At 34.7% G+C, this 72,089-nt stretch overlaps 3 protein-coding genes and 1 pseudogene across 3 annotated transcripts; 1 reads left to right on the forward strand and 3 right to left on the reverse strand.

Annotated features, from left to right (window-relative positions):
• Positions 1-6,738: 6,738 nt before the first annotated feature.
• Positions 6,739-9,691, reverse strand: LOC112802210 (bax inhibitor 1). The gene is made up of 6 exons (XM_025845315.3): positions 9,233-9,691; positions 8,712-8,855; positions 8,497-8,588; positions 7,569-7,755; positions 7,137-7,292; positions 6,739-7,041 (listed from the first exon to the last, which is right to left on the reverse strand). The coding sequence occupies exons 1-6, from the start codon at positions 9,338-9,340 to the stop codon at positions 6,991-6,993; spliced, it is 738 nt and encodes a 245-aa protein (XP_025701100.1). The 5' UTR covers positions 9,341-9,691; the 3' UTR covers positions 6,739-6,990.
• Positions 9,692-13,026: 3,335 nt separating this feature from the next.
• LOC112714204 (vacuolar protein sorting-associated protein 54, chloroplastic-like) lies at positions 13,027-46,376 on the reverse strand (annotated as a pseudogene).
• Positions 46,377-46,560: 184 nt separating this feature from the next.
• LOC140181767 (uncharacterized) lies at positions 46,561-47,332 on the forward strand. Its single transcript, XM_072226651.1, has 2 exons — positions 46,561-46,935; positions 47,033-47,332. Exons 1-2 carry the CDS (start codon positions 46,561-46,563, stop codon positions 47,330-47,332), a joined length of 675 nt encoding a protein of 224 aa, XP_072082752.1.
• A 16,858-nt stretch (positions 47,333-64,190) lies between these two features.
• On the reverse strand, positions 64,191-64,538 carry LOC140181769 (uncharacterized). The gene has a single exon (XM_072226707.1). It carries the CDS (start codon positions 64,536-64,538, stop codon positions 64,191-64,193), a length of 348 nt encoding a protein of 115 aa, XP_072082808.1.
• Between the last annotated feature and the right edge of the window lie 7,551 nt (positions 64,539-72,089).

Below are 72,089 nucleotides of genomic sequence, written 5' to 3' on the forward strand. Positions count from 1 at the left end.
AGCCCAAGTTATCCTTGTTGGAGTATGAAGAGGTCAGTGTTGCAATTTCTCTTTGAACTTCCTTGCACTTTTTCCAACCTTTGCTTTCTTGGGAGTGTGCTTCCTCTTGCATACCACCTTCCTTGATTCTCTCAAAGGCTTCTTTGATTGTCCTTGTCCTCATTTGTTCTTGCCTTAAATCTTTCAACAACTCCCTAAACATATCAAAGCACAAAGCAACTCCAAGAAATATTGATTAAAGCACAAAAATCACAATTAACATCAGGAATTCACTAACTTTTTTCAAAGAAGGAAAATTCAACAAACATTGATTAAAAGCATGAAAATCTTAATAAAAAACAAGAGATCACTAACTTTATTCAAAGAAAGAATGACTAAAAATAACTAAATATGCTCATGCATCACAACACCAAACTTAAGATCTTGTTTGTCCCCAAACAAGGCAAGAACTATGCACAAAAGATTTCCTTGATTGAATTGTGTTGAATAATTGCTTGAAGTCTAATTAAGTGACATGATCAAGAGATAATGGGGTGAACTTAATCATATGCTTATGCATGAATTCCAATACTTGTTAGTTCTTATACTTGAAAGTCTTAGAGCTTAGAAAATTCATTCGAATGATATTATAGAGGTCTCTTTATACATTTTCACCTCAAAGACAGCATTTCTTCTTTCTTTTTCTTCTTGTGATAATTGTTTTCTTTTCTTAATCCTTTTATTTTTGAGGTGATTGCACTTGGCTTTGCCTCTAAGAATTTTATCTCAAGGCGGCTTTTAAATTAATCTTTCAATCGACACTCCCGAACCAGTTGGTTCAAGGTATCGGGTGTTTAAACACCCTTAGGATTTACTTGCTCAAGAAAACTAAAAACAATAATTAAAACCTAAACTAAGGAGAAATTAAACTAAGAAACCCTAAATTTTAGAGAGAAATTGGAGCTTCTCTCTCTAGAATTATATCCCAAAACATGATAAAAAAAAACCTATACTAAAACTATTCTAACACTACCTGGTTGATCCTCCCTTGGTCTATGCTTCAAATACTTCAAAAATGAGTTGGATTAGGTCCAAAATTGACCTAAAATCATGACTCACCTGTTCATTTAAGTGAATCACGTGCAGCAAGTCATAAATATGCATTTACGATGCGTACACACGATTTGAAAAAGATACATACGCATGAGAGATGAGTATGCGGAAATTGGCGATTTTCCAAAAGATGCGTACACATGAGTCATGCGTACGCAAAACTGGGCAGATTTCTAAAAGTTCATTTCTTCCTGATTTCTCCAATTTTGCATGCTTTTTCTCCATTTTTTCAAATCATTCTTGCCTTTAAAACCTTAAATCACTCAAACAAACATATCAAGGCATCGAATGAGAGAAAAGTGAATTAAAATTGAACATTTTAAGCATAAAAAAATATATTTTTCATAATTAAGCACAATTAGGAAGAGATTCATAAAACATGCAATTTCAAGTAATAAATGCAAGGTAAGTTGATAAAATCAACTATTTTCAAGCCAACAATAGTCGTAAAATATGAATTTATCGGGCTTCTTCGATGGTGCTCGAGTGTTGGCACCCTACTTCCGACATTCAAGCCTGGCCCCAATGAAGACCACAAAATGAGCGTCCAGTGCCAACTCTTGGAGCCCACATTCAAGTGATTTTTTCACTCCCGGTGGCCTAAAATTGTATCCAAGTTAGGTGTTAGTGGATCAAGTCCAGCGCCAAGTCCATATCTGCTCCCAGGAAGCTCTAAATTCAATCTTAAGATTCAAGATTTGAATTATTAGTTAGCATGAACTTCTTCTAAAAAGAAAAGATTTAGTTGTTAAGATTTAATTTTAGATTATATTTGAATTGTTGTTTTTATCTATCTTATCCTTCAAAAAAAAAGATTAGATTTAGTTTTTGAATTTGAATTCTAGGATAGAAGTTAGGATATAAATAAGTGAACGTATGGTTCACAGAATAAGGGAATCAGAGGATCATAACTAGATTAATCCAGCATCTCATTAGCTTTAGGCTATTTTCTTTATCATGAGTAACTAAACCTCTCTTGTTAAAGATTAGGAGCTCTATTTGATTTTATGGATTGGTAATGTAAGTGTTTTCTTTATTTTGATTAATGCATTAATATTTTTTTTAATATTGAGTCTCGTTCTTCATCTTTAATGGTTAGAAGTATTAGAAAATATTTTAGGAATTAACTTAAAACTCTTTGTCATAATTTTCAACTTGAGTAGGAATAGTATTTTAAAAGTTGTGCGGCGTTAAGTCAGAATTGTGCTTAACCTTTTCTCTTAGTTAATTGACCAAAGAATTGACGATTAGTTAAGTTAAGAAAATTTGAATTTTCAAGGAATTAAAATTTTATTATATATGATTTTTCATGAAAATATTTTTGTATGAGTCAAAGTAAATAAACATAAGCATTACTTTTTCTAAAGGTTAAACATCTCTCAAACCTTTTAACATCTCATTCATTGATTACTTTCTCAATTTCATAAACATTCTCTCATTCACAATCAAACACTCTTCTTCATTGTTCCTTGCTATTTCAAGATTCAACTTCAAAATTTACATCCTCTTGTCAAGATTCGAATTAATCTGATTAGAAGATTCAAAAGTTGCTTGATTATTGTGATATTACTTGGAGCGATTTAGTATACTTGTCGATATTTGAGTGTATCAAATTTTTAGTTCATCATGAAGCTGATGCTAAAGGAGACAAGCTAAAGTCCAAGCACAAAGAAACTGCTGAAGGGTCAAGTTGCTAAACAAAAAATCCCAACTCAGGTAATTATTATTATTATTATTATTATTATTATTATTATTATTATTATTATTATTATTATTGGCATTCCTATTCATGATGAGGATTAATATTATTATTATTATTAACATTTATACAGGGGACGAAGTTTAGTTTAGACAATGGAATCATAGTCCCCCTCTCCCAATTTTTTTATAAAAAATTAATAATATTTTTTTAAAAAATAAAAAATAATTCAGTTGATTCACATACTTTACTATGACTTAAAGCATTTAGGTTCAAATATAAAAATTTAGGTATTTTTATTTAATTTAATTTAATATTATTTTATATTTTACTGTTTATTTAATTTCATTTTTTATATGATAAAAAAATTAGAATATTCAATAAATATTAATATTATATATTGTATTTGTATAAATTGATAAAAAAATTAAATAAATTTTATAAATTGTTAAAAAGTTTAGTTTTGATTCAATTATTGAAAATTTCAAGTCACTAAAAATTCGAAGAGTACCATTATAAACTATTTTATATTTTTTATTTATAAAATTATTTATTTATTATCTTATTAATAACAAACTTAAAGAATAATTATATTTATAAATTTTATTTTAATATAAATATTATTATTAAATTTTTATGTTAAATTTTGGTCCCTTCAAATTTTTGTTTCAAGCTCTGCTATTAAATTCATGTTGTTGTTGTTATTGCTATCATAGAATATAGACTATAAGAAATGTTAAGAAATGGATTTTAAAAACTAAAAGTAAAAAGTGCAACAATTTTTTTATAAAAAGGACAATTGCACCCACTATTGTTATTGTTGCTTCACATTCAACTGAAATTTTAAGAGAGACTATTCAAAAAATTAGTGCAGCAACTCCTGAAAAGTTGACCTCCTTCATGAAATTTATTTTAACTCCAAAATTTAAGCCACCAACAAAATACCCTTCATAATGTCCTTTTATAATTTGTAATAGTCTAAGTAGAACAATGTGCAGTTATCTTTTGAAAAGATGTGAAAAATTGCTATAATTAAACAATGTTATGTTTTTTATGGTGTAATTTTTGAAATTTGTATGATTTTGTTGTTACTATAGCCTATGAAATTTTGGATTGTGATATCATACTTATACACTTTGTGATTTAGCACAAACAGCACTTGTTTCATAGTGCTGCAAACAAACTTAATCTTTCAATTCATTGTATGTCATCAATAAATTACATAACACTTAAGAAATTTAAAGATTGGATTACATAATTATCATTTATTAATTATAAAATTCAACAATCTAAAACCTAAATAAACACCAAAAGCAATTGTAAAAGCTTTTTTAAAGTCTTAACATCACTCTCTAAATTTATCGTCTTCTAAATTAATACAAAACCTCTTACGGAATGAATGTCACACAAACTAGTTCATCACATCTAAAGATAACTCTACCCTCGAAGTAGTGAGATCAAGTGCCCACTGAAAATTTGAAAATTTTTTAGTAGTTCTTGATAATATAGATTAGTTGTCCCTAACACAAAACTAATTTTGCCCCCCAACAAATTAATATAAGTTATTGACAACTCTTGCAGCTATTTTCATGTTTGAAATAAGATTGAATAGTAATTTTAGCTCTTTGATTGGTTGAAAAAATAAAAAATCTACCTCTAAAATCATACATTAGGTGGTGTGATATTCGACTTATTAAAACTTTTCAAAATTTTAAAATCTAAAACATAATAAAATGATCTTTAGTAATTTGTTGGTTAGATAATTTAAAAAATAATCATATTTTACATATTACAATATTACAGTATAATTATAAAAATTATTATCATATTATATATATATATGCTTTCACTTTCAAAATTTTTTGAATCAGTCACTCAGATTCACATTCATCAGCCCAACAGAAAAAATCACATACTACAAAATAAAAAATATAAGTGAATCTAATGGTTTCATTTTCTTTAAACACATAATTTCATCTCATAATTTGGACAATTATAAAATAATCTTCCAAAATTTTTTACCATCGTTAAGTAGTTGCAGTTGCAAAATACAGCATCCTTATTCTCCTATTGTGCTTTGCGCGTAGCATTTCATTCCTTCTATAAGATCTCTCAATAAAATTATTCTTATTTGATCTACTTTGACTTCTCCCTTTAGCTCCCATCATAGGATTTTTTTTAGAAATAAAAAAATTCATATTTTTTCAAAAATTATTTTTGAACTTTAATTTCTCCAATACGATTTTTTTTGTGTAGAGCAAGTTCGCCTAACTCCCTTTAATTTTTTTCAATCTCGCGTTTTTAATCCATTATCATCATTTTCAAATAGTATATAAATCTACAAACAGTATATAGGAGTACACAAAAATATATAAACAACAAACATGTCTTCTTCAAGAATTTTTTTAATTATAAATTAAAAAAATAAGCCATATTTAACAATGGCAACCATTATTATCGTTTCCAAAAATAACAAGTACACCGGAATTAGCCATATTTAACAAAAAAATTTTAATTATAAGTCATATTTTATTTTGAAAGAAATTTTAAAAATATAAATAATTTTTGAAGAAGCCATACTTGTTGTTTGTGTATTTTTGTGTACTCTTATTTACTGTTTGTATATCTATATACTATTTAGAGATAATGATAATAGATTAAAAATGTGGAATTGAAAAAAATTAAAAGAAGTTCGTCGAAAATTAGGCAAACTCTGTAATTTTTATAGAGTTCAGAAAATTTGCTCTAAACAAAAAAAAAAATCGTATTTAAAGAATTGGAATTCAAACATAATTTTTGAAAAAATATAATTTTTTTTTATTTCTAAATAAAATCCTCCCATCATATATGCAAAAAAAATGAATTAAAAAAAAGAGAAGGCAAAAATTTACAAATTAAGAATTTATAAATTAAAAATAAACTAATTTAAATATTATAAATCAATTTTTAATATAATTTGAACCATAACCATTTTTATCCACACCAACATATAATTGAAATACTATCAATTTATCTTCACACCAACATATAATTAAAGGCCAATTTTATAGTGGCTATAAATTTTTGTCTAAATATTGTCTAACTTACTTTTTGTAGTAAATTTTAATTTTTTAAAAATTATTTATTTTTATATCTTTTACATAAAATAATAATTTTTAACCTTTTTTAGTAAATAGGCACCACATTATAGGCACCATAATTAAAATGTCAACCTGACACTTAATATTCTACATCATCAATGATTCTTTTTTAAGAGACTGACAAAAATACACTTTAAAATTTAAGAGATTCAATTGCTCATTTATTAAAGTAAAGAATTAAATTAGATAATTTGAATTTCAAAAACATTTAAACATTTAAACTATGTTTGATTTGATAGAAAATAAATTAAAAAAAATAAATAAAAAAAATAAATAAAAAATAATATTTTCTTTTGTTTAGTTATTAAAAAAAATAAAAAAAAAATTTTGTACATATCCCACCAGAAAGATTTTCTTTCCATCACATGCAAGAAAACAAGAAAAAAAATGCTAAAATTTTATTTTTCCAATGCTATCCTTATATTATTATAATAAAAGTTTATATTTAAACATTATATATTTTAGATAAGTAATTTAAATTAAATATATAAAATTATAATATTTTATAACATTTATAAAATAAAATAAAATATAAATAAATAAAAATACTTATACTTTATTTTATATTATTATAATTTTCTTTCTTCTCACTTTTAAATGAAAAATTTTCTCTATTTTCTTTCCATCTATTTTCTATTCATCCAAACAACATACAAATAACTCAATTTTTCCTTTCATTTTTTTCCCTCTTATTTTCTTTCCAACATCCAAACAAAGTGTTACTCGTTGAGCAACCGACCAACTCTAGCCCAGCAAATATCAATAAGAAAAGAAAAGTGAAGACGACCTAAAGCTCTCCGCTTTCACTTACCAAAATCTGCCCATCTCTTATTTAATTCAAGGGAACCAATCATTATTTAGGACGCATAACAACCAAGTAAAAGGAAGAGCCTATAAAGATCACATGATAACTAGCTGCTCTTACATTTTTGTCTGCTCAAACCTATGCTTTATACAAATTGAAGTGGATAAAACGTTGTGACAACTGCTTTTATGTATATCTATCTACACAAACTTAACAACCAAACGAAACGCCAATCAAAGCTGATAGCTGAAAAATCACTCTCTCCTCTTGTTCTTTTTCTCATTTTTCTCAACCGAATTCTTCAACTGCAAAACCATAAGAAAAATGTTCGTCAATCATACTAAATACAAATCATTTAAGCAACACAAATAAAAGGTGTAAAATCTTCTCTAAAAAGTACCATTATAACAAGAATCCGCACAAAGATTGCAGCCAAATCAGTAAACAGAGTCATGGCATGCTTCACATAATCTAGATCACCAAAGTGTGCCCTCTCAATTATTTCTTGGGTATCTACGATCACGTAACCCACAAATACCAAGAGTCCAAAATACAACTGCAGGAGTTGCAAATAAGGCAATCAGAAAATATAAAAAATATCAAGAATCGAACATTACATTAATCTTAAAGTTAATGCCGTAAAAGATTGGTGCCTCAGGGATTGATAATTTTACTATAAGAATCAAAAGACTATAATATTTCATTTTTAGTCTTAAATAAAATCATCATCAGTCCTCATTTTCAGTGACCGTTTTTTAGTGATTTACTTGTATGTTATATTTTGGTCCTCTAACACAATATGCTAACAAGAATTATGGCTTAGTTACATTACCTCAAACTTAAAAAGTGCTATCGAACCACCAAAGATGGAGGAAGCGAAATGCAGCCACATAAGAAGAGACAACCCAGAAGAAAGCATGCCGCCAAGGTAGAGGTACTCCCTACGCTTTGCAACCAAAGCTGCCGCTGAGAAACATGCGAAGGCCAAGGAAGTTCCCACAAACGCAGTAAAGATAAGGCTGCAAACAAAATATGACAAAATCAACGGTTAAAAAGCATTAAAAGTTCAGATATTAGATAACTCAGATTGTTAGCAGAGATTAACTTCTTATACTGCTTTCAATAAATGGATCTTTTGACAAAAGAGACCTAGATACATCAACTTTGGCACAATAAGATCTGTTAGAGAATTCAACTATAGTAAATTCTGAAAATTATAAGTGTTACTCTGTAATTCTTAAATATGGACTATGGCATGCTACTAGAATCAAGACCAGATCAAATTAGCCAAAATAAAATAATCATTAATTCAAATACTTAAAAACAAGAAAGAAAGACGCGCAATGTAATGTTCTCTATTTCATCTTAAATTTAGGATTTCGCAGTGATGGCAACAAAGAATTTAATTGCTACGAACTGAGCTTGTAACAAAATTTTACATTGACATTCAACCATACGCTACAATATAGACAATTTATTGGATAGCACATCCACCCAAAATAGATAAAAAAAGGACCTATCTTGGCCTATGTGGCAGCATATGATTAGATATTATTGTCTTGAATTGATTGTACATACAAATTGAACGTGATCACAAAACTCATCACCAATATACATGCACAATAAATTACAATCAGCAGCAACTAAAGCTATAAATTCAGCAGAGAAGACAAAGATTCACGCCAAGATAATAAAAAATCCATAGTTATAACCGAAAATAGTACAGTAAAATTCAAATACAAAAATACACAGCGACATACCTTGGTTCAACTTGAATAGCCAGATCAATAAGAGGTCCAATGTAGGCACCTTGAAACAGGGCCGAAACCATCAACAAAGTAACCCTCTTTTGCTAAAAACATCAACAACACAAAAGAGTGAATATCAAACAAATGATACAAATTAAAGAAACCAAGAAACGAGCAGAGAGCTTCATTCCACAGGAGAATATCCAAATCCATATCATATATCATACCTCTTCAAAAGGAGGTGTGGACATCAACCACACATAGCTTCCAATGGAAGCCAAAGCAGTGAGTAGACCTCCAATATTCCACAGCACATGAAGGTAAGCACCAACAGCTGAAGCAACCACAGCGCAACATAGCGTAAAATAAACCTGTAATCAAATTACATCACTCAATCCGTCACAAACAATCTCTGACTATATGTAAGACGATATATATGCTACATATGAAATTGTTCTATAAATATGTCATCACAGAGATCAACATAACCAAAATAAACTTCTCTCAAATTTTCCAATGCGATGAAACATGAATTTCTGCTCACAATCATGCATGGCTAACTCAGAATTCCAATTCACTTATCCGCAATAATCTAACGAACACATTCACCATCTATTTATCTATTCTTAATTACCGTATAAAATAGAATCCACGATAAATGTAATTACCAAGAATCCATATTAACAATGTCTAGCATATACACTAATATTACTAGTAGTAGTCAGCGATGAAATCGAATTCAAACTACCTGCTTGAGATGATTCTGAACTACGGGAGAGATCTGATGGAAGTTCTTGAGAGCATCGTAGCTCCAGCGGGTTCGGGAAGAATCGAAGAACGAAGTAAAAGAATCCATTATTATTTTATTCTTCCTTCCCTCTTTTGATTTTGATCAAAGAGACAGAGCGCAACGAAACGAAGATTGCAATATTGTAAGGGGAGATAGATGGATAAATTGATTAGCGAAGAAGGAAAGCGCGAGAATCTGGAGTTTATTTATGGGTTGCCGGGTCTTCGCGAAGATTCTCGGTTCGTGGAAAGTTCTGGTGTTGCCTAAGCAACTTCTTGAACCCTAACTCGAATTTATAGCGATGGACCCCACCAACCGCTGAAGCCTCAAGTTTTTATTGGTTGACTTACGTGGATGTATACTTCCTTGTGAGTTGTGATCATGGCTGATTGGTCATTTGGTCCTTTTCCGCAATATACTCAGAAAGATCCTCATAAATAAGTAGCAAGTTCCTTTTTGCACACTTTTTTTAATAGAGTTGTAAAAAATAACTAAGGCTAATCCTAGACTTTAATTTTAATGGTCACAATGTAAAATATTTTATTTAATCGTGTAATTTTATCTATATTTTAAATATTTATTTATATAATTAATGTGAAAATTAATTATTTTTATCGATATAACATTAGATATATATATAAAATTATTTTATATTAATAATATATCAAAAATTAAATTCTAAAATATATACAAAAATTTATATTGTTTATAAGAAAAATGGTAAAAGATATGAATGATGAATAAATTTTAGAAAGATTTGAAAATATTATGTATATTTTTAAAAGATTTTAAAAATTAGATTTTAATAAAATTTTTAAAGTATTATTTAAAAAATATGGTTTTTTTATTCTTTATAATTGGTAATTTGTATAGATCGAATTTTGTTTTATTTTTGCATGTACTTTTTTTAAATAGTTATTTCAATGCCGTCACAAAATTTTGAATTAAATAGATAAATTATTTGTTAAATAAAAAAAAAATTGTCACTTGGATAAAGTTAATCATCAATGATGTCTGAAAATTTTGATATTGACAAAAATAATTCTAATAGACATAAACAACAAATAAACTCTTAAAAAATTATTAAATTTGTAAAATGTGACTAGTCGTAATTAATTCTCTTGCCGTTAATTAAAAATAAGGAACTATTTGGAAGAGGTAATTCAAAAGTCTATAAAAATTTATCATTATCATCAATATTATTGATATTATTATGACCGTCAAATGTTTTTCAATGTCTTTTGTTTCTAAAGTATTCTCAAATTGTTCAAGGCTATTGACGTCGTTTGAGTTTAATTTTGGATGATTCATTTTATTAATTTTGAATGTTTTTTTTTGAGTTTCGAAACTTTTTTCTTATGTTTTGAATTTTTTATTTTAAATTTTTTTCAATAATTTTAGATATTTTTTGCTTAACTTTTGGATTTTTTTATATTTTTTAAATATTTTGTTTTGTTAATTTTTTTAATAATTTTAGTTTTTTTTTGTTTAGTTTTGAATTTTTTCGATGTTTTTGAATGTTTCGTTTTGTTAAATTTTAAAAATTTTAAAATAATTTTATATATTTTTTATTATTTTGGATTTTTTATATATTTTAGATATTTTTTATTAGAATTTTTCATAATGATTTTTAAAATATTTTAGATATTATTTTTTAGAATTTGAATGTCCCTATTCATTTAAATTTTAAGATATTTTTTATTATTATAATTTAAATTTATGTTTTTTACAAAAAAAATGGTTAATTAGCTACTGTTTACACCTCACGGGATTGTAAGAAAAAAGAACTAACGCCTTCACCATATTTATAGTTCCAACAAAAGTAAAATATAACAACAATTAGCCAAAAAGTATATATATATATATATATATATATATATATATATATATAAGAAAATAGAACAATAAAATTACTGTATTGTATAATGTGGCCAATTTGAGGTGACACGGTGAAAAATAAAAATATTCATTATAAAATTTGTTGAAATAAATATAAGAAAATAGAATAATAAAATCATTGTTCATCCTCTTCCTTCTCTAATTTTTTCGAACCATATGAACCCTAAGACAGGGTAAAAAAAATTCTTCCAAAGTGGTTAATGCTGGAAGAGATTGCGGAATTCAGGAATAGAGTGAAGAATTTTTTATTAAGACACGATTAAATATGGCAGACACACGTGTCAAACGAGTATCAATGAGTATCGTATCCAAAATGTGTCCGACACGCGGATACGACAACTCAACGAAGTGTCCGTACTTTGTAGCCTAACTATTAGATTGGCATCTAATAAGAAAAGGATCACATACTTTTTAAGTCTGGCTTTTCTTTTTCAACGTAAACACGCATTATTAGTTTTAAAGAAAGATAGCAAGCTCAAATAATGTGAAAGAAAAAGAAGGGGAAAAAGAATCCTAAGGTTGGTTCCTGCTATTGTTTTAAATAATATAAAAAAAACCTCTCTACATTATAGTTCATAAAATGTGACCTCTTTCAAAGATCAAACACACCACATTGATAAAAGTAAAGAAAATGTATGAACAGCTGTACCTTAACTTCTTACTAAAGGCTTTCGTTCATAACTCTATTAATATGGCAGTCTGATATTTTGAGAGTTTTCTTGCTTGAATAAGCATCAGAAAATCTTTATTTTATCTGCTTTAATTTAGGAACCTCGAAATATGCACTAATGCAATTTTAACTAAACACACGAATTGGTATGTGACTACAGATTTGTCGAATTTTATACAGATTGATGGATGTATATTCGCGGCTGAATTGAAAGGAAGGTGAAGGAGGCGATTCATTCACTAAATCAAATATCTATTTTCAACATAACATTACAATTATACAGACAAACCAATAATTGAATATCAATAGTGACTGCTACAATACTTCTGCTTTAAGCGACCAATCACGGCTGCACAATGCTCAGAAATAATACATTAATTTGTATATCTACGACGGATTAATCAAAGGTCTGAAATGAAACGCTATAAAAACAAGTAAACAACTATTGGAATGCTCGTCACAATTCTCGGACAATAAATAACATAACCTAATCGAGTAGAGCGATTCATCTCCCATTGGATTGTCATACATATGAAAAACCAATTTACTTTCTGCTTCCTATAGTATCATGTCTCTTATCGACAACAAAAAACAACAAAAGCAGATAAAAGAAAAAAAATACACTAACACAAACTAGGGGAAAGTTAAACATTTTCTTTATTAATTTTTAAGGGGGTAGTAAAAAACAAATTAGTCACCAGTCAACCAAACTAGTAGAAGGGGTTATTTATACAGTTGGTCACCACGATTTTTTGTTTCATTTCAATATGTAATTTTCAAGAAGTTATAATTTGTTGGAAAAAAAAATCTAGGTGACTAACCGTCTTTTAGCCAAGGTATAGCCAACAACCCATCTTTACTCCCTCCACAAAAAAGAAAGATCATATTTTGTTAGTTGGTTTTCACGTGTGTGAGTTTCTCTTTATTTATTTAGTTTATGTTGATTACATATTGGTTACAAAACTGATAGTCATGTAGTATGATTCTTGTCAAAAAGAGCACCGAATGAAATTAGGCAAATATCTGTTACAACAAATACACAATATCATGGCAAGAAAGTATAGCTATTTCATTTCTATGTACAATTCAATCTCGTACATGGACTGGTGCCAATCCAATATTAAATGATGAAGATGATATAGAATTCATTTGCATATAAAGCTAAACAAAATCTAGTGATGGTATTACCTCAAATTAGTGTTACACAAAAATGCAAAGTGAAGAAGGTTAAAATCACCCCTACATCCTCCAATGTTAGCCTTCCAACATAACCAGTTGAGTTGCTACTTTACAATATCTTTTACTGAACAGTATCAGTTCCAAATTTTTGCACCATGAAGTCATCCAGCTGCCCTAATTTGAGACATCTGATTTACTCAAGTCACTCGTTGGTAAAGACTGTATACATTGAAGAATATGTTTGATATCTCGATGGAGCCTGACATGTTGCGAAAATGTTAAGAAACGTAAATTAAATCACCACATTTTTAATGGAATTTTAAAACTGTAGTTCCAAATGATGAGTTACCTATTCCGTGCTTGGGCAGTGGTTATATCAAATTTCGAAAATGCTTTTGAAATTTGTGAGTGAAATCTGACGAAAACTTGCCTGAAAGATAGAAATTTTCAGCGGTGAAAGAATTCATATGTTAGCTTTATAGTTGTCACTCTTTCTGGAGTTAAGAAATTAGGAACACTTTCCTTTGCAGCCTGAAAAATAATACAAAAGCAATAAATTAGCAAACTTGTATATGGTTAAGGGAAGAGAAATAGAAAGTATGGGTATTTTGGGGAAGTGAGAATGAGATAGCCATAGAAGTGAGTATAAGAAGGAGAATGAGAATGAGAATGAGTATATGGTCATTCAGGGATTTTGTACCTAGGACAGATCCATAGGAGAGTGGAAGCCTCTTGAAATACTGCCCTTTTTCTACCTTCCTTTCATGAATAATACTATCTTGAGAAATACAGTGATGTCACACTGATATCATTCTATTTTTTCCTAAATCTATACCTTTGTCACTACCTATACTATTCTATTCCTTTCTTTTATCAACATGGTAGATCATATGGTAGATAGATGGTGCACGAAATTGTGTATGCCAATATTAATAGACTATTTCTCACAGCTTCGCACAACTAACCAGCAAGTGCACTGGGTCGTCCAAGTAATACCTTACGTGAGTAAGGGTCGAATCCCACGGAGATTATTGACTTGAAGCAAGCTATGGTTATCTTATTATTCTTAGTCAGGATATAATATCAATAATAATTTTTAGTTTCAATTGTAAAAAGTAAAAGAGCATGAAATAAATACTTATTATGTAGTAATGGAGAATATGTTGGAGTTTTGGAGATGCTTTGTCCTCTGAATTTCAGCTTTTTCCTTGTCCTCCTCTTCACAAACGCAAGGCTCCTTCCATGGCAAGCTGTATGTAGGGCGTCACCGTTGTCAATGGCTACTTCCCATCCTCTCAGTGAAAATGGTCCAAATGCTCTGTCACAGCACGGCTAATCATCTGTTGGTTCTCGATCATGTCAGAATAGAATCTATTGATTCTTTTGCGTTTGTCATCACGCCCAACAATTGCGAGTTTGAAGCTCGTCACAGCCATTCAATCCTTGAATCCTACTCGGAATACCACAGACAAGGTTTAGACTTTCCGGATCCTCAAGAGTGGCCGCCAAAATGTTCTAGCTTATACCACGAAGATTCTGATTAAGGAATCTAAGAGATACTCATTCAATCTAATATAGAATGGATGTGGTTGTCAGGCACACGTTCATAGATTGAGGAAGGTGATGAGTGTCACGGATCATCACCTTCTTCATAGTGAAGCGCGAATGAACATCTTAGATAGGAACAAGCGTGTTTGAATGGAAAACAGAAATAATTGCATTAATTCATCGAGATGCTACAGAGCTCCTCACCCCCCAACAATGGATTTTAGAGACTCATGCCATCAAAAGGTACAAAGTTCAGATCTAAAAATGTCATGAGATACAAAATAAGTCTCTAAAATTTGTTTAAATACTAAACTAGTAACATAGGTTTACAGAAAATGAGTAAACTAAGATGGATAGTGCAGAAATCCACTTCTGGGGCCCACTTGGTGTGTGCTGGGGCTGAGACTTAAGCTTCTCACGTGCCTGGGCTGTTTCTGGAGTTGAACGCCAGGTTGTAACCTGCTTCTAGCATTGAACTCTAACTTGCAACCTGTTTCTGGCGCTGAACGCCAAACTGCAACATGGAACTGGCATTGAACGCCAGTTTACGTCGTCTATCTTCGCGCAAAGTATGGATTATTATATATTGCTGGAAAGCCCTGGATGTCTATTTTCCAACCCAATTGAGAGCGCGCCAATTGGACTTCTATAGCTCCAAAAAATTCATTCCGAGTGCAGGGAGGTCAGAATCCAACAACATCAGCAGTCCTTTTTCAGCTTGAATCAGATTTTTGCTCAGTTCCCTCAATTTCAGCCAGAAAATACCTGAAATCACAGAAAAGCACAAAAAAACATAGTAAAGTCCAAAAATATGATTTTTACCTAAAAACTAATAAAAATCTACTAAAAACTAACTAAAACATACTAAAATCTACATGAAATTACCCCCAAAAATCGTATAAAATATCCGCTCATCACAACACCAAACTTAAAATGTTGCTTGTCCTCAAGCAACTAGATAAATAAAATAGGATAAAAAGAAATCAAGAAGCAATAGTATCTCAGAGTTTTAAGTGAAGCTCGTATTCTAATTAGATGAGCGGGACTATTAGCTTTTTGCTTCCGAACAGTTTTGACATCTCACTTTATCCTTTGAAATTTAGAATGATTGGCATCCATAGGAACTCAGACTTCAGATAGTATTATTGATTCTCCTAGTTTAGTATGTTGATTCTTGAACACAGCTACTTTATGAGTCTTGGCCGTGGCCCTAAGCACTTTGTTTTCCAGTATTACCACCGGATACATAAATGCCACAGACACATGATTGGGTGAACCTTTTTAGATTGTGACTTAACTTTGCTCAAGTCCCCAATTAGAGGTGTCCAGAGTTCTTAAGCACACTCTTTTACTATGGATCACGACTTTAACCACTCAGTCTCAAGCTTTTCACTTGGACCTGCATGCCACAAGCACATGGTTAGGGACAGCTTGATTTAGCCGCTTAGGCCTAGATTTATTTCCTTGGGCCCTCCTATCCATCGATGCTCAAAGCCTTGGATCCTTTTCACCCTTGCCTTTTGGTTTAAAGGGCTATTGGCTTTTTCTACCTCTTTTGCTTTTTTTTTTCTTTCTTCTTTTTTTTCACTGATTTTTCTTGCTTCTAGAATCAATTTTATGATTTTTCAGATCAGCAATAATATTTCTCTTGTTCATCATTCTTTCAGGAGCCAACGATTTTAACATTCATAAAATTCAATATAAAAAATATGCACTGTTCAAGCATTCATTCAGAAGACAAAAAGTATTGCCACCACATATAAATAATTAGAATTTTTCTTATTAAGAACTCAAAAAAAAATATTGTCTCTTTATTCTAAAAATCTACTATTTTATTCATGTTTGATGATGATGAGTAAAATAAAGTATAGCTTAATTGGAGATAAAATCAAAATAGATATACTAATTACTACTACTCATATATAACTTCTAAGGTAAATTCCTAATAAGAACAATTATCACAGAGTTAAGGCTAAGATTAGAACTCAACAACCTTTAGTTTGGAAGATGATGGGTGCTCCTTCAACCTGTGGGGTGTCTGATCCTTCAAGAGACAGCTTCTGGCGCTTCAGTTTCTATATCTTTGGATATTCGTCTTCTTTCAGATCGAATTTAACTTCCGGGATCACTGATCTCAGACCCATTATTTTGTGGTAATGGTCTGCATGTTCTTTGGTTAAGAACTTCTCTTGATTCCAAAGTGGTTTTGGAACATTCTCTTTCTTGCCTCTTGAAGTAGTTTGTTTTCCCTTAGGTGACATGATCTTGATGAGTTTTAACTCAGTGATCACGGAAAAACACACCAAACTTAGAGGTTTGCTTGTCCTCAAGCAAAAGAGAGGAAAGGAGAGGAATAAAAAGAGAGGCAATTTCGAAAATTCAAAAGATATGATGAGATTTTGAAAAAGATTTGAGAAAAAATTAAAAAGATTTGACAATAATTCAAAAAGACAGATGAGTTTTGGAAAAGATTTGAAAAGATATTGAAGAAGAATGAAGAAATATTTTTAGGATTAAGAATTTTTGCATTTTGAAGTTGAAAGTTGAGAATTTGTAACATGTTTATGCAAGAAATCATGAATTGAAACATGAAAAATGAAAAAATTTTAGTTGAAAACGAATTCACCTTCTCCCCATAATCCTGGCATTAAACGCCCAAACACTGCATGTTTTGGGCGTAACGCCCATTTGTAGCTTCTCCTAGGCGTTTAACGCCCAGCTGTTGCTTCTGGCTGGCGCTAAACTCCAGGAATTCCTTTGTCACTAGGCGTTTTTCTGAACGCCCAGGACGCTGTAAATCTGGCGTTCAACGCCCAGAAAGTGCTTCTTTCTGGTGTTTAACGCCCAGAAGATGTTTCTTTCTGGCGTTTAATGCCCAGATTGCTATCTCTACTAGCGTTGAATGCCCAGTAGATGATTCTTTTGGGCGTTCAACGCCCAAAACAGCTCTTACTGGCTTTTTCGCACCAGTGAGCTTCCTTTTCGCTGTTTTATCCTCTGAATCCTTCTGTAACTCTATGAACTCAAGCAATTGCTATTTTACCTTGAAGATAATTGACATAAACCTGTAAAAATAAATTAATTAACAATTAAGCTTTGTTAATGACTGGGTTGCCTCCTAGCAAGCGCTTCTTTATTGCCTTTAGTTGGACTATTACTGAGCTTTAATCAAGTCTCAGTTTTGAGCATTCTTGCTCAAAATTGCTTTCAGGATAATGTTTGACTCTCTGTCCATTAACAATGAATTTTTTGTTAGAATCATTATCCTGAAGCTCCACGTATCCATGCGGTGACACACTTGTAATCACATATGGACCTCTCCACCGGGATTTCAATTTCCCGGGGAATAATCTGAGCCTAGAATTAAATAGCAGAACTTTCTGCCCTACCTCAAAGACTCTAGATGACAGTTTCTTATCATGCCATCTTTTTGCTTTCTCTTTGTAAATTTTTGCATTTTCGAAAGCATTGAGTCTGAATTCCTCTAGCTCATTTAACTAGAGCAATCGTTTTTCTCCAGCTAACTTGGCATCAAGGTTTAGGAATCTGGTTGCCCAATAGGCCTTATGTTCCAGTTCCACTGACAAGTGACAGGCTTTTCCATACACCAGCTGGTATGGAGAAGTTGCTATAGGTGTCTTGAATGTTGTTCTGTATACCCACAGAGCATCATCCAAGCTTCTTGCCCAATCCCTTCTACGGTTAATCACAGTTCGTTCCAGGATTCTTTTAAGTTCTCTATTAGAGACTTCAGCTTGCCCATTTGTCTGTGGATGATATAGAGTAGCTACCCTGTGGCTAACTCCATATCGAACCAAAGTAGAGTAAAGCTGTTTATTACAGAAATGAGTGCCCCAATCACTGATTAGTACTCTAAGGATACCAAATCTTCTAAAGATGTGTTTCTGGAGGAATTTCAGCACTGTCTTAGTATCATTAGTGGGTGTTGCAATAGCTTCCACCCATTTGGATATATAATCCACTGCCACCAGAATATAAGTGTTTGAGTATGATGGTGGGAAAGGTCCCATGAAGTCAATACCCCATACATCAAACAACTCAATCTCCAAGATCCCTTATTGAGGCATGGCATAACTATGAGGCAGATTGCCAGATCTTTGGTAACTGTCACAATTAAGTACAAACACTCGGGAGTCTTTATAGAGAGTAGGCCAGTAGAAGCCACATTGGAGGACTCTTGTAGCTGTTCGCTCACTTCCAAAATGTCCTCCATAATGTGATCCATGGCAGTGCCAGAGGATCTTCTGTGCTTCTTCTTTAGGCACACATCTACGGATTACTCCGTCTGCACATCTCTTGAAGAGATATGGTTCATCCCAAAGATAGTACTTTGCATCCGTGATCAATTTCTTTGTTTGCTGCCTACTGTACTCTTTGGGTATGAATCTTACTGCCTTGTAGTTTGCAATGTCTGCAAACCATGGCACTTCCTCGATGGCAAAGAGGTGCTCATCCGGAAAATTTTCAGAGATTTCAGTAAGAGGGAGGGACGCCCCTTCTACTGGTTCTATTCGAGATAGATGATCTGCTACTTGGTTCTCTGTCCCTTTTCTGTCTCTTATTTCTATATCAAACTCCTGCAGAAGCAACACCCATCTGATGAGTCTGGGTTTTGAATGCTGCTTTGTGAGTAGATATTTAAGAGCAGCATGGTCAGTGTACACAATCACTTTTGATCCTACTAAATAAGATCTGAACTTGTCAATGGTGTAAACCACTGCAAGTAACTCTTTTTCTGTGGTTGTGTAGTTCTTCTGTGCGTCATTTAAAACACGACTGGCATAGTAAATGACGTGCAAAAGCTTGTCATGCCTTTGTCCCAACACTGCACCAATGGCATGGTCACTGGCATCACACATCAGTTCAAATGGTAATGTCCAGTCTGGTGCAGAAATGACTGGTGTTGTGACAAGCTTACCTTTCAGAGTCTCAAACGCTTGCAGACACTCCTTATCAAAGATAAATGGCATGTCAGCAGCTAGCAGATTACTCAGAGGTTTGGCGATTTTTGAAAAATCTTTTATAAACCTCCTATAGAATCTTGCATGCCCCAAAAAGCTTCTGATTGCCTTAACATTGGCAGGTGGTGGTAATTTTTCAATTACCTTCGCCTTAGCTTGATCCACCTCTATTCCCTTGTTCGAAATTTTGTGCCCAAGGACAATTCCTTCAGTCACCATAAAGTGACATTTCTCCCAGTTTAAAACCAGATTAGTCTCTTGGCATCTCTTTAGAACAAGTGCTAGATGGTCAAGACATGAGCTGAATGAGTCTCCAAACACTGAAAAGTCATCCATGAAGACTTCCAGAAATTTTTCCACCATATCAGAGAAAATAGAGAGCATGCATCTTTGAAAGGTTGCAGGTGCATTGCACAGACCAAATGGCATCCTTCTGTATGCAAATACTCCAGATGGGCATGCGAATGCTATTTTCTCTTGATCCTGGGGATCTACTGCAATTTGATTATAACCTGAATATCCATCCAGGAAGCAGTAGTATTCATGACCTGCTAGTCTTTCTAGCATCTGGTCTATGAATGGTAAAGGAAAATGATCCTTTCTAGTAGCTGTATTGAGTCTTCTGTAATCAATACACATACGCCACCCTGTAACTGTTCTTGTAGGAACCAGTTCATTTTTTTCATTTATAAACCATTGTCATGCCACCCTTCTTAGGGACGACTTGAACAGGGCTTACCCAGGAGCTATCAGAAATGGGATAAATAATCCCAACCTCTAGTAATTTAGTGACCTCCTTCTGCACCACCTCCTTCATGGTTGGATTCAGCTACCTCTATGGTTGAACCACTGGCTTAGCATCACCCTCCAATAGGATCTTGTGCATGCATCTGGCTGGGCTAATACCTTTAAGATCACTGATGGACCATCCAAGAGATATCTTGTGTGTCCTTAGCACTTGAAAGGTATCACCTTCTCCCAGAAATGCATATTTCAAGGATGGTGGTAATGGTTTGAGCTCGGGTTTGGGAGGTTTCTCCTCTCTCTGAGGGATTTTCAGAGGTTCTGTTATTCTCTCTGGTTTCTCCAGATCAGGCTGAACATCTTTAAAGATATCTTCTAGCTCTGATTCGAGACTCTCAGTCATATTGACCTCTTTTACCAAAGAATCAATAATATCAATGCTCATGCAGTCATTTGGGGTGTCTGGATGTTGCATAGCTTTGACAACATTCAACTTAAACTCATCCTCATTGACTCTCAGGGTTACTTCCCTTTTTTGGACGTCAATAAGGGTTCGGCCAGTTGCTAAGAACGGTCTTCCTAGAATGAGAGTTGCACTCTTGTGATCCTCCATTTCTAGCACCACAAAGTTAGTGGGAAAGGCAAATGGCCCAACCTTAACAATCATGTCTTCAATCATGTCTGATGGGTGTTTAATGGAACCATCAGTAAGTTAGAGACATATCCGGATTGGTTTGACTTCATCAGTCAATCCAAGCTTTTTGATAGTAGATGCAGGTATTAGGTTGATACTTGTCCCAAGATCACATAGATCTTGCTTGGTACAAGTACCTTCTAATGTGCATGGTATCATAAAGCTTCCGGGATCTTTAAGCTTCTCAAGTAAGGTTTTCAGAATGACTGCACTACATTCTTCAGTGAGGTAAACTTTTTCAGTTTCCCTCCAATCCTTCTTATGACTTAAGATCTCTTTCATGAACTTAGCATAAAAGGGTATTTGCTCAAGTGCTTCTGCAAACGGAATCTTTATTTCAAGAGTCCTGAGATAGTCTGCAAAGCGAGTAAATTGCTTATCCTATTCCGCTTGACAAAGTTTTTTAGGATAAAGCATTTTGGCTTTGTATTCATCAACCTTAGTTGCTGCAGGTTTATTACCTACAGCCGTGGGTTGAGATGCCTTTTTAGAGGAGTTGCTATCAGCACTTATATGTGTCTGATCCCCCATTGGTGTTTGAATACCAGGGGTGGAAGCTGGAGTGGCGTTACACGCCAACTCCTTATCTATTTCTGGCGTCTGAACGCCAGAACTGGGCTTCCTTTGGGTGTTCAATGCCAGTTCCTTGCTTGTTTTTAGCATTGGACACCAGGACTGAGCATGGGTTGGGCATTCAACGCCAGCTTTCCACCCATTATCTGGCGTTTGAGCGCCAGAATTATTCCTCTCTAGACTTTGACTGTCCTCAGAGGGATTTTGGGTAGCAGTCTGTTCATTTATTGGCTTCCTACTGCCTTGAAGTGGGGTATTTAATGTTTTTCCACTTCTTAATTGAACTGCTTGGCATTCTTCTGTTATTTGTTTTGATAACTGCTGTTCTGTTTGCTTCAACTGCACTTCCATATTCATATTAGCCATTCTTGTTTCTTGCAATATTTCCTTGAATTCGGCTAGCTGTTTTGTTAGAAAATCTAATTGCTGATTGAATTCAGTAGCTTGTTCTACAGGACTGAGTTCAGCAGTTACTGTTTTAGCCTCTTCGTTGATGGAAGGTTCACTGCTTAGGTACAGATGCTGATTTCTGGCAACTGTATCAATAAGCTCTTGAGCTTCTTCTATTGTCTTTCTCATGTGTATAGATCCATCAGCTGAGTGGTCTAGAGAAATCTGAGCTCTCTTTGTAAACCCATAATTGAAGATGTCTAACTGCATCCACTCTGAAAACATTTCAGAGGGGCATTTTCTCAGTATCTCTCTGTATCTCTCCCATGCATCATAAAGGGATTCATTATCTCCTTGTTTGAAGCCTTGGATGCTCAGCCTTAGCTGTGTCATCCGTTTTGGAGGAAAATAGTGATTTAGAAATTTTTCTGACAGTTATTTCCATGTCTTTATGCTGTCCTTAGGTTGGTTATTTAACCACCTCTTAGCTTGGTCTTTTACAGCAAATAGAAATAGTAACAATCTGTAGACATCCTGATCTATTTTCTTATCATGTACTGTGTCAGCAATTTGTAAAAACTATGCTAGAAATTCCGTAGGTTCTTCCTGTGGAAGACCAGAATACTGGCAACTTTGCTGCACCATGATAATGAGCTGAGGGTTCAACTCAAAACTACTAACTCCAATAGAGGGTATACATATACTACTCTCATATGAAGCAGTAGTGGGGTTAGCATACGACCCCAGAGTCCTTCTGGACTGTTCATTTACACTTAAGTCCATAATGGAGAAAGGGAGATGATCTGAATTTATTCTATTTATTTTATTATATATAAAAATTTCGAAATAATAATAATAAAATAAAATAAAATAAAGACGACAATAAAATTAAAAATAAATAAAAATAAAAATAAAATAAAAAATAATTTAAAAATATTTTATGAAAATTTTCGAAAAAGTGAGGATAGAGAAAGTGGTTAGGATATTTTCGAAAAAGATATAATTTTTTTTTAAAAAATTTTAAAAGGATAAGATTTGAAAAATTTTGAAATTGAAATCTGAATTTTTTATATAAAAAAATTCAAAAATATGGCTTAAAAATAGTTAGAAAATATATTCTTTTGAATTTTGAATTTTATGATGAAAGAGAAAAACACACAAAAGACACGAGACTTAAAATTTTTTAGATTTAATGCTCCTTGTTTTCGAAAAGTTTAGAGGAAAAATACCAAAGAACACCAAACTTAAAAATTTTAAGATCAAAACACAAGAAAGACTCAAGAACACCTTAAAGAATCACAAGAACAACAAGAACAAAAGAAAGAACACCAAACTTAAAATTTTTAGAAAACCAAAATAAATTTTCAAAAATTAAAGAAAATTAACAAGAAAACTCCAAACTTAAAGTTTGGCACAAGATTCAATCAAAGAAAAATTATTTTTGAAAAATATTTTAAAAAGAAGATACCTAATTACCAAGAACATAAACCAACGCTCTAGCCAATTTAGCTATAAATGTAACGTTTTTTAAAGAGGCATTTTTAATAAATGAAAATAAAATTTTTTGAAAACTAATATTTTGAACTTGCACAAGGAAAACACGAAAAATACACAAAATAGGAAAAACCAAAGATCAAACAAGAAAATTTGACAAGAACAATTTGAAGATCAAGAAAAAATAAAGAACATGCAATTCGAAAATTGAAAGACAAAGAAGAGCATGCAATTGACACCAAACTTAAAACATGACACTAAATTCACAGAAAAACTAAAAATTAATAAAGAAAACTAATATTTTTGAAAAAAAAAATTTAGAAGGGATAATAAAAGATGTAATTCTAGTAAAAAAAGATAAATTTTTTCTAATCTAAGCAACAAGATTCACTGTTAGTTGTTCAAACTCAAACAATCCCCTGGCAAAGGCACCAAAAACTTGGTGCACGAAATTGTGTATGCCAATATTAATAGACTATTTCTCACAGCTTCGCACAACTAACCAGTAAGTGCACTGGGTCGTCCAAGTAATACCTTACGTGAGTAAGGGTCGAATCCCACGGAGATTGTTGGCTTGAAGCAAGCTATGGTTATCTTATTATTCTTAGTCAGGATATAATATCAATAATAATTTTTAGTTTCAATTGTAAAAAGTAAAAGAACATGAAATAAATACTTATTATGCAGTAATGGAGAATATGTTGGAGTTTTGGAGATGCTTTGTCCTATGAATTTCAGCTTTTCCCTTGTCCTCCTCTTCACACTCGCAAGGCTCCTTCCATGGCAAGCTATATGTAGGGCGTCACCGTTGTCAATGGCTACTTTCCATCCTCTCAATAAAAATGGTCAAAATGCTCTGTTACAGCACGGCTAATCATCTGTTGGTTCTCGATCATGTCGGAATAGAATCCATTGATTCTTTTGCATTTGCCATCACGCCCAACAATCGTGAGTTTGAAGCTCGTCATAGCCATTCAATCCTTGAATCCTACTCGGAATACCACAGACAAGGTTTAGACTTTCCAGATCCTCAAGAGTGGCCGCCAAAATGTTATAGCTTATACCACGAAGATTCTAATTAAGGAATCTAAGAGATACTCATTCAATCTAATGTAGAATGGAGGTAGTTGTCAGGCACACATTCATGGATTGAGGAAGGTGATGAGTGTCACGGATCATCACCTTCTTCATAGTGAAGCGCGAATGAACATCTTAGATAGGAACAAGCGTGTTTGAATGGAAAACATAAATAATTGCATTGATTCATCGAGACGCTGCAGAGCTCCTCACCCCCAACAATGGAGTTTAGAGACTCATACCGTCAAAAGGTACAAAATTCAGATCTAAAAATGTCATGAGATACAAAATAAGTCTCTAAAAGTTGTTTAAATACTAAACTAGTAACCTAGGTTTACAGAAAATGAGTAAACTAAGATGGATAGTGCAGAAATCCACTTCTGGAGCCCACTTGGTGTGTGCTGGGGCTGAGACTTAAGCTTCTCACGTGCCTGGGTTGTTTTTGGAGTTGAACGCTAGGTTGTAACCTGTTTATGGCGTTGAACTCCAACTTGCAACCTGTTTCTGGCGCAGAACGCCAGACTGCAACATGGAACTGGAGTTGAATGCCAGCTTATGTTATCCATCTTCGTGCAAAGTATGGACTATTATATATTGCTGGAAAGTCCTGGATGTCTACTTTCCAACCCAATTTAGAGCGCGCCAATTGGACTTATGTAGCTCCAAAAAATCCATTTCGAGTGTAGGGAGGTCAGAATCCAACAGTATCAGCAGTCTTTTTTCAGCCTGAATCAGATTTTTGCTCAGTTCCCTCAATTTCAACCAGAAAATACTTGAAATCACAGAAAAACACACAAACTCATAGTAAAGTCCATAAATATAATTTTTGCCTAAAAACTAATAAAAATCTACTAAAAACTAACTAAAACATACTAAAATCTACATGAAATTACCCCCAAAAAGCGTATAAAATATCCGCTCATCAATAAACCTGTGGTTAGGGGTAGAAGGAAAACTGTGTCAAGAAATTTAATCCTAAATGGACTAACTACAGACATGATACATCACATAGCAAAATGGAGTCATTTAATTTATATAATCGACCCCACCAAATGATATAAGGCTTTGTTGTTGTTGTACCAAGTTCTTACACAAGGTTGTCAATTAGTTATAACACTACTGCCACAATAACAGCTATTTGACAACCCTGTACATAATGTCATAAATAAATCATATAAAATAATACAATTACAAATCCAAAATCTGTAACAACACAATAGTCGCAATACATGTAGATGAACCTTTACATAACAGAACAAAATAATATGAAGATATGAAAACAAATTAAGAAAAGACGGTAATAAAGATATAACATAAAATGTTATCAAAAACAAATTAAGATGGGAATTGATACTAATGCCCACCACTGCGCTATGTGTGGTCATTATATCATGCCTTTGGGATGTGCTTCAATAATTCTTTCTGCCTAATAAAATGGTTCAAGAAGTTACCAAAAGGAATTCTTGTGGATAGACAATATTGTAAGTACAAGGGGTTAATTGTTTCTAGACTCAAGCAAGCAAGTCAAGAAACAATTATTAAGAACCCAAGCATTTGCATAAATCCATAAGTGGTGTGAAATGGTTAGTTGCTCCTAAAGTTGTCATATTCTTGGCAAGAGATTTCTGAGGTTCTTACCTGAAGATAGCTTGAACATCATCTTTATGCAAAGTACGAGACAGAACACGTTGGAGGTATCTAACTTCCTAAGAAAGGGGGAAAATGGTTCAAATAAGACTGTGTTTCGACCAAGTTAAATTATGATATACTCAATTTTACATCACCCTATGCCATCAAATAAATCCAAAGTATAACCTACAAGCACATGAATTTGCTATTTGTTTTGGATTTATCTTTCTAGATGTCTCAAAAGTTCAGCAGATTCAACCAGTAACACAATTCTGTTGGACAATAGCTTCCTTCTTTTTCCTTTTAATAAATAAAAAATTCTTTAAAAAAAAGAATCACAACCAAATAAAATCTTAATAGCAAAAATTCCAAAGCAATTCCAGCCCAAGTTCATTTGTGCAAAGCAGCTATGTTTTTGCAAATTCTTCAACAATCTTGAGAAGTCTATTATTCATTAAACATATTATCTCCACATTAACATTTTCAACACAAACATATTATCACTATTTTTCTTTGACCTCCACACACTAGAGAATAATAAAGATCTTTTTGTTTGCATATTCACGCCTCCACCATTAACCCTTTTCATGCTCCAAGAAAATTTTCAGAGAACTGATCTTACAATAATAAATTAATAATTGAAAATTTCAAGGTTTTGAAAATTGGACCAGATATTAAGCCAGACAAGCCACAAAGAACTAGTTTAATGATGTATTACTTCAACCAGAGTGAAATACTTTTATTATTATTATTTGTAAGCTTGGCCAACCAAAGTATATGTTTAGCCATCATTTATAAAAGCGAAGTAGTTCACCATTTGTTAGGTTTGGCCAATTAACTAGTTTTCAGCATGCAGATTAACGAGAGAGGTACAAAAATCAGATGCAAAGTGCAATCACTCAAATTAATTACATCGTATTTACCTTTGTAAGGGACTTAGCAAACTGACTAGGCTAGGGATAAGTATCCTCAGGTCTATTCCAACTCTCAACAATTTGAGGCAACCCACGCAAACGGACCCGTAATCTCTCTCGCATTATCTGAACTAATTTGGAATGTATTTCGTCTCTCTGAACTTTATAATCCTGGATGGATAAAAAGGAAAAAAAACCACATAAAATGGAAAATCAATGTGTAAGAAGCCACAAAGAAATAGGAAGAAAAGTGTATTATAAACACTTATAGCTGGATCTCAGCTACAAGGGAAGGAAATTAAGAAAATTAGGCAACAAGCAGAGGGCAGATAGAGCACTATAGCAGCTCTGCTCACCCAAGCCAATTTCCCAGAAACGACCTGTTTAAAATCCCAATTCTCATTCTATATATGTTTCTTCCTATTGACCTCATTCACATCCTCTGTACAGACTCTCTCTCTCTGCCATCCTTTATTCCCACCCTGCTCAATCCGTTAAGCACTGGCCCCACCTACCTGTCCTTTTACTACACCTGAATTAATGCCTAAATTGTCCCTGTACTTCTTTTGTTACAAAATATTATTAACAGTTCTTCAAGTTTTCTTGCAAAATATTATTTAATAGAGTTACTTTTTTAAATGGACACTTGTTTGATACCAAATAACACTTTTTGAAACCAGAGTACAGGAAAATTATCACGAGACTCAAAGAATTGCTTAAGCATAAACTTTCATCAACATGCAGCAACAAATGAAACCATTTGCAACAATGAAACTCATTCAAAAATGTAGTAGATAAGCAGTGATTGAATAAAGACTAAGCATGTGCCTGAGCAACTCAATCAATCTCCAAAAGCAAAAATGCTTTTCTAGTCTCCAGTATTTTCAGAAAAAGAATATGCCGAATTTCTTATGCCACAAATGAAGAACAGAGACCATATCAGAACACAAACTATTTAATAAAATCTTTTGAAACCAACATATTAGGGAAATTTTCATTAAAAACAATAGTTAAGTGCATCCATTAGTACCAGGAATAATAGCATGGGTAAAACTAATGACTTGACTTGCCAATGCCAGATGTTTCGAAGTGGAGGACTTCAAACCAGACACCTGCACACAAATTAGAAAAATTAAGAGCCTAAAAAACGACAAGACTAACAAGAAAATGAAATGGAATGAAGACAGTCAATCAGAAAGATAAACACTTAATCAAGAAGAAGTGAAGAAACAAAAATTCTAGGGACTGTTCTAACATTGACATAATTGGAGTAGCACATACTCATCATTCAGTTAAACAAAATGATATCCAACATTAGACACCCAAAAGTTCTAACACCCAAAAGTCTTACAGTTTTTCCAGTGTAAAAGACAATACAAAAGCTGAAACAGTGAAAGTATATGCACCCATAGGTAAGTTGATTAATGAACAAGTTGAATCCTGAAACCTAGTTCAAGTTTTGCAAGGGAAGCATGTGTATTTATGCTTGTAGATAAAAGGCAGGAGAACACTGTGAGGATAAAATAAGTTGGTTTAGAACAATTGTCCGTGTAAGACAACAACCTGTAGTCAAATCTGACAGAACCATGCACGAATTGTCAGTCAGGTATCTTAGAGAGCTTTCCCTCGATAATCAGTTTGGTCCCTGAGTTTTTAAACATAAATGAAATTGCTACTTTGGCCAATCTAGTTAACAAAATACTTATATGTGCAATTAACTGCCATTGTGGCAATCTAAGAGCTACCCGACATTGCACTAAAGGTATGAGACTCAATTTGGTCCTTTGAAGTACTAAATCGAATCATGCATAAGTATAAAATTTAGTCCACTGTGAGACCAAAAGAAATCCCTTAAGAGATGAAATTGAGCTCAACGCCTTTAGTGCTTTCGTGTTATATGAGCTAGCTGTTAAACTACCACAGTGGCAGCTAACTAGGTAAGCATTCAATTAATTAGATTGGTGACAAAACGATCAACTTGATTCACACTCACTTATAGAACTTAGGAATCAAACTGACTATGTTTAAAATTGACAGATCAAACTGATTCTTGAGTGAAAACTCAGAGACCGAATTGATTCTTATCACTAGTGAGGAAGTGTGAGTAAGAAACTGAAGAAGTTAAAGTGAGATACAGTTGGAATCTTGAAGTCAAATCAAGATCTGAAGCTATAATCTAAAACATTTTGAATGAGTTAGGGTTTGAAAACAAGCTATAGAGTTTGTACACGTGCTGTGAAAATAACCAAATGCTATCTTATCTCACATCTCCCAATTGGTGCAAGAATTGGGAAAGCAAACTGCTGAATACAGTTAAAATATAGTAATATATCTAAAAGGTAATAACAGTTCAGAGAACAATATTAGTACTACCTGCATAGCACTAGCCCCAAGCACAAGTTGACAAGTTCATGTGTTGAAAAGTTTCAAAATTTCTACCACACAACATACAACTTCTGAAGAAAGTGGCGGCAACAAATTGTTCATATCAATGTACTCTGACAGCATCTTCAGCAATATTAAGCCACTGGAACTAGAGCAAGCAAATTAATGTAATTTAATCGACAAGCTGGCATACAAATCAAAAAGACTAAACAAATCATAAAAGTAGAGGTGGACCATGCATATAGGCAACATCAAAGTAAGAGTGAACACATACAACTATAGAAGTATATTGAAACAATTAAATAATCAAGTGTACATGGAAATGCTTATTCTGGGAGAACTGCAAGAAGGAAAAAAGGGAAGGGAAGGAGTACAAAATGGAGAAGTAAAAACATAACTAACCAGTTTACCATGTGATAACCAACACCTTTGTAGTAAAGAGCCTGAGATGCAGATCTTTTATGGTCTTTCTCTGTATTTTTTACATTGTGCTGATGAAATTTTACTATTAGCTCTATTGAATTGCCTGGGCTTTAGCGTTATCTACTTCAGTAGTAGGTGATTCAGTGGACTTAGTCTGCTCCTCGGGTTGTTCAGCATTTGACTGTCCAGTTTCCGACATTGGCAGAACATCATTGTAACTAGTTGAATTAACATCGTCAGTTTCACTAAAGCTCTCAGAATGCAATGCATCAGATGAAAAAACCACTTTGATAATGGATTGAAATTCATCAGGAATATCTATCTCTACCCATGTTTCTTGGTCAAGCACTGCCCTAATTTTGTCATCTGATTGCAAAGAAGCAACTATTAGAAGCAAGTAGAAACTGAAAAGATTCATGATAAAACATGAGAGTAACGGAGTTAAAACTAACCCGAGATTCATGCTGGAAATCAACAAAGGCTTTGGCCTGAGACTGCAGTGTCCCACGGGATGCTGTATCCCAATCTTCCCCCAACCTGTTAAATTGAGCATGGGAATTACAGGATGGATATAAATAACAATTTCTAAATAACATAATTTCTGATCTTAAGCTTCAAACCAGTAGGAAAATAAGTACTTTTCTGTAGCAGTAATGAACTCCTAGGTGATGTTATATATGTTCTGAAACTCCTGCAATTTTAGCCTTGGATGGAGAACAGCACAGACCACAAGAAGCTTTGCCCATCTTCCATGAGCAGTATCACATGCTGCAAATACAGCTTCTGCGTTTTCTCGCAATACATCAGCTCTATTTAGGACAAAATTCTTGAGAACCTCTGACAAATTACACAGCAAATGAAATACAATATCTAATTCCATCTTCTTTTTTATGTCAACAAGTGTAAGAAGTAGCCAGTGAATTCCACATCATGTTCTCTTTTCAGAGGATATTCATTAAGTGCCATAAGGAACAGCAAAAAGAAATTCAGCAGTTAATCAAGAGTCTTGAGGCACCTGAGCACCTCTAAGACAACTAAATGATTAATAAAAGGAATAACATGAAGATAAAAACATTTGAGATCAAAGAGCATACTGATGTTATTGTTATGGCAATCAAAGCAATTGTTATTGCACATAAATAACATGGTGCACACTCAATTTAGCTAAAAAATTCCAATGCCAGCATAACATTTTTAATTATAGAATGCACTTTGATATCACGAATCTTGAGCAATATAGATCACAACTTGCTTACTTGCACACAAAAAAAAAACAACTAAGCCTTATCCCACTAGATGAGTTGGCTACGTGGATTGAAAGGCTCATAGTGCTATATCATAAATCATATTTATGTTTGAACCATTGATAAATTTTTACATATTTCCTTTAATAATCTCCACTATAGTTTCTTAATTCTCCCTCAATATCTAGCTTTAGGACTACTCTCCATCTGAACCACTCTCCTTGATAGAGCCTCTAAAGGCCTCCTCCAAACCTGTGCAAGCCTAGTATGACGAGTATTGGGTTTACCCTAAAGGATAGTATTGCTGGTACTGAGTAAAAGGAAACAAATTGTTCTCACAATGTACAATCTATGCCACTAATTGAATATTGGGTGGAGGCGATTCGGATATTTTTAATTAATGGCACAAAACAAGTATGGCAAGATTAAGACTTTGCAAAGGTCTAAATTTAATAATTTTTAGACTGATTTCCCTCCGATCTATGCTAACACAGAAAAGTTTGTCTTCCAAGGGTGGTCCTCTCTTCGTCTTAATAAAAAGTTTCGTTCAATCTATTGAATTATGAAATTCAGGTGCCTCTGAATTTCCAAATAGCACCTCAATCTGCAACTTAAATGGACTGGAAAAAGGACCTTAGAAAAGAAAAGATTTTTCAACAAGCCTATAACATCAAGAGACCAGATTTACCTGAAATTTTTTGACATGTTTGCAAAGCTTGCAGCATCAACCGCTCTTCCCTGAAATGAACCCCTTGCACCGTTTCGTTGTGGTGAATGTGACAATAATGTGTTACCATGAACTTCGCTTTCATTCGATGTTTCTGTAGCTGCAGCACCATGAGCAATTGCAGCAGCAAAAGAATCAGCAGCATAATGACCATCACGGTTGTTCGAAATCCATTCAATGTCCCTTTTTCACTTCAGCCGCCTACACTAAATGTGCCTGCAATCACTAACAATATGTTTGGTCGGAAGGAAAGAAATAAAGAGAAAAGAAAGAGAAGAAAAAAAATTGAATAGATTTTTATTTTTTTTAGATGTGTTTGGATAAAAAAAAAATAAAAAAAATGTTATAAAAAGATAATTTTATCTTTATATTATAAAATATATTGAAAAAAAAAAGATAATATTAGAAGTAGAGAGAAAATTAGTTTTCTCTCCATTTTTTCTCTATTGTTGGAAGGAAAAAAATTAGTGGATCCTACCAAAATTTTTCTATCCATTTTCTTTCTTTTTCTATTTCTCTCCTCAACCAAACAAAAAAAATAATTATTTTCTTTTCCATTTTTTTCCCTTTCTTTTCTTTCCTCCCATTTTAATCTCAAACAAACACACCATAAATAGAAAAAGATCTTATTACATCTCTTACTAGCAGATGTAACAGATGAAATCTCTACCATATGATTAATTAAATCTAAGAAAGCATCCCATGGATTATGCATTCTTCCATCAATCAGGTAATGATATAGGGCATTTAAATGGTAATTCCTTAGGCAGTTTACAAATTAAAACACAGAACTAAGATGTGGTCGGATCCAAATTTTTTTATTTTTATAAATTAAATAAATGTAATAATTATTAAAATAAATTATTTAAAAAATATTTATCGAAATAAATATTTTTTTTATCTTTCTTATTTCGTTTACACGGTAGACAAGATAATTTTGTATGTATTTTTTTTACACCGTAAATGAGATAAAACAGGTGGATGCGACACGTGTAAACGAGATATACACGTATCTCGTTTATAGAGTTAAGTACTGTTTTCGTCCCTAAGGTCTGGGTGAAAATCAAAATCGTCTCCGACCATTTTTTATTATTAAAATCATCCTCAACGTTACAAGTTATAAAATCGTCTTTTTTTTCTTCAATTATATTTTTTGACCAAATTACCCTTCATTATTAATAAAAATAATATTAAAAAAAAAAAGCAAAACCCCACCGGACCCACTCCCCAGCATTTCTTCGGTCTCTCCCCCCTCCCCCCTCCCCCCACCCGTCCCCTAAATCCCCTTCCTTCTACTCTTCACTATCACCCTCTTCTTCTAATCTTCGCCGCGGCAATTACCACCGCCGGAGGATACCCACCCCTCTTCCCCTTCCTCTTCTCACTCTTCTCCAATCCCCTTCCAGCTTCTCACTCTTCTTCATTTTACCAGGCAGACAGACCATAGCAAAAGGTAGAAGTAAGAAATTAAATTAACAGCAATATAGCCATCACATCTTCCCCTTCGCACCACCTCACTCTCCCTTTCCTCAGCACCATCATCACTGCCACCATATCCATTCATTATTCACAACACTTTTTTTCCACCAACAACAATAGTCCCAAAATAAATTAACAGCAATATTCACAAAATAAATCAACACAAAATTCAGATTAAACAATAATTCAATAATCATCAACTACAATTTCAGTTTTCAGATCAAAAAACAGCAAAACAACAGAAACTAAAAAAATTAAAAAATCACAGAAGCAAGATTTGGTAAAAAAATAAAATTGAAGTAGAAAATGACAATTTTATAACGTTTTGTAACGTTGAGGATAATTTTAATAACAAAAAAAGGTCGGAGATGATTTTGATTTTAGCCTTAGACCTTAGGGACGAAAACAGTACTTAACCCCTCGTTTATACTATAAACGAGATACATGTATTTTTTAAAAAAAAAATTAAAAATAATAAAAATTATTAATAATATCAATAATCCAAACTTTTAGTATGCAATTAGTACATAAAAAGGTTGGTAGATGATATTAAAATAGATATCTTTGATCAATCAGTATTAAAAAAGAGTACATAAAAAATTTAAGATTAAATTGTGATCAAATTGGATTGATTTAAATTTTAAAAATAAAAATGAGAGATAACCATTTCAATTATCTTTCCACTATCCCCATCAACCTGTTCTGATAATTACAATTATTTTTATTTTTAAAATTTAAATCAATCCAATTCGATCATAATTTAATTTTAAATTTTTTATTTACTCTTTTTGAATACTAATTGATTAAACATATTCATTTTAATCTCATCTACCAACTTTTTTATGTACCGATTGCATGTAAAAGTTTAGATTATTATATTATTAATAATTTTATTATTTTCAATTGTTTTTTTAAAAATACATGTATCTTGTTTATAGTGTAAACGAGATATACACGTATCGCATCTACCTATCTTATTTCATTTACACTGTAAGCGAAATACATGCAAAATTATCTCGTTCACAGTGTAAATAAGATAAGAGAGAAGTATTTATTTCGATAAATATTTTTTAAATTATTTATTTCGTTAATTATTACATTTATTTAATTTATAAAAATAAAAAAATCCGTTGGATCCATCGAGCTGCATCCACGTAGTGGGTATTGTTATGATGACTTTAAGAAATGATTGACACTATTATACCATTATCACTAATAATTTAAGTCTCAAGTGAAGATAGGCAGGAAAAAAATACTTTAGTTTTTTAATTATAATTTTACAATTTGTAATTCAATAATTATATTTTGTGGCTTATGATTAAAATTCATAATTATTATAAAAGTTTGTGATTTCTATTTTATGATATAAAAACCTCATTATATTAAATGTTATTTTTATTTGTTTTATTTCTCTTATATACTTTTTTTTTACTTATATTTTTCATCATAATAGATAAAAAGAAAATATATATTAAATATTAATTGATATTAATTTTATTAAAATTTAGAGCAAACATTTTTCTACTTAACTCTCTAAACATAATTTATATTAAATGTTCTAAACTTTAAACTACATTTAAGCTCCTTGAAAGCTTCACATTTTTGTTTGGCTAATTTTTAGTTTGGCAAACGCAGAAGTGATTTTGTATTTAAAACCACGTTTACCAGAAGCAACAATTTCTAGCTTCTGCGTTTCACCAACGGGCTTTTAGCCATTTACCCTCAACATCTATTTTTCCTTTACCAATTTTATCCTATAGACATGTTATTGTATTATTTATAAAATTCTTATTAGGTGAATGGGCTTCTTTTCTTATTATTTATCTTTATATAAACTCTTTTTTTATTATTTATTATTTTTATTTTTTGTTAAATTTTTATTTGACATTATACATTTTTATAATTATAATTTTTGTATATTATATTTATTATTATCTTTTTATAATATGATTTATTGATTCCATTAGGTAAAGTAAATTAAACAAAAAATTAACCATAAATAATAATAATAATAATAATAATAATAATAATAATAGTAAAAATTTATAAGGTACTAAAAAAGAGTACTAAGAGAACTAAAAATATACTATATAAAATACATTATCAAGAACTTTTAGATTTGTTTCTATCACTATCAAGATAAATATTTAATTTTATTATTTTTACTATTCTTTTTTATAATTATAATTCTGATATATATAGTTTTTTATTGTAATTTTTTTATAATATAGATTATGATCCTATTAAAAAAGATAATTAAATAAAAAATTAATCATAAATATTAATAAAATCATACACACGTTAGATTCTAAAATAATATTGAGAATAAAATTATTAAGAGTATTAAACCAACAAGACGATGTAAAAAAATACTAAATTAACATTTTTACGTTAATACTTAAAATTTTTAAAAAATATAACAGATTAAATACTCTTATATATATATAGTCACCAAAAAAACTCTTATATATATAATTTTATTTTGCTAATTTTTATATGTTACTTTAATTTAGTAAGTAAATATTAACTTTATTTAAAAATGAATTAATAAGATCTATTCAAATATTTAAAGTAAAATAATAGAATATTATAAAAAATTATTTTAATTGATGTCTCTTTTAGTAATTTTTCATCTAAAAGTAATTTTGAATAGTATAATCCAAACAACATTTATTTTACTATAATCAATTTTGATATAAAGATTGCCAAACATAAATCACGTTAACACAAACTTACTTTTCATCAAAATCAAGTTTACAAAATCAATTATATGCAAACTCCCGTTTGCAAACTGAAATCCAAACACACACGAAATCTGTTATCTGTAATTCCAAAGAACTAATAATAACCCTAACTAGACAAGCATCTTGAATTTATAAATAACACATCTTCTTAGCAGGGTCCTACCAAATGAGAGAGATAATCTTGTCAAAAATTGGAATTACCTAGCAGATCTGTTTAATTTTATGAAGAAAAGTGGGGGACAAGATATCAACTAAAACACAGCAAAATACATCAGCTGACGAGAAGTAAGTCAGGCAGTAATAACAAAGCAATTCAATCTCATAAATGTGGCAACCAAATTAAAACAACCACAATATGAACACAATCGTGCGGCCCTAATCCCAAGTAATAAGGAAAAATATCAAGTCACAACCAAATATACCAACAGACCACAAAAACTGAACAATGCCAAAGCAAGCTTACAAGTTACATCCGTTTAATAAATAATTTAAACCAAACAAGAAGATACTATTTCAATTTGCAAAGCTAATTTTGCAGTCAAGGAGTCCATATCCGTTTGTGGATCATTGTACATGTGTTCTAGCAATAACAGCAATAGATCATAGATCCACATAAATTTTTCAGTTAAAGTAATATAAATTATTAAATGTAAACATATCAGAATATGCAAGAATTCTAGGGTAGAATGTAGATGAGTGAAACAGGTCAAGTAATACTTACCTCTACTATCATGAAAATAGCACTAAGGAGATGCACAAAGTATAACATATAACACCCTACCACACAGAATTTTACGCCTAGGACGTAAATCAAAGGTGACGAGACATTACAACCTCTAAAAATAAAAATACATAAATAGATATATATGAAGAATGGTTTAACTAGGAGCCTTGGAAGAAAGGATGATCAAAACAAGATTGAAAACGCGTCACACTTGAAAAGCGATTAGATAGAAGACTTGTACAGAAAACAAAAGAGACAAGTATATAAACAGAGTTTTGAAATATAGATACATAAGTAAGCTCTAAACACGACCTCCGAAGCAAAGGCCGGCTAGAATATATATATATATATACATATATATAACCCCAAAGAATACCCCAATGCAAGCTACAACCTATTTCTCCAAGTCAACTTTTAGGAGGGACAAAACATAAAATGTATAAGGTGGAGAATCTATTGCATATATAAATATAAACAAAAATACAAACACCGAGTCCCAAGATAGTTCTTCGCTTCCAAGAGTCTCCAGAATGTTCAGTGCAGTGCTTCGTGTCCTGCATTTAAAAACAACAATATATGTATGGAATGAAAACCAAAGGTTTTCAGCATGATAAAGGTGACCGCATAGTTAATATAAAATGTCCCGGGAAAGCCAAAGGCAATTCTAGAACTCCGACACCTAGATTTAAACATAAAGGAAATAAACTAAACCATAAATTTGATAAAACTTTCTAAGGTATCAAAGTCTCAAATCTAACTCTATTTCTACAATTCACTTTCTGTCTCATTAAACTTTAACCCTACAATTCACTTTCTGTCTCTTCCAATCTAACTGTAATTCAATCCTTCATTTTCTGTTTCCTCTATTCCTCCGAAACCCCAGTGGAAAAGTCCTCAGCGTCACCTCCGCTAGCATAAGGAATCTCTCAGTTGCAAACACATACAATACACTCAAAGAAAGCACAAATATAGATAGCAGATACAGCAAGTAAAATAAGTAACAAATAAGCAAAGATAAAGCAGTTAAGCAAACCAAAATAATGCACACTAAAGCAAAACATACAAATGCACATGATGTATGCCTGTCCTACTCATCGTGGGCTCACGTATCGGTTACTTTGCCAGAACCCGACACACTCGGTAGCTAACCCAGATATCATCTCTTTGACATGCCTCCACACTCTTGCGATATAGTGCCCGTCACGCTCTCGGGATATAGTGTCCGCCACACTCATTAGATATCGTGGTCGTCACATTTTCCGGGATAAAGTGTTTCCACACTCCTGTGATATAGCGTCCACTATGCTCTTGGGGTATAGTGTTCACCACACTCATGGGACATAATATCCGACACACTTTTCAAGGTAAAATGCTCCCACACTCTTGGGATATAGTGTCTGTTACACTCTTAGGATATAGTGCCCGGCACACTCATGGGATATAGTGCCCGACAAACTTTACAAATAGAGAGAAAATAATGCAAAAAAAAAAAAAACAGAACAGAACATGCATTCATACTTCACATTCATAATCATTGTCCTCATAATCAAATTCAATCTTTCTTCTTTCTTAACTTGTACTCGGAGTAGGTGGACAACACCACTGCCTCTTACCTGGTCACATATATCTCAATCACAGTCACTTTCACTCTCAACTTCATTCACAATATCATTCTAATTCATATATCATCTAATTGTAAGTCATCACTACATTCATCATCTTAATCAATCTCCTCTCACTCAACGTCACCAACACTTCATTATTCTGTTATCATTTCACGACTCCTTCCCGACATCCCCTCAACTCATTTAAAAGACACATCCTCATTCTAAAGTTTAAAGGCTCACTAACGGACCTTAAATAAGTATAAAAGATGTTTGGAAAACTAGAAGTTTGGTTCAATATTCAAAAATATCACATTTGGCCAAAATAGGGGTTCCGTGTATGCGAGATTTCAAAACAGTGGGAAATTCTCGCGTCGCGTATACCACTTGCGTACGCGAGTGCCCAAATTTGCAGGTCCGCATACGCAAAACACCTGAGCAGAGCCCAAGTTCCGCGTGCATGCACGTTCGCATATGCAACCACCCCTTTTTTCCTCAAAAGCTGCTAAGTTTGCAGAAAACCATATTTTTGCACCAAACTTCAATTACGCATAACTTTTTCGTTTTAAATGAGTTTTCCTCCCTTCTTCAAACGACATAAACTTCACGGACCCAATTTTTTATTCAAAATAATTTTTACAAAATTTGGGAGTCCGGAAGCCAAGTTATAACCCACCAAAGTTGGTCAAAAACCAACTTTTACCCAAAAATCAAAACCTCTAGTTTTACCAAAATTCTCAACTTCAAAACCAATTATTTCACAACCAATTTAATACCAAATATCTCTAATCAAGTTCACATACCATCCAATCACTTCACAACTATACCAACCCCTAAGCTCTTCAACCAAGTCAACAATTCCACTCATAGTTTTTCATAAATTCTATTCAAACATTAACTTCAAATCAATTATCCACATTCCATCAAATTGCACAATACCAACATAAACTAATCAATTAAATTTCACAACATCTCAATTTTTACCCAACTTACCGAGAATTACCTTATTACAGCCTCCGACCCAATTTCACACTAATCATCATCATATTTTATTATTCCACCAAATTTACACACGCATATCCAAACTCAAATCAATTGCACACATATACACATTTATTCACTAATCACATCAACAACCAAATTCAATCCAAACTTATTTTATGGTACATTAGCCTAAGTTTTCACGTGATATTAAACATTAACTACGAGAAGCCAAAATCATACCTTGGCCGATTCCTCCCTAAGTTAGAAACGCCTCAATTATCCGCCGTTTTTCAAGCTCCAAAGCTTCAATTCCTCACCAATTGAATTTATCGCTCCCAGGATTCAATTTTAAGCTTCCAATATCCACCAATTTAACTCCAAAGCATCCAATTCAATCTAATTCAATCCAAATTCATTATAATTAACATAGGGTTTGCTAATTAATGATTCATAGAGGGTTAAGTGGTTTCTTACCATATCCACTCAAAATTAGAGTGAAATCCAATAACTATCCACCGCTAGAGTACCCCTAAACCATCAAAATCACAAAATTTCTCAATATCAAACCCCAAAATCATGAACTGAAGAGAGGAAGAACTGGGCATGAAATCTCAAATTCTTTACCAAATAGTTAGATAGATTTTGTAGAGAATTCTGAGATAAACGCGTGGCCACTGATACCTCGTCAATCGGAGCTCCGGATTGAAAAATATGATCAATTGAAGTTGGAATTGGGAATGGAAGTTAGGTCTTCACTTCCAATCTCTCTTTCAACATGGAGTGTGTAATGGGGAAGGAAGAAGGCTGAAGTAGGCCTTATATATGTTAGACTTTGGGCCCAATACGGACCTGGTCCAACTGGTTTGGCCCGATAACCTAATTTTGGGCCAAAAATTTTAAAATTAGTGTCAAAATTCGTATTTTAATTATTTCTACTCCATAAAACTATAAAATTTAATTTCCTAATTTCTTTAAATAATTAATTTATTGATTAAATATTTATTAATTAGTCAGAATTTACACAAAACAATCAGATGATAGGCTCCTCAACTTGCTAGCAATGATGCACCACCACCTCAATCATTATTTAACATTGGGAGGTTGGTAGTAGTATAGAACCCATAAGAATATGATGGGGTGAAAAAACGAATGTATCCTCTCACAATAGAACATAATCTATGTTAAAGATCTCACCGTCTGCATCTACAACTGTCTCTCCAGAAAAGAACTCCAAATCTGAACCTCATGTAACAAGAATCAGAAGCAACTCAGCAACGGCAGTCTTAATAGCACCCTTTACATCAGTAGTTAGTGTATCCTGGTAGATCCTCATAACAGAAGGAAGTTTAGCCTACAAATAAAGGACTCATTTAACCAATTTAAAAGAGTAGTTTATAGAGATAGCATTATTAATTTAAGTGATATTTCTCAGAAAAGCTATTTAATGTAAAGCTCATTATTATTTTAGGGGATTTTCCATCTTAAACATGTTGATAGATTGAAAAGCTATGCTTTGTAGATAAATCTTTTGTTTTTTCTTGCTTTTGTATAGGGGAACCCTTATCCCCAATTTGTATTATCCTTCTTCTCATCTTAATGAAATCCCCTTTATTTCAAAAACCAAAATAATATTTCAAAGAAAAGCAAAGTCAAGTCATGAAAGAATATTAAAGCAAAGATGCACTTACACCAAACAACAACAATAACAACAACAAAGCTTTATCCTACTAGGTGGGATCGGTTAATAGCAAAGATGCATAATCCTACATAAGGAAATACCAATAGAGCTAAAACACATCCAACCATGAAGTTTGACAAGCAGCTCTAACTAGAAGAACAAGATGGAATAGGAAAAAATGAGGTAAAAATATCTGTCCTTCATTCTCTACATTGTAAAATCTATGATAGGCTGAAAATATTTTAGGAATATTGGAGTTTTTTTGTGGGAGAGAGGGGGAGAGGGGGGAGAGAGAAGCAGCTACTCAGTCTTCATGAAGTGTGTGAAACAAAATCCTATAATCAATACTCTAGAAGAATATCATCAAGACAGAATGAATAATACAAGATGGGAGGATAAGAAATCCTCCTTACAAAAGCAATAAAAAAAGACAAAAGAAAAAGTTGTCTATGTAGTATAGCTTTCCACTCTCTCAATATGTATGATAGGGAAAGCAATATTTAATCTTATCCCAGATAACTTGCTGGTCTAAAAAATATATCATTTAAAATTCACAAATTACACTCTAAACAATGGCTGATACTATACATAGCCAAAGATATTGCTTTTTTCTTACTCACAAACTAGTAAATCAAGTTGAGAAATTGATACAGGATTGCAGGACACACCCAACATACCAAAGAAGCCAAATGAAGTGTACTAATGCAAGAATAGATCTGATGCATGCTTACCTTATTTGCTCCACACATAACACACACATTAGGGGGAAAGCCCTGTGTGGCCTTTAACAAACAAAATGTCATTGGTGATAATTCTGTTTAGCACAGCGGTCCAAATCAAGCATTCCACTACTAATTCTTTTATTCCAACAAACCATTTACCCAGTAGGATCCGGTCAATTTTATGGATCAAACGAAGTTTGTGTCCTATTATAAAGTATGTCTATAGACAACCCATTTAAACACAAAATTTGAAATCATTTTTAATAGGTTTGTTTACAGTACTTTTGGTTTCCCTCTTTATGTTTAATTGTTGGACTACCCTCTATTTGCCTTCTTTACACATGACCAAAACCCCCTGAAATGTCACATTATCTTTTTCAAAATAGGTGCTACCTTCCACTTCCTACCCTTTGCAATCATTTCAAATCCTACTTTTATTAATGGAACCACATCAAAATGAAAAGTTTTTTCTCAGAATCATTGAGCTTTGTTCTGTTTAGCTTTTACCTATGAAGATCGGAAACTTTCTTGAGTTTTCGTGTCCACATGTTAAACACACTTTGAAAACGACACTTATCCAACCCGCATGTCTTTCATTTCTAACTATTAATAAAAAATACTTACGTGTAAATGTGTACAACCTTATTCTTGGTCAATATACTTGTAATAAGCTTAGAAATAGTATGCATTATTAATTATTAATAAAAAAGGTTATCTAAAATGCTTCATCAAATTAAAAAAGACAAATATTTTAAAAGGTTAATTTATACTTTAATATCAATACAAATTAATATATCATTGTAATCTATCTAAAAATTGATTTATATTTTATACATGTCATATTCCCCTGTCTAACAAAAAATTAAAATTAGTGTGTCTGTGTCCCCCATGTCGTGTCATATCCCGTGTCAGCATCATAGGCTTTTACTTCCAAACAAACATTCACATACAACATTGTACGTCTTACAGTTTCTAGGTAAATTTTTCTGATTTCCAATTACAGAAAAATACCTGAAAAACTCTTTTATGACCTCAAGAAAGCTTGAATCCTCTTCCCCTATTTTTACTTTGATTTCATATGGCCTCAAGATTTTTTAGCTCTATGGATAAGACCTTTAGAATGGAATGATCTTCCATATTCACCTCTAGGCAAAAATTAGTGCATTTTTTTCCTCCATCTGACTTTAAACCAACAAAAAGAGTCATGTGTATGCAAAGCTTTTCTCCATCACTCTTAACTTTCAATTTATTTCCTGTCTCACTCCCCAAATAGGCATATACCATAAAGAAAAATATCCTCATAAGGTAGTGGCAATTGTACATGTTCAATAAGCACATCCATAGATAAAGTAACTACTCAAAGCCTACAGCTATAAGAAAATCGTTTATGGCCTAAATTCATTCACATTCAACCAATTACCCCATGATGCATTCTTTGATTTTTTTTCTTTTTCGTTTGCTGCTTATATCTTTGATTAATTGAACATAGGCAATATGAACTCCTCCTAGCACTAACGGACAACAAGCTTAAAATTTACAAAAGGGAAAAGCACTCTACATAATAATAGCCAAATGAAATATAAAAATTCAACTAATATAAACAATTTTCTGAGGAGTAAATACAATTATGTTACTCACTTTACTAAGCAATCCAATTACGGTAGGAAGAAGACGATCTTTGAGATAAGTAGTTTCTTCTTCTTTCAACTTTACCTGGTTGTGAAATACATCTAGAGGTTAGATCAAAAACAGCAGCAACCTCAATAGAAACAACAGTTCACATAGCACAATAATTTTAGAAGGAAAAAAAGTAGAGACAAGAATAACATAAGGAAAAACAACAATAAATTCACTATAAATTATAAAACTTTATACTTTGTGAAATTTAGAGTTGCCCAAGCTAATTGCTATAACATGCAAGAATTAAAATTATATAAATAGAACATCAAGGTGCCTTTGAATTTTTACTTAATTCAACTCATTTACATTCCAACACAAAGAATATTATTAAGATAGAGAAAATAATGCAAGAAAATAGAAGATACTGAATCTCCTAATTATCAGACCCATTTCGAACTCCCTAACACTCCTCTAAGCTCAGGTTTTCCAAAGGACACAACTCCTTAATAGCTTTGATGAAAACAATGACATTTTATGTGCAGGTCTACTCAGAAAGAGAAGCGCAATTAATTTCTGCACTGCAAAGTGGGTGCTTGACATAAAAAGATCTGTTTGGCAATTTTCTAGTGTATGTGAAGAAATTTCTTCACAAGCAATCAGGTTTTTGGAGAATATCAATCATTTATATGAATGCCATATGCCTTATTTCACATTTTGTTTCACCTCCAAGGTGAATTTCTTATCCTGATCAAAATCATACATCCCTCCTTCCAAAAAATAATACACCTTTTATGTAAACAACAAAGAGAACAACAACAGTGTGAGCGCATTTAACAATGCACCACATGGAAAAGGTTTAAGTATGTTACAATTTAGAGTTCGATGCAGTTACAAATATGAATAATTGAACATACATTTTTATATGTTGTGAAGTGTTAACTTACGTACGAACTCCATCAGGTAATATTATATCTAAAGTTTATTGGGCAAGTTACATAAAAAAGCAGCTCATTTGGCTATATGCTTATAAGTCCCTTATTTCTAGGAGATAATACCCACAATTACAGCATACCACAAAAAGTTTGGAAGATTTCCAGCACAAGGGTCATTGAATACAAAAGAAACACAAGATAAGAAGGATGAAGAAAAAAAATCCTAAAGTAAATGTAAATGAAAATACAATCTTACTTCATTATCTTTTCCATTCATAGAAAGGGAAGCCCTTGCTTTGGCTTTAGATAAAATTCCCACATCTGTTTCCAAGGCATCATGTATGGAAGTTCGAATAAATTCTATTGAAAGAATGCTACAAAAATATACAAAAATTATTAAACATTTGGTGCTATTAAGGTTTTATTGTTACTCTTATTATATTATTAAACATAAAAAATTGACCAATCATTTATTTGAAAAGGGCGGAATTCATATTCAACTAAATTCCTATTGAGATAATAATGTTTTGCATTTCATGAAAGAGAATAATTCAATTTAGCTAAATATATATTCTATAACAAAACTTAAGACTAAAAGTTCAAAATAACAATGGTCAATGAAAACAATCATAATGTAAGCAAGAGGTTTAAAATATTTAAAGCAAGTCGAAAGGAATGGAATTATTTGACGAGGAATAGTTCAAATAAAAAAGTTTTATAGGATAGAATTAGACATTTTTCTTTATGGTGTAAAGCTCATGATATCCAAAGGTCTTTCCCTCTTTCGACAGGTTGGGAGATTCGGAAGTTGTGCTTCAGTAATCTTTAGTTATTTGTACATCGGTACAAATATGACTAACTTCTGAATCACCAACTTCTGAAGCACTAAATCTATGCTTATATACATAAAGAAGAAGCTTGTTCTGAAAGCTAGTGCAAAGGGTAGAATAATCGTTACATGCTTAAGTTAGTTAGGGGATTCTATCCGCTAAATTGTTTGTAATTCTTCTAGACTCTTCTAGACTTTCACTCAGCTCATTCTATTAATGTTTAATGATTAATTGTCATAATAATTAACTGAATGATTAATTATGTACAACAAAAATATTACCTCATTCTTCAAACATTAAAGTCAAGAAGTAGAAAACACTTTCAAATAAATTTTTAGTGTAGGTTAATTGCACAATCAATCTAAACGCAATCGAGCATATAATATATCAGTTAGATTTTAGCACATTGGGTGTACCTGTTTATAGATTCTATAAAACCTATTACATGATCTCTAATATGACAAAAGCAATGCAGACGAGTCAGCTCATCTCCATCTTGGAAGTTGAAGGAAATGAACAAGATAGAAATTAGTGTATAATGTTCTCCATTATCATGTATTGCCCTGATGTTAAATAGTAGAACAAAAATAATAAAAATGGCATTGCGCCATGCAATAAACAGACTTCAAAAGGAACTTTCTACCTCCACTGATATTAGCTAAGCATTAATTTCTAGTCTTTAAACCACTGTTTAATGCAACCAATCAATGCAAAAACCACAGCATTTTCTTCAAGACGTCGACTAGTGAACCACTGGGACCTTAGCGTCTAAACATGTTGCGGGCTAACAAATCACACCACAAAGTCAGTACAAGACAAAAAAAACACATAAAACCAACCTACAACTCAGCAGCACAATTCTATCTTTATCAGGAATTGTACTGTCGTAATTCTAGAAACATCCTTTTTGTCTTGCTGTACAGAAAAGACGTTGCCATTCATAGAATTACCCAAGTTTCACCATTCAATAATGAGCTGTAATTTTAGCCTCTATTGTATATATATAGCTACCATTCCCATTTGCAATACAAGTAGAATATCACATTCTCTTCACCTTTTTGTCATTGTCTTTTGTTGTCTCTGTTTTTTCTGTACATTCAGTGTTTTGTCTTTGATGGTATCAGAGCTCCAACAGGGGCCTTGCTGCACATTCATACCATGTCTCAAAAAAACCAAGAAAAAATTGATGTCACCCAATCACCATCCCATCCATATTACATTCACCCAAGTGAAACACCTTCTACCGTCCTCGTCTCTCCACCACTCTTCGGTGATAACTACACTCAATGGTCTCGTGCTTTCTCCATTGCACTTATCTCAAAGAACAAGATAGGTTTCCTGGATGGAACCATCCCAACTCCAGCCACCGACGCCCTCATTTTCCCTTCCTGGCATAGATGCAACACATTGGTCTCCGCCTGGATTTCAATTTCCTCTCAGTACCCATTGCTCAGAGCGTCATTTATTTTGACTATGTAGAAGCGATCTGGGAAGATCTCCATAATAGATTCTCACAAGGAGGCTTGCTCCGTGTTGTTGAGCTACAAGAACAGATTTATGGCCTCAAGCAAAGATCCATCTCCGTCACTCGGTACCATACAGCCCTCTGGGCACTATGGGAAGAGCACGACACTTACTGCTCTGTCAAACCCTGCATATGCCCGACACGAACTTACCACGACCAAAACTTCATCATTTGGTTCCTCAAAGGCCTAAACAATCGCTTCTCTATCGTCGAGTCCCAAATCTTGCTCCTTGAGCCCCCTCTCGTTGTAAAGCAAAGTATTCAACATGGTCATTCAACACGAACGCCAACTCCAAGGAGGCGGTAGTTTTCTCGACGAGCCCATCTCCCTCACGCCACAACAGTGCCCACCACCTGGGCGCAGTCGAGGATGCAACACCAATGGCGGACGCGGTGGAGCCAAAAAATTATGCGTCTACTGTGGGCGAACTGGCCACACCATCGACGAGTGCTACGGTAAGCACGGCTATCCACCTGGCCACCCACGCTACCTTGACCGTCCTCAGTTCAATGATCGCAGCAGCTCCTACACCTTCTACACCAACGCCGCTACAGCCAACCCTAATTCTCCACATCAACAACAACTCAGCATAACCGGATCAAGCAAAGAAGAGACCTACCCAACTTCTGAGCCTAGTTTATAACAAGCCCAATATCAATCTCTCTTAGCTCTCATTCACAATGTTCATGGACAACACTTTGCAGACAAAACAAGGCTCTGATACCATCAAAGATAAAACACTGAATGTGCAGAAAAAATAGAGAGAGTAAAAGACAATAACAAATAGGTGAAGAGAATGTGATATTCTGCTTGTATTGCAAATGGCAATGGTAGCTATATATATACAATAGGGGCTGAAATTACAGCTCATCATTGAATGGTGAAACTTGGGTAATTCTATGATTGGCAACATTTTTTTATACAACAAGACAAAAAGTATATTTCTATAATTATAATGGTACAGTTCCTGATAAGGATGTAATTGTGCTGTTGAGTTGTAAGTTGGTTTTGGGTGATTTTTTCTTTTTGTCTCGTACTGACTTTGTGGTGTGGTTTCTTAACAAAACCATACCATAAAGTCAACATGGGTCATCTAAGGCCAAGTCTGGTACCACTATTACACATACAAACACTACATTGTTCCTTTCATTTCTCATCCCATTTATCACCCAACACACCTTCTATAAACTCACACAGCAAGGGCAAATGGATACTAGATTCAGGAGCCACTGACTACATATGTTCCTCACTATCATATTTTTAAATGCACCACAAGATCAACCCGATACATGTTTACCTCCCAAACAATTCCATTATCACTGCACACTATTATGGGTCAATAAATTTCTCACACCTAACTTTGCACAATGTTTTATTTATTCTAGGTTTCACATTCAATATTTTATCTATCTCCAAACTAATCACAACTCTCTCATGTCAATTGCTCTTTTCTGAATTTTTCTGCCAAATACAGGATGTGAAGTCCTTAAAGATGATTGATTCGGCTGAATTGAGAGATGGATTGTACTACCTAGCCAACAAGTTACAACTACAAAAACACATCAGGGCCAACAGCTCCACCAACTTAGCCAATGTTAAAAACTTTATCACAACCCCAATCACAAATAGCTATGTATGGCATTGTAGGTTATGCCACCTCTCTGACCAAAGATTAAGAGAACTCCATCTTCAATTTCCTTTCATTAATCTACATATCAATGAATTTTACGATGTTTGTCAGATGGTAAAACAAAAGCGATTATCTTTTCTATTGAGTATAAATAATACATCCAAACCTTTTGGATTAATACATTTAGACATTTGGGGGCCTTTTTCCAAAATATCCATACACGGGCACAAATATTTTCTAACTGTTGTTGATGATTTTAGTAGATTCATTTGGACAATCTTATTAAAATCAAAAGGAGAAGTTGGCACAAAAATTCAGAACTTCATCGCCTTAGTCAAAAACCAATTTGACACCAATGTCAAAACCATTAGATCTGATAATGACCCTGAATTCCTTCTTAATGATTTTTATGCCGAAAAAGGCATTCACCACCAAAAGTCTTGTGTCGAAACACCAAAACAAAATAGAAGGGTAGAACGCAAACACCAACACATACTCAATGTCGCTAGAGCCTTAATGTTCCAATCAAGCCTCCCTCTATCCATTTGCTCCTATGCCGTAAACTATGTTATCTTCTTAATAAATAGAGTTCCCTCACCAATCACTCAAAACAAAATTCCATTTCAACTCCTCTTCCACAAACCACATGACTTTCACTCACTCAAAATTTTTGGATGCCTATCCTATGCCTCCACCCTCGCCAACCACCACTCAAAATTTGATCCCCGTGCAAGAAGAGGTGTATTTTATTAGGATTCAAAATCAGCATAAAAGACTTAGACACCCGTGAGATTTTCATCTCTAGAAATGTCCAATTCATTGAGTCATGCCTCCTTTTTCACAAACAAACTCAACCTGACCAAAACCTCCAACCTTCCTAACATCCTTCCCCAATCACCCACCATTTTTGAAGAACCCAATCAATAACAACCAGACTTAGTAGCAGCCCAACCTTCACCAAGCACAATTAAAACACCCACAACAGACCAAACCAACAACGAAGGAACTTTCATCCCCCAAACAAACACAAGTCCAATTCCTTCTCCAATCACTTCCCCACCCTAAACCACCTCGTCCACTCTTCCCACAATCCCAACCACACTACCAATTCCTGCTGCACCCCACCGCTCCAATAGAACCCATCTACTGCTGCATAATGTAACACCTTAATTAGTCTAAGCCTTACCTCGCGTCGTAAAGTAAAGGTTAATCAGAGATTACGATAGTTATAAGCTCATACATATCATATATCGAAGGAATTATTAATATCTAGAAGTCCGATGAAGAATATAGCTCAAAATAGGATTTAAAAGCGCAAAGCGTACTATCAGATACTAACTTAAGGTACAAGATATAGAGATGATATAACAAAATAATAGAGTGTAATATCATAAGAAACTAGCCACGGCTCGCAGAGTTTAAGCCAGCTAACCATATACAGACCATACAGAAACCTGACAGTCTGAAAATAGCTTAAACAAGTTTTGTTCTCTCAAATACATGCCTCTAGGCAAAACAAAATACAAAAGGAGAGATGCATAAACAAAGTAAACTAAAAAGACTCCAAAAGAATCAAAGATCCTCCGCTTCTGCCACCATCCAAAGCAACTCACCGAGGTGAGTTGTGACCTGCATCTGAAAAACACAACAACAATATGGTATGAGAACCGGAGGTTCTTAGTATGGTAACAGTGTCCAGTGATGTAGGATATAAGACCCCGGAATGCCAAAGGCAATCCTAAGCTCCATATCCAGTATGGTAACAAGTTGTGCTAGCACTGCAAACATAACGCACCTCCCTGTCTGTGCATGCGCACAGGTGTGTGCTTCTGCACAGATCAAAATTTTCACAAGGTGTGCGCCCACTGGTGCACGAAATTGCAATCACACTTTTGCAATCCGCACAACTAACCAGCAAGTGCACTGGGTCATCCAAGTAATACCTTACGTGAGTAAGGATCGAATTCCACGGAGATTGTTGGCTTGAAGCAAGCTATGGTTATCTTATTAATCTTAGTCAAGATGCCAATTATAGTTATCAATTGACTTGCAAATAAACAAGAGAGCATGGATTAAATAATACTTATTATGCAGTAATGGAGAATATGTTGGAGTTTTGGAGATGCTTTGTCTTTTGAATTCCTGCAACATAATGCTTTCTCACTTTCAAACATGCAAGGCTCCTTCCATGGCAAGCTGTATGTAGAGTGTCACCATTGTCAATGGCTACTTCTCATCCTCTCAGTGAAAATAGTCCAAATGCTCTGTCACAGCACGGCTAATCATCTGTCGGTTCTCGATTATGTCGGAATAGGATCTATTGATCCTTTTGCGTCTGTCACTACGCCCAACACTCGCGAGTTTGAAGCTTGTCACAGTTATCCAATCCCTGAATCCTACTTGGAATACCATAGACAAGGTTTAGACTTATCGGATTCTCAAGGATGCTGCCAATGGATTCTAGCTTATACCACGAAGATTCTAATTAAGGAATCTAAGAGATACTCATTCAATCTAATGTAGAACGGAGGTGTTTTTCATGCACACGTTCATGGGTTGAGGATGGTGATGAGTGTCACGGATCATCACATCCATCACAGTAAAGTACGAATCAGCATCTTAGATATAAACAAGCGTGTTTGAATGGATAATAGAAATCATTACATTAATTCATCGAGACGCTGCAGAGCTCCTCACCCCCAACAATGGAGCTTAGAGACTCATGCCGTCAGAGAATACAAAATTCAGATCTAAAATGTCATGAGATACAAAATAAGTCTCTAAAATTTGTTTAAATACTAAACTAGTAACCTAGGTTTACAGAAAATGAGTAAACTAAGATGGATAGTGCAGAAATCCACTTCTGGGGCCCACTTGGTGTGTGCTGGGGCTGAGACTTAAGCTTCTCACGTGTCTGTGCTGTTTCTGGAGTTAAACGCCAGGTTGTAACCTGTTTCTGGCGTTGAACTCCAACTTGCAACCTGTTTCTGGCGCTGAACGCCATAATGCAACATGGAACTGGTGTTAAACGCCAGTTTACGTCATTTATCTTCGCGCAAAGTATGGACTATTATATATTTTTGGAAAGCCTTGGATGTCTACTTTTCAACCCAATTGAGACCGCGCCAATTGGACTTCTGGAGCTCCAAAAAATCCATTTCGAGTGCAGGGAGGTCAGAATCCAACAGTATCAGCAGTCCTTTTTCAGCCTAGATCAGATTTTTGCTCAGCTCCCTCAATTTCAGCCAGAAAATCCCTGAAATCATAGAAAAATATACAAACTCATAGTAAAGTCCAGAAATATGAATTTTTCCTAAAAACTAATAAAAATATACTAAAAACTAACTAAAACACACTAAAATCTACATGAAATTACCCCCAAAAAGCGTATAAAATATCCGTTCATCACAACACCAAACTTAAACTGTTGCTTGTCCCCAAGCAACTAGATAAATAAAATAGGATAAAAGGAATTAAGAAGCAATAATATCTCAAAGTTTCAAGTGAAGCTCAAATTCTAATTAGATGAGCGGGACTAGTAGCTTTTTGCTTCTGAATAGTTTTGGCATCTCACTTTATCCTTTGAAATTTAGAATGATTGGCATCCATAGGAACTCAGAATTCAGATAGTATTATTAATTCTCCTAGTGTAGTATGTTGATTCTTGAACACAGTTACTTTATGAGTCTTGGCCGTGGCCCTAAGCACTTTGTTTTCCAGTATTACCACCGGATACATAAATGCCACAGACACATAATTGGGTGAACCTTTTCAGATTGTGACTTAGCTTTGCTAAAGTCCCCAATTAGAGGTGTCCAGAGTTCTTAAGCACACTCTTTTTCCTTGGATCACGACTTTAACCACTTGGTCTCAAGTTTTTCACTTGGACCTACATGCCACAAGCACATGGTTAGGGATAGTTTGATTTAGCCGCTTAGGCCTGGATTTATTTCCTTGGGCCCTCCTATCCATTGATGCTCAAAGCCTTGGATCCTTTTCACCATTGCCTTTTGGTTTAAAGGGCTATTGTCTTTTTCTACCTCTTTTGATTTTTTTTCACTGCTTTTTCTTGCTTGAAGAATCAATTTTATGATTTTTCAGATCAGCAATAATATTTCTCTTGTTCATCATTCTTTTAGGAGCCAACAATTTTAACACTCATAAACTTCAATATAAAAAATATGCACTGTTCAAGCATTCATTCAGAAGACAAAAAGTATTGCCACCACATATAAGTAATTAGAATTTTCCTTATTAAGAACTCGAAAAAATTATTGCCTCTTTATTCTAAAAATCTACTATTTTATTTATGTTTGATGATATTGAGAAAAATAGATTATAGCTTAATTGGAGATAACGTCAAAATAGATATACTAATTACTACTACTCCTATATAACTTCTAAGATAAATTCCTATAAGAACAACTATCACAGAGTTAAAGCTAATATTAGGACTCAACAACCTTTATTTTGGGAGATGGATGTTCCTCTAGTCTGTGGGGTGCTTGGTCCTTCAAGAGATAGCTTTTGACGCTTCAGTTCCTTCAAGTCACACCTTTGCTCTTCTTGTTCCCCAAGCAGTTTGCAAAGCATGCTATTTTGATTATTCTGTTCTTCCTTTATTTGGTCTATAGCTTCTTGCAACTTGGTAACAGATGCTTCAAGATGCTCCCAGTATTCAACTTGAGGGATTTCCGGGAGGAATTCATATGCTTTCCTCTTGACAGGGTCATCCTGCACTTGTTGTCTCTCCATTAATATCTTGGTGATTGGTTGCTCAACTGAGATATACTCAGTTACTCCAATCTTTACCCCAGCATCTTTACATAGCATAGAGATTAAGCTTGGATAAGCCAATTTGGCATCTTTGGAGTTCTTGTGCAATTATGTAAAGTTCACACGAAATCAACTGATGAACTTCTACTTCTCTTCCCAACATAATGTAGTGGATCATTACTGCACTTTTAATGGTGACTTCAGAGCGGTTGCTAGTGGAAAGTATAGAACGCCCAATGAAGTCCAGCCAGCCTCTGACGACTGGTTTGAGATCTTCTCTCTTGAGTTGATTTGGGATGCCTTTGGTGCTGGTGGTCCACCTGGTTCCAGGGAGGCATATGTCCTCTAGAATCTTGTCCAAGCCCTTATTTGTTCTCATCATTCTCCTATTAAAGGAGTCTGGGTCATTTTTCAGCTGAGGTAGTTTAAAGATCTCCCTGATTTTGTCAGGGTGGATGTGAACAATCTTTTTTCTGACCAAGGTCCGATAGTCATAGAGGGCAATTCCAGATATTCTCTGCCTGTCTGTTTGCCATAGATTAGAGTAGAATTCTTGAACCATGTTTCTTCCCACCTTTGTTTCAGGATTAGTTAGGATTTCCCAGCTTCTGTTTTGAATTTGCTCTTGGATCTCCAGATATTCATCTTCTTTCAGATCGAATTTGACTTCCGGGATCACTGATCTTAGACCAATTATTTTATAGTAATGGTTTGAATGTTCTTTGGTTAAGAACTTCCCTTGATTCCAAAGTGGTTTTGGAATATTCTCTTTCTTGCCTCTTGGAGTGGTTTGCTTTCCCTTATGAGCCATGATCTTAGTGGGTATGACTTGGTGATCACGGATAAACACACCAAACTTAGAGGGTTGCTTGTCCTTAAGCAAAAGAAAGGAAATAAGAGGGATAGAAGGAGAGCTAATTTCGAATGATGGATGAGAGGAGGGAGGCCGAATGTGGATATAAAGGGAGGGGGTGGGTTTTCGACAATTTTGAAAAAAAGATAAGATAGAAGATATGATTTGTAAATGATAAGTAGGATAGGAAAAAGATATAATTTAAAATTAAAAAGTTATGGAAGATATTTGAAAAAGATAAATCTGAATTTTGAGAAGAAAATATGATGAGTTTGAAAAGATTTGAAAAGAATTTAAAAAGATTTGAAAAGAAGTTGAAGAGGATTAAAAAAATTGTATTTATGAATTAAGATACATTTGATATCTTTGAAAAGGGATTTTAGAAATTAGGATTAAAAATTTTTGGAATTGAAGTTTGAAAGATGGGAGTTTGTAACATGTTTATGCAAGAAATCATGAATTGAAACGTGAAAAATGGAAAAAATTTGAGTTGAAAACGAATTCACCTCCTCCCCACAATCCTGGTGTTAAATGCCCAAACGCTGCGTGTTTTGGGCGTTTAACGCCCATCTGTAGCTTCTCCTGGGCGTTTAACGCCCAGCTGTTGCTTTTGGCTGGCGTTAAATGCCAGGAATTCCTTTGTCACTGGGCGTTTTTCTGAACGCCCAAGACGCTGTAAATCTGGCGTTCAACGCCCAGAAGGTGCTTCTTTCTGGTGTTTAACACCCAGAAGATGCTTCTTTCTGGCGTTTAACGCCCAGATGGCTATCTCTACTGGCGGTGAACGCCCAGTAGATGCTTCTTTTGGGCGTTCAACGCCCAAAATAGCTCTTACTGGCTTTTTCACACCAGTGAGCTTCCTTTTTGCTGTTTTATCCTCTGAATCCTTCTGTAACTCTGTGAACTCAAGCAATTGCTATTTTACCTTGAAGATAATTGACATAAACCTGTAAAAATCAATTAATTAACAATTAAGCTTTGTTAATGACTGGGTTGCCTCCTAGCAAGCGCTTCTTTATTGGCTTTAGTTGGACTATTACTTAGCTTTAATCAAGTCTCAGTTTTGAGCATTCTTGCTCAAAATTGCTTTTAAGATAATGTTTGACTCTCTGTCCATTAACAATGAACTTTTTGTTAGAATCATTATCCTGAAACTCCACGTATCCATATGGTGACACACTTGTAATCACATATGGACCTCTCCACCGGGATTTCAATTTCCCGGGGAATAATCTGAGCCTAGAATTAAATAGCAGAACGTTCTGCCTGGCTCAAAGACTCTGGATGACAGTTTCTTATCATGCCATCTTTTTGCTTTCTCTTTGTAAATTTTTGCATTTTCGAAAGCATTGAGTTTGAATTCCTCTAGCTTATTTAACTGGAGCAATCTTTTTTCTCCAGCTAACTTGGCATCAAGGTTTAGGAATCTGGTTGCCCAATAGGCCTTATGCTCCAGTTCCACTGGCAAGTGACAGGCTTTTCCATACACAAGTTGGTATGAAGAAGTTCCTATAGGAGTCTTGAATGCTGTTCTGTATGCCCACAGAGCATCATCCAAGCTTCTTGCCCAATCCCTTCTACGGTTAATCACAATCCATTCCAGGATTCTTTTAAGTTCTCTATTAGAGACTTCAGCTTGCCCATTTGTCTATGGATGATATGGAGTGGCCACCCTGTGGCTAACTCCATACCGAACCAAAGCAGAGTAAAGCTGTTTATTGCAGAAATGAGTGCCCCCATCACTGATTAGTACTCTAGGGATACCAAATCTGCTGAAGATGTGTTTCTGAAGGAATTTCAGTACTATCTTAGTATCTTTAGTGGGTGTTGCAAGAGCTTCAACCCATTTGGATACATAGTCCACTGCCATCAGAATATAAGTGTTTGAGTATGATGGTGGGAAAGGCCCCATGAAGTCAATACCCCTTACATCAAACAACTCAATCTCCAAGATCCCTTGTTGAGGCATGGCATAACTGTGAGGCAGATTGCCAGATCTTTGGCAACTGTCACAATTAAGTACAAACACTCGGGAGTCTTTATAGAGAGTAGGCCAGTAGAAGCCAAATTGGAGGACTCTTGTGGCTGTTCGCTCACTTCCAAAATGTCCTCCATACTGTGATCCATGCCAGTGTCAGAGGATCTTCTGTGATTCTTCTTTAGGCACACATCTATGGATTACTCAGTCTGCACATCTCTTGAAGAGATATGGTTCATCCCAAAGATAGTACTTTGTACGTGATTAATTTCTTTGATAGCTGCCTACTGTACTCTTTGGGTATGAATCTTACTGCCTTGTAGTTTGCAATGTTTGCAAACCATGGCACTTCCTGGATGGCAAAGAGTTGCTCATCTGGAAAGTTTTCAGAGATCTCAGTAAGAGGGAAGGACGCCCCTTCTACTGGTTCTATTCGGGACAGGTGATCTGCTACTTGGTTCTCTGTCCCTTTTCTGTCTCTTATTTCTATATCAAACTCTTGTAGAAGCAACACCCATCTGATGAGTCTGGGTTTTGAAACCTGCTTTGTGAGTAGATATTTAAGAGCAGCATGGTCAGTGTACACAATCACTTTTGATCCTACTAAATAAGATCTGAACTTGTCAATGTGGTAAACCACTGCAAGTAACTCTTTTTCTGTGGTTGTGTAGTTCTTCTGTGCGTCATTTAAAACACGACTAGCATAGTAAATGACGTGCAGAAGTTTGTCATGCCTTTGTCCCAACACTGCACCAATGGCATGGTCACTGGCATCACACATCAGTTCAAATGGTAATGTCCAGTCTGGTACAGAGATGATTGGTGCTGTGACCAGCTTAGCTTTCAGAGTCTCAAACGCCTGCAGACACTCCTTATCAAAGATAAATAGCGTGTCAGCAGCTAGCAGGTTACTCAGAGGTTTGGTGATTTTTGAAAAATCTTTTATAAACCTCCTATAGAATCTTGCATGCCCCAGAAAGCTTCTGATTGCCTTAACATTGGCAGGTGATGGTAATTTCTCAATTACCTCTACCTTAACTTGATCCACTTCTATTCCCTTGTTCGAAATTTTGTGCCCAAGGACAATTCCTTCAGTCACCATAAAGTGACATTTTTCCCAGTTTAAAACCAGGTAAGTCTCTTGGCACCTCTTTAGAGCAAGTGCTAGATGGTCAAGACAGGAGCTGAATGAGTCTCCAAACACTGAAAAGTGATCCATGAAGACTTCCAGAAAATTTTCCACCATATCAGAGAAAATAGAGAGCATGCACCTTTGAAAGGTTGCAGGTGCATTGCACAGGCCAAATGGCATCCTTCTGTATGCAAATACTCCGGATGGACATGTGAATGCTGTTTTCTCTTGATCCTGGGGATCTACTGCAATTTGATTATAACCTGAATATCCATCCAGGAAGCAGTAGTATTCATGACCTGCCAGTATTTCTAGCATCTGGTCTATGAATGGTAAAGGAAAATGATCCTTCCTGGTGGCTGTATTGAGTCTTCTATAGTCAATACACACACGCCACCCTGTAACTGTTCTTGTAGGAACTAGTTCATTTTTTTCATTATGAACCACTGTCATACTACCCTTCTTCGGGACGACTTGGACAGGGCTTACCTAGGGGCTATCAGAAATGGGATAAATAATCCGAGCCTCTAGTAATTTAGTGACCTCCTTCTGCACCACCTCCTTCATGGTGGATTCAGCCGCCTCTGTGGTTGAACCACTGGCTTAGCGTCACCCTCCAATAGGATCTTGTGCATGCATCTGGCTGGGCTAATGCCCTTAAGATCACTGATGGACCAACCAAGAGCTGTCTTGTGTGTCCTTAGCACTTGAATTAGTGCTTCCTCTTCCCGTGGCTCTAAGGTAGAGCTTATGATTACAGGAAAGGTATCACCTTCTCCCAGAAATGCATATTTCAGGGATGGTGGTAATGGTTTGAGCTTGGTTTTGGGAGGTTTCTCCTCTTCCTGAGGGATTTTCAGAGGTTCTATTATTCTCTCTGGTTCCTCCAGATCAGGATGAGCATCTTTAAAGATATCCTCTAGCTCTAATTCGACACTCTCAGTCATATTGACCTCTTTTACCAGAGAGTCAATAATATCAATGCTCATGCAATCGTTTGGGGTGTCTGGATGTTGTATAGCTTTGACAACATTCAACTTAAACTCGTCCTCATTGACTCTCAGGGTCACTTCCCCTTTTTTGACGTCAATGAGAGTTTGTCCAGTTGCTAGGAAGGGTCTTCCTAGAATGAGGGTTGCACTCTTGTGCTCCTCCATTTCTAGCACCACAAAGTCAGTGGGAAAGGCAAATGGCCCAACCTTGACAATCATGTCTTCAATCACACCTGATGGGTATTTAATGGAGCCATCAACAAGTTGGAGACATATTCGGGTTGGTTTGACTTCTTTAGTCAAACCAAGCTTTTTGATAGTAGATACAGGTATTAGGTTAATACTTGCCCCAAGATCACATAGAGCTTGCTTGGTACAAGTACCTTCTAATGTGCATGGTATCATAAAGCTTCCGGGATTTTTAAGCTTCTCAGGTAAGCTTTTCAGAATGACTGCACTGCATTCTTCAATGAGGTAAACTTTTTCAGTTTCTCTCCAATCCTTCTTATGACTTAAGATCTCTTTCATGAACTTAGCATAAGAGGGTATTTGCTCAAGTGCCTCTGCAAACGGAATCTTCAAGAGTTCTGAGATAGTCTGCAAAGCGGGCAAATTGCTTATCCTGTTCCGCTTGATGGAGTTTCTGAGGATAAGGCATTTTAGCTTTGTATTCCTCAACCTTAGTTGCTGTAGGTTTATTGCCTACAGATGTGGGTCGAGAAGCCTTTTTAGAGGGGTTGCTATCAGCACTTGTATGTGTCTGATTCCCCACTGGTGTTTGAATGCCAGGGGTGGAAGCTGGAGTGGCGTTAGACGCCAACTCCTTACTTGTTTCTGTCATCTGAACGCCAGACCTGTGCTTCCCTTGGGCGTTCAACACCAATTCCTTGCCTATTTCTGGCGTTGAACGCCAAAACTGAGCATGGGTTGGGCGTTCAACGCTAGCTCTCCACCCCTTTTCTGGCGTTTGAGCACCAGAATTATTTCTCTCTGGGCTCTGACTTTCCTCAGAGGGATTTTGGGTAGCAGTTTGTTCATTTCTTGGCTTCCTGTTGCCTTGAAGTGAGGTATTTAATGTTTTCTCACTTCTTAATTGAATTGCTTGGCACTCTTCTATTATTTGTTTTGACAATTGTTGTTCTGTTTGCTTCAACTGCACTTCTATATTCATATTAGCCATTCTTATTTCTTGTAATATCTCCTTGAATTGGGCTAGCTATTTTGTTAGAAAATCTAATTGCTGATTGAATTCTATAACTTGTTCTGCAGGACTGAGTTCAGCAGTTACTGTTTTAGCTTCTCCTTTCATGGAGGGTTCATTGCTTAGGTACAGATGCTGATTTCTGGCAACTGTATCAATGAGCTCTTGAGCTTCCTCAATTGTCTTTCTCATATGTATAGATCCACCAGCTGAGTGGTCTAGAGAAATCTGAGCTCTCTCTGTAAGCCCATAATAGAAGATGTCTAACTGCACCCACTCTGAAAATATTTCAGAGGGGCATTTTCTTAGCATCTCTCTGTATCTCTCCCAGGCATCATAAAGGGATTCATTATCTCCTTGTTTGAAGCCTTGGATGCTCAGCCTTAGTTGTGTCATCCGTTTTGGAGGGATGTATTGATTCAAGAATTTTTCTGACAGCTGTTTCCATGTCCTTATGCTAGCTTTAGGTTGGTTATTTAACCACCTCTTAGCTTGATCTTTTACAGCAAATGGAAACAGTAATAATCTGTAGACATCCTGATCTACTTCTTTATCATGTACTGTGTCAGCAATTTGTAAAAATTGTGCCAGAAACTCTGTAGGTTCTTCCTGTAGATGACCGGAATACTGGCAACTTTGCTGCACCATGATAATGAGCTGAGGATTCAATTCAAAACTACTGACTCCGATGGAGGGTACACAGATACTACTCCCATATGAAGCAGTAGTGGGGTTAGCATATGACCCCAGAGTCCTTCTGGACTGTTCATTTCCACTTAGGTCCATGATGGAGAAAGGGAGATGATGTGGATTTATTTTATTTATTTTATTATAAAAAAGTAATTTTCAAAAAAAATGAGGAGAGAAAAAGTGGTTAGGATATTTTTGAAAAAGATGTGATTTTTTTTAAAATCTTAAAAGGATAAGATTTTGAAAATTTTTGAAATTGAAATCTGAATTTTTATAGAAAATTTCAAAAAATTTGCTTAAAAATAGTTAGAAAAGATTTTTTTTTATTTTTGAATTTTGTGATGAACGAGAAAAACACACAAAAGACACAAGACTTAAAATTTTTTTACATCTAATGTTCCTTGCTTTCGAAAATTTTGGAGGGAAAACACCAAGGAACACCAAACTTAAAAATTTTAAGATCAAAACACAAAGAAGACTCAAGACTCAAGAACACTTTGAAAATTCACAAGAACAACAAGAACAAAAGAGAGAACACCAAGCTTAAAATTTTTTCAAAACCAAATTAAATTTTCAAAAATTAAAGAAAATTAACAAGAGAACACCAAACTTAAAGTTTGGCACAAGTTTCAATCAAAGAAAAATTATTTTTGAAAAAGTTTTAAAAAGAAGATACCCAATTGCCAAGAACATAAGCCAACGCTCTAGCCAACTGAGCTATAAATTTAACGTGTTTTAAAAAGGTAATTAATAAAAAAAATTTTGAAAACTAAAAATTTGAAAAAGTACAAGAAAAACAAGAAAAGACACAAAGCAAGACAAACCAAAGATCAAACAAGAAAAATTGACAAGAACAATTCGAAGATCAAGGAAAAACAAGAACACGCAATTCGAAAAATTGAGAGACAAAGAAAAGCATGCAATTGACACCAAACTTAGAACATGACACTAAACTCATAAAAAAACGAAAATTCAATTAAAGAAAAATAATATTTTTGAAAAAAAAATTTAAAAGGAATAATAGAAGATGCAATCCTAGTGACTCTAAACCAAAAAGACAAATTTTTCCTAATCTAAGTAACAAGAATCACCGTCAGTTGTTCAAACATAAACAATCCCCGGCAACGGCGCCAAAAACTTGGTGCACGAAATTGCAATCACAATTTTTCAATCCGCACAACTAACCCGCAAGTGCACTGGGTCGTCCAAGTAATACCTTACGTGAGTAAGGGTCGAATTCCACGGAGATTGTTAGCTTGAAGCAAGCTATGGTTATCTTATTAATCTTAGTCAGGATACCAATTATAGTTATCAATTGACTTGCAAATAAACAAGAGATCATGGATTAAATAATACTTATTATGCAGTAATGGTGAATATATTGGAGTTTTGGAGATGCTTTGTCTTCTGAATTCCTGCAACGTAATGCTTTCTCACTTTCAAACATGCAAGGCTCCTTCCATGGCAAGCTGTATGTAGGGTGTCACCGTTGTCACTGGCTACTTCCAATCCTCTCAGTGAAAATGGTCCAAATGCTCTATCACAGCACGGCTAATCATTCATTGATCCTTTTGCGTCTGTCACTACGCCCAACATTCACGAGTTTGAAGCTTGTCACAGTCATCCAATCCCTGAATCCTACTTGGAATACCATAGACAAGGTTTAGACTTTCTGAATTCTCAAGGATGCTGCCAATGGATTCTAGCTTATACCACGAAGATTCTAATTAAGGAATCTAAAAGATACTCATTCAATCTAATGTAGAACGGATGTGTTTGTCAGGCACACGTTCATGGGTTGAGGATGGTGATGAGTGTCACGGATCATCACATCCATCACAGTTAAGTACGAATCAGCATCTTAGATAGAAACAAGCGTGTTTGAATAGAAAACAGAAATTATTGCATTAATTCATCGAGACGCTGCAGAGCTCCTCACCCCCAACAATGGAGTTTAGAGACTCATGCTGTTAGAGAATACAAAATTCAGATCTAAAATGTCATGAGATACAAAATAAGTCTCTAAAAGTTGTTTAAATACTAAACTAGTAACCTAGGTTTACAAAAAATGAGTAAACTAAGATGGATAGTGCAGAAATCCACTTCTGGGGCCCACTTGGTATGTGCTGCGGCTGAGACTTAAGCTTCTCACATGCCTGGGCTATTTCTGGAGTTAAACGCCAGGTTGTAACCTGTTTTTGGCGTTGAACTCCAACTTGCAACCTGTTTCTGGCGCTGAACGCCAGAATGCAACATGGAACTAGCGTTAAACGCCAGTTTAGGTTGTTTATCTTCGCGCAAAGTATGAACTATTATATATTTCTAGAAAGCCTTGGATGTCTACTTTCCAACCCAATTGAGAGCGCACCAATTGGACTCCTGTAGCTCTAAAAAATTCATTCCGAGTGCAGGGAGGTCAGAATCTAACAGAATCAGCAGTCCTTTTTCAGCCTAGATCAGATTTTTGCTCAGCTCCCTCAATTTTAGCTAGAAAATTCTTGAAATCATAGAAAAACACACAAACTCATAGTAAAGTCCAGAAATATGAATTTTTCCTAAAAACTAATAAAAATATACTAAAAACTAACTAAAACACACTAAAATCTACATGAAATTACCCCCAAAAAGCGTATAAAATATCCGCTCATCACCCGCACAAGGGTGTGCGTCTGCACATATCAAAAATCATGAAATTCTGCAACTTTGCAGAATTTTAGATTTTTAACACCAACTTTGAATGATCATAACTTCCTCTACAAAATTTCAATTTTCACAAACTTTATACCAATTCAAAGAGTTTTCAAAGATCTTTAATTCTAAAGAATTTTCCATCAATTTCGAAAACCGAGGCAAAAGTTATGATCGAACAAAGTTCACCAAAAACTCAATTTTACCAAACTTCACAATTACCACCCTATCTCACCATACCCATACCAAATCATACCAATCCATCCAAACTCCATTTTTCATCAAAATGTACCTGTTATAGCATAATACATTAACCTTATCACATTTTCCTTCTCATTTTACTATTCTCAATATCCAACATTAACTATATAACACTTATGATCAACATCACCATCAAATCCACCATTTCATAAATCATAACACCACAATTATCATAAGAAACCAACTTCCAATTCATACAATAATTCAACATCATCATATCATTATAACCCATCACAATCAACTCAACATTCATCAATTCAGCAACATTTAACACACCAACCATCATTTTAGTTCAACCTATCCTATTGGTCACTAGCTTATGTGTCCATGAATATTATATACTACATAGAGGAAACCGAAACCATATCTTGGCCGATTCCCCATATGCACCCAAACGCAAAATGAGCACCAACAAACTTCCAACCACAATCCAAGCTTTCAAATCCACTCCAATAAGCACAAATAAGTTCCAAGAGCTCCCAAAGCCACAATAATCAAACTATATACATACAATTCACCTTAAGCCAACCTAGGGTTCCAATTAAACATAAATTCACAAGGGTTTAGTGGCTCTTACCTTCTCCCACAGATTTAGATGTCAAAACCCAATGCTAAGCAAGGATTAAAGTGAACCTAAACATCCAAAATCACAAAAACTCATTTAACCAAAAATCCTATATACCCAAAATTTTGAAGAGATAAACTAGGAAGATTTCATGGTTACCTTGAGGGTTTCTTAGGTGGGTTTTGTAGAGCTCTTCACAAGAAACGCGTAGCCGCAAACGGTGCAGCGATCGGAGCTCGCTAGCTCAAGATATGAGCTTTGGAAGGTTGAGATGAACAGTAACCATGGGGTTTCTCCCTTATTCTCTTTTCAGCATGTTTGAGTGTGTTTGTTTGTGTATTGTGCTGAAATGGGTTCACTAATGAACCTTTTATATGTTGGGATTAGGCCCAATTTGGGCCCGATCTAACCCGTTAGCGGTTTTAGCCCGTTTGGCCCAACTTCGAGCCAAACCTTTAAAATCAATGCCCGGTTTTCCATTTCAAATGTTTTTCTAAAGTTTTTTTGATGATTTTCACTTTTCTTGTGAGGTACCGGACAGACATGAATCGGTTTAACCAGTTCAACTGCTGGTTCACAGTTTTTCACGGTTTTTTGCAAAAAGCACATTTTCTGACTTAGAAAGACCCACTGAGTCCAAAAATCACCTTTAAATCCTCAAATTCTCTCTCTAACTTTTCAGAATCTAACTTGGGCAATTAATCACTTAATTAACCGGTTGATTAATTGCGGTTCTTACATTCTCCACACCAAATAAGAATATTTGCCCTCAAAATTTGAATTACTTGAGAAAAGTTCGGGATAATCCTTTCGCATCTCAAACTCTAATTCCCAAGGGTGCTCTTCAACTCCTGCTCGCTTCCAAGCAACCTTAACCAATGGAACATCCTTTCCTCGTAGCTTCTTCACACTAGTGTCATCGATCCTCACTGGCGTTACTTGGAAAGTCAAGTTCTCTTTCAACTCTACTGACTCAGGCTCTAACACATGAGCCAAAACCGACGTGTACATACGGAGTCGTGACACGTTGAATACGTCATGTAAGTTAGATAGATGAGGTGGCAAAGCTACTGGATACGCCATCGGCCTGAATCTCTTCAAAATCTCAAACGGTCCTATATATCTTAGGTTCAAGTTCTTGGTCTTGATTGCTCTTCCAATCCCAATTGTCGGTGTAACCCTAAGGAATACGTGCTCTCCCACTTCAAACTCTAACGGTTTCCTTCTCTGATCCGCATAACTCTTTTATCAACTCTGAGCAGTCAAATTCTTTCTCGTATTCTCTTAATCTTCTCAATAGTCTTTGCTACCACATCTGGACCTAATACACTTGCTTCACCAGATTCATACCAACAAAATAGAGACTGGCACTTCCGTCTATACAAAGCCTTATACAGAGTCACCCCAATGCTCGCATGAAAGCTATTGTTGTATGAAAACTCCACCAATGGCATGTAACGATCCCAACTCCCGGGTTGATCCAACACACATGCCCTCAACATATCTTCCAATGTCTAAATAGTCCTTTCTGATTGTCCATCTGTTTGTGGATGATATGCCGTACTAAGACATAGCTTCGTACCGAAAGCTCTTTGGAAAGCTCCCCAAAACCTTGAGGTTAATCGAGAATCACGGTCTGATACTATGCTTGACGGTACACCATGCAACCTTACTATCTCCTTGATGTACAATCTCGCCAACTCTTCCATAGAACAGTTTACTCGGATAGGCAGAAAGTGAGCAGATTTGGTTAAGCGATCCATGATCACCCAAATTGCATCAAATCCCGACCTAGTCCTTGGTAAACCAGTCACAAAATCCATAGCAATTCCTTCCCATTTCCACTGAGGAATCTCAAGAGGCAGTAGCATTCCCGATGGTTTCTGATGTTCTATCTTCACCTTCTGACACGTCAGGCACTTTGAGACATGTTCTGCCACATCCTTCTTCATACCAGGCCACCAGAACATAGACTTCAGATCATGGTACATCTTAGTACTTCCAGGGTGAATGGAAAATCCGCTTTTGTGCACTTCTCTCAAAATATGTTGCCGCAACATCCCCACATCCGGCACAATGACTCTACCCTTGAATCTCCATAATCTGTCTTGATCCCATGATACCCTCCATTGCTTCCCTTGTTCGATAGCTGGCAATACTTTTGGTAACATGTCATTGTTCTGATGAGCCTTCAAGAGTTCAGATTTAAAATCACTTGAGATTTGTAACTGATTTAAGCAAGCTCTTCTGGCATCTTCATCAATATCCAGCTTAAGATCCACAAACTTCTCCATCAGCTCCTCCTCCTTGATCCTCATCCAAGCTATTGTCAAGGACTTTCGGATAAAGGCGTCTGTGACGGAGGCAGAAATTGACCGATTAAGAATTTAATGGAATAAATACATTGCAAGTACAGTTCTTAACCAGTGAAAATCCGCTTATCAATTTAAAAGGATTGTCACAAAATTAGAATAAAAATACTGGGAGTATGAATCCCAGGTCGTCTCCCAACGAGTTGACAAAAGAGTGCAGCTTATTGGTCAGAGGTTTTCCAAGAAATTTTGAGTTTGAGAAACAGGAAAATAAATAAGAGAATTTATATAATTTAAATAAAGATCTTGACCGGGAGAAGATTAATTGGAAGTTCTATCCATGTTGGATTTTCTCAAGATCAATTGATAATTGGTAGTTGTTTCCACTTTGTTATCCTTTACTGAATAAAGGAAGGTCAAGTAAGTTAGAAGTCAACTTCTATTCACAAGTTCTAATCCCCTCCCTTGGGAAAGATTAGCGTCAGTGACTAGAGATTCAACCAACAATAAACCCAATTACAATTTGACTCTTGAGTATTCCAACTCAAGGTTCTCCTTTTAATCTACTCCCAATCAAGTTGGGAAACTACTCCATTATCATAAATGTAGACTTCATAAAATTAAAAGGGAAAATAAATAAAGACATGATAAACAATAATAAAAAAATCAAGTAAAAATAAAAATAGTTTTTGTATTAATAAACTCTAAAATAATCCAATTGTAACTCTGGACAAATTAAGGATATGGAAGAGTAAGTAAAAAGTAAGAAAACAAACTAGAATGACGAAGTCTTGGCAGAGGTAACAACTATTCTCAATATCCAAATCCAAAAGCAAAATGAGAGTTCTAAGAATTATGAATGTGTAGTGTGAAAACCTAGAGGAGGAGTAAAATCAGATCTAAAAAACTAAAAACTATCCTAATCAGAATCCCTCCTGAGTCTCTGCATGTTCCCCGGCTTTACTCTGTGTTTCTTGGCCGAAAACTGGGTCAAAACGTGGCCCAAAATTGCTCCCAGCGTGTTCTGTTAATTCTGTAGATCACGCATGTCACGCGTACGTGTCGTCCACGCATGCGCGTCATTCAGAATTTTTCCTCGACACGCGTACGCGTCAGGCACGCAAACACGTCACTGTGATTTTCTTATTTCATGAGGTCGCGTGAGCCATGCGTTCGCGTCAGTGTTCGCTAGTCATCTCCTTGATTTCTTGTGTTCCTTCCATTTTTGCAAGCTTCCTCTCCATTCTCTAAGCCATTTCTGCCCTATGAAACCTGAAACACTTAACACACGGATCACGGTATCGAATGGTATAAAAGAGAATTAAAATACACAATAAAAATATCTCTAGGAAGCAAGTTTACAACCATAGAACAACTTTGGGAAGGAATTGTAATATCATGTTAATCGTATGAATAAGTAGGTGAAGACTTGATAAAACCATTCAATTAAACACAATATAAATCATAAAAATAATGGTTTATCAACCTCCCCACACTTAAACATTAGCATGTCCTCATGCTTAGTTCAAGGAGATAAAATAAATGAGTAGGGGAAATGTAAGACTCATGCAATGCAATGCAACCTATATATATGAATGCAACTATATGATTTTGTCTACTTGGTCAAAAACAAATAAGTTCTTTAAGACAAACATAATCAAATTCCACTAATTCAAACTATACAGTAAAAATAGGTAAATTTGTAAGAAGACAGCTCATAAAAGCAGGGAACATAGGATCAACCATTGAACCCTCACTGATGGTGTATGTGCACTCTAATCTCTCTAGTGTATAGGGTAATCACTATATCCTTCTCTAATCTTGCTTTCTAAATTTTGTTCTTCTCCTAACCAATCAACAATATTCAATGTACCAATGCAAACATCATGAGGTCTTTTCAAGGTTGCAACGGGGCTAAGGTAAGGGTAAGGGTATATATATAAGGCTATGTGAGCTAAAATATGAATCTTTGACTAACCTAAGCTTTCACCTAGTATACATACACTCTATATAACTCTAGAATCATGCCTAGCTACCCATAATTTCTCACTTTGCATTACATACTCATGTGTCAAATTTTCTTTTAATTTTTATCACATATGCATTAACCTTTAATTAAACTTAGCATTGGGGTAATTTTGTTCCCTTATTTATTTATATATTTATGGAATATTATTTTTAATTTTTAATTTTTATTTTTTTAAATAAACATAGCTTATCAATGCACATGGATTTTTAATTTTTCTAGTTTCACGTGAGTAGGTACCCAAATTTTCATTATTTTATCCTGACACATTCCCTTATTAACCCTTGTTCCCACAATCTTTCGATACTCAATTAACACACAATTTCTATCTTAAGCTAACCAAAGATTCAATTAGGATATTTAATTATTTTTCTGCTTAAGGCTAGTAATGTGGTAAAATATAGAACAAATGGGATTAAAGGCTCAAAGTGGCTAACAAAGGTAATTTAAAGGTTAGGCTTACTTTGGATAAGTAAGCTAAACAAATAATGGCCTCAATCATATGCATGCATATAACACATTAAACATTGAACATATAGGATGAAACAAAATATAAATTACAATCATAGAGAAGTAAACACACAAGACTAAAATGTTTATGGTTAAATAGTATAACCATATAAATAATCTCAAAAATCTCACGGGTTGTGTGTTTTTTAGCTCAAAACCATGTTCTAATTACAACTTCAAACAAATTTAACACAAAAGTTTTTATTTAAATTAGTGAAAGTTTTTCAAAAATAGCGTCTTAAAAAGAAACTCATTATATTTTAACCAAATAGAACATGCATACAAATAACCTATTATTAAACAATCTATCCTATCCTAATCAAAGGAAAAAAAAAACTAAATATCCTACTTTATTGATGTTAAGGAAGAAAGGTTACCTCCGGAAGTCAGGTACTGACCGACCTCCCCACACTTAAGCCTTTGCACCGTCCTCGGTGCCATCTGTCAGGAACAAAGGGGGGCTGGTAGCAGTAGCTCCACAGTCGGGACCGTCATGGCTCTCTGTGCTGGTAAATGAAGTGGAGTCCGGAGTGTCAGGGTCTTTGTCTGGTCTGTGGTTTCCTGTGAGTAGCTCCTTGAGGTATTTGAATCGGTGCTGATTGCGGCGCTCTCGTAGCTTTACTTTCTGTTTTTGCCGGTCCAACCTCTCCAGGATCTGATGGAGCAGCTGACTTGTTGAAGGTGCTTGTGGTGTGGAAGGAGAAATGTCTTCAGCCTGTTCTACAGGTTGGCTGGTAGTGGCTGCTGGAGGTCTAATATATTTCCCGTTAGAAAGGTATTGATCACTCCGTGGAAGCATGGCTCTGGTGTTCCCAGTCCTGTAGAAGACGCCGGCTGCTGAGACGAGATCAGAGACCAAGGCAGGAAAAGGTAAGTTGCCCACAATTTGTACGTGTCTCATGGCATTCCGGATGTGTCTTGGTAGGTCTAGAGGCTTGGTGCACGAAATTGTGATCATCAATGGCGCCATCAACATGGTACGCTCAATTGCAATCTCAACTATTTATCACAACTTCGCACAACTAACCAGCAAGTGTACTGGGTCGTCCAAGTAATAAACCTTACGCGAGTAAGGGTCGATCCCACGGAGATTGTTGGTATGAAGCAAGCTATGGTCACCTTGTAAATCTTAGTCAGGTAGATTCAAAAGGTTATGGATGATATATGAATAAAGCATAAAGTAAAGATAGAGATACTTATGTAATTCATTGGTAAGAATTTCAGATAAGCGTATGGAGATGCTTTGTCCCTTCCGTCTCTCTGCTTTCCTACTGTCTTCATCCAATCCTTCTTACTCCTTTCCATGGTAAGCTGTATGTAGGGTTTCATTGTTGTCAGTGGCTACCTCCCATCCTCTCAGTGAAAACGTTCAACGCACCCTGTCACGGCACGGGTAATCATCTGTCGGTTCTCAATCAGGTTGGAATAGAATCCATTGATTCTTTTGCGTCTGTCACTAACGCCCAGCCTTCAGGAGTTTGAAGCTCATCACCGTCATTCAATCATTGAATCCTACTCAGAATACCACAGACAAGGTTTAGACCTTCCGGATTCTCTTGAATGCCGCCATCAATTCTAGCTTATACCACGAAGATTCCGATCAAGGGATCCAAGAGATAAACATTCAAGCCTTGTTGCTTGTAGAACAGAAGTGGTTGTCAGGCACTCGTTCATAAGTGAGAATGATGATGAGTGTCACATAATCATCACATTCATCATGTTCTTGGGTGCAAATGAATATCTTAGAACAAGAACAAGCTGAATTGAATAGAAGAACAATAGTAATTGCATTAATACTCGAGGTACAGCAGAGCTCCACACCTTAATCTATGGTGTGTAGAAACGCCACCGTTGAAAATACATAAGAACAAGGTCTAGGCATGGCCATGAGGCCAGCACCCATACGTGATCAAAGGATTCAAAGATATAAAGATGATCAAAGATCCAAAGATGAAAATACAATAGCAAAAGGTCCTATTTGTAGAGAACTAGTAGCCTAGGGTTTACAGAGATGAGTAAATGACATAAAAATTCACTTCCGGGCCCACTTGGTGTGTGCTTGGGCTGAGCATTGAAGCATTTTCGTGTAGAGACTTCTCTTGGAGTTAAACGCCAGCTTTTGTGCCAGTTTGGGCGTTTAACTCCCATTCTTGTGCCAGTTCTGGCGTTTAACGCCGGGCAGTTTTGAGCTGATTTGGGATGCCGGTTTGGGCCATCAAATCTCGAGCAAAGTATGAACTATTATACATTTCTAGAAAGCCCAGGATGTCTACTTTCCAACGCCGTTTAGAGCGCGCCAATTGGGCTTCTGTAGCTCCAGAAAATCCATTTCGAGTGCAGGGAGGTCAGAATCCAACAGCATCTGCAGTCCTTTTCAGCCTCTGAATCAGATTTTTGCTCAAGTCCCTCAATTTCAGCCAGAAAATACCTGAAATCACAGAAAAAAAACTCATAGTAAAGTCCAGAAAATGAATTTTAACTAAAAACTAATAGAAATATACTAAAAACTAACTAAAACATACTAAAAACATACTAAAAACAATGCCAAAAAGCGTACAAATTATCCGCTCATCACAACACCAAACATAAATTGTTGCTTGTCCCCAAGCAACTGGAAATCAAATAAGATAAAGAGAAGAGAATATGCAATGAATTCCAAAAACATCTATGAAGATCAGTATTAATAAGATGAGCGGGGCTTTTAGCTTTTTGCCTCTGAATAGTTTTGGCATCTCACTCTATCCTTTGAAATTCAGAATGATTGGCTTCTATAGGAACTCAGAATCCAGATAGTGTTATTGATTCTCCTAGTTAAGTATGATGATTCTTGAACACAGCTACTTTATGAGTCTTGGCCGTGGCCCAAAGCACTTTGTCTTCCAGTATTACCACCGGATACATACATGCCACAGACACATAATTGGGTGAACCTTTTCAGATTGTGACTCAGCTTTGCTAGAGTCCCCAATTAGAGGTGTCCAGGGTTCTTAAGCACACTCTTTTTGCCTTGGATCACAACTTTATAATTTTCTTTTTCTTTTTCTTTTTCTTTTTTTCGTTTTTCTCTCTCTTTTTTTTGAATATTCACTGCTTTTTCTTGCTTCAAGAATCATTTTTATGATTTTTCAGATCCTCAGTAACATGTCTCCTTTTTCATCATTCTTTCAAGAGCCAACCATTCATGAACAACAAATTCAAAAGACATATGCACTGTTTAAGCATACATTCAGAAAACAAAAGTATTGCCACCACATCAAAATAATTAATCTGTTATAAAATTTAAAATTCATGCAATTCTTCTCTTTTTCAATTAAGAACATTTTTCATTCAAGAAAGGTGATGGATTCATAGGACATTCATAACTTTAAGGCATAGACACTAAGACACTAATGATCATAAGACACAAACATGGATAGACATAAGCATGATTTTTCGAAAAACAGAAAAATAAAGAACAAGGAGATTAAAGAACGGGTCCACCTTAGTGATGGCGGCTTGTTCTTTCTCTTGAAGATCTTATGGAGTGCTTGAGCTCCTCAATGTCTCTTCCTTGTCTTTGTTGCTCCTCTCTCATGATTCTTTGATCTTCTCTAATTTCATGGAGGAGGATGGAATGTTCTTGGTGCTCCACCCTTAGTTGTCCCATGTTGGAACTTAATTCTCCTAGGGAGGTGTTGATTTGCTCCCAATAGTTTTGTGGAGGAAGGTGCATCCCTTGAGGCATCTCAGGGATTTCATGATGAGTGGGATCTCTTGTTTGCTCCATCCTTTTCTTAGTGATGGGCT

The sequence above is a fragment of the Arachis hypogaea genome, chromosome 1, assembly GCF_003086295.3.
Source record: "Arachis hypogaea cultivar Tifrunner chromosome 1, arahy.Tifrunner.gnm2.J5K5, whole genome shotgun sequence".
NCBI classification, from domain to species: domain Eukaryota; kingdom Viridiplantae; phylum Streptophyta; class Magnoliopsida; order Fabales; family Fabaceae; genus Arachis; species Arachis hypogaea.

Excerpts from the sequence above, each read along its gene's own strand:
- LOC140181769 (XM_072226707.1), bottom strand. The coding sequence starts at position 64,538 with ATGGCGTATCCAGTAGCTTTGCCACCTCATCTATCTAACTTACATGAC.
- LOC112802210 (XM_025845315.3), bottom strand. The coding sequence starts at position 9,340 with ATGGATTCTTTTACTTCGTTCTTCGATTCTTCCCGAACCCGCTGGAGC. Across the intron at positions 8,856-9,232 it reads TTCAGAATCATCTCAAGCAG|GTTTATTTTACGCTATGTTG; the intron begins GTAGTTTGAATT and ends ATTTGATTACAG. Across the intron at positions 7,042-7,136 it reads TGCGGATTCTTGTTATAATG|TTGAAGAATTCGGTTGAGAA; the intron begins GTACTTTTTAGA and ends ATGGTTTTGCAG.
- LOC140181767 (XM_072226651.1), top strand. The coding sequence starts at position 46,561 with ATGCAACACATTGGTCTCCGCCTGGATTTCAATTTCCTCTCAGTACCC. Across the intron at positions 46,936-47,032 it reads TCCTTGAGCCCCCTCTCGTT|TGCCCACCACCTGGGCGCAG; the intron begins GTAAAGCAAAGT and ends ACGCCACAACAG.